The sequence below is a fragment of the Oryx dammah genome, unplaced genomic scaffold (assembly GCF_014754425.2).
Source record: "Oryx dammah isolate SB20612 unplaced genomic scaffold, SCBI_Odam_1.1 HiC_scaffold_3, whole genome shotgun sequence".
Classification (NCBI taxonomy): domain Eukaryota; kingdom Metazoa; phylum Chordata; class Mammalia; order Artiodactyla; family Bovidae; genus Oryx; species Oryx dammah.
The window spans coordinates 30157551-30229639 of NW_024070187.1; the positions used below are offsets into that span (position 1 = coordinate 30157551).

The 72089-nt window shown below is 38.5% G+C and overlaps 1 pseudogene; it reads right to left on the bottom strand.

The window, feature by feature from the left end:
- Positions 1–11624: 11624 nt before the first annotated feature.
- LOC120861929 lies at positions 11625–12637 on the bottom strand (annotated as a pseudogene).
- Positions 12638–72089: the final 59452 nt, after the last annotated feature.

Genomic DNA, 72089 nt, shown 5'->3' on the forward strand with positions numbered 1-72089 from the left:
TGCAAGATTCTCAGATGGTTTTTTACAAGAGAACTTTTTTCCCCCAAAGAATTTTATGTGAAAATTCTTATTTTCATTTTAGTTTTTAAGATTTTTATGAGATCTACAGTCACAAAACAGTTACAACATTAAATTTTCTCCATAAAATATGCACATGAGTCTCAGTGAAATACATCTAGCTGCTGGATGGTCTGCTGGAGTGAAGTGAAGTGAGTTGCTCAATTGTGTCCACCTGTTTTCAACCCCATGGACTATGCAGTCCTGGAATTCTCCAGACCAGAATACTGGAGTAGGTAGCCTTTCTCTTCTCCAGGGGATCTTCCTTACCCAGGGATCGAAACCAGGTCTCCTGCACTGCAAGTGTACTCTTTACCAACTGAGCTATTAGGGAAGCCCCTTAAGTGTACTCAAAATCTAAGTGACTCATTTCTACTCACTGGTCCTGTAATAGGTACAAAGTCAAATGCCATAGAAAAAGTTCAAACTACTTCATGTAACAAACATTTAATCTACTATTAGTAAGTTCAAACAAATCAGAAAAAGCCAAAAAATCTATTCTACTAAAACTTTATAGGAAGATCATATAGACAACACTGCTGATAGAAAATTCTTATTTTTAAATGTTAGTAACTAATTTGCCTGTGAGTTTCTCTTGAAACTCCCTCAACTCTTGAATTTTCTAAGAACTCCAAGGCCTTTCTCAGTCAATCAGAGTCACTTTTCATCCAAACACTGTGAAAAGAAAAAAAAAACAGGACTAATCAGTCTTCTTTTGCTTTTACAAGCATGCTGTGGGAAAAACTATAGGCAAGTCCAGCAAACAAAGGAAAGTAGCTGTTACTTTATAGAGAAGAGGGAAAGGCTGGGAGGAAGTGTTTTGAATGAAAGTCCGTTGGAGGAAAGTGAGAATTTAGGTTAGTGGTGGCTTCCCATTGGCTGAATTGCAATGTTTTCATTGGTGGCACTTGTCACTGGGCAAGCACAAAATCTTCCTCCTGCTGGGGCAGTAAAGTAGTACCTTCCTCCTGTTAGAGACATAAGGTGTGTCTCTTCCTTTTGGGGGTCTGCAGATGGCAATGAGTGGTAGTGTGTGAGAGCTTCCCCTTCTGGATTCCCAACTTCAATTTAAATGAGCTTTCCTGTATTCAGTGTTACGCTCCCAATCGAAGAAATTCCGTATGAAAGAACTTTTGAAACAGACTCTCACAAACCCAGCTAATATGTACCCTTGCCATAAACAGCACCCAGGCTCAGTTCAGTTCAGTTCAGTCGCTCAGTTGTGTCTGACTCTTTGTGACCCCATGAATTGGGAATTTTCAAATGATTTTTTAAAAATCTCTTTTATTTCTCTGGACAGAGGAGCATGGTGGGCTACAATTCATGGGGTCACTACCTGCTCTCATACAATGAAAGACCTTTATAATGAAAATTCTTTGTTCTTACTACTTACTCTAGCCTTTCAGTCTCTTTCTAGCCTCTTATCCATCACTGCATAGTTGGAAACTTCTGTTTGATTGTGAAAAATACTGTTCCACTACCAAAAGTGATGTCTGGGGAATTTTTAAGAAGATAGAGTGTCAACCAGAATGTTAATCTTATTTTATTTTCATGTATCTATTTTGTCCCAAACTTGTACTTAATGTAAACTTAAGTGTGTGTGTGTTAGTCACTAGTCATGTCTGACTCTTTGTGACCCCATGAATTGTAGCCCACCATGCTCCTCTGTCCAGAAAAATAAATGAGATTTAAAAAAAAAATCATTTGAAAATTCCCAAAGCACAAATGTAAAATACTAGTCTAGAGTAGAAAACTGTATAAGTTTCAATGTGAAAAAGTTAGTGCTAATGTAATTGAAAAGTCAATATGTGATAACCTTTATTACTATGCTTATACTTTATCAATAAAAGGAAAAAAATTGTGTGTGATATGGTTAAATTGTTCATACTGATCACCTAGCAATTTTATACAGGCTCTAAGAAAACCATAGAATACTACTCTTTAAAAAAATTTATTTATTTTAATTGGAGGATAATTACTTTACAATATTGTAGTGGGTTTTGCCATATATTGAGATGACACCACCCTTATGGCAGAAAGTGAAGAGCTAAAAAGCCTCTTGAAAGTGAAAGAGGAGAGCGAAAAAGTTGGCTTAAAGCTCAACATTCAGAAAACGGAGATCATGGCATCCGGTCCCATCACTTCATGGGAAATAGATGGGGAAACAGTGGAAACAGTGTCAGACTTTATTTTTTGGGGCTCCAAAATCACGGCAGATGGTGATTGCAGCCATGAAATTAAAAGACGCTTACTCCTTGGAAGAAAAGTTATGACCAACCTAGATAGTATATTCAAAAGCAGAGACATTACTTTGCCGGCTATGGTCCGTCTAGTCAAGGCTATGGTTTTCCCTGTGGTCATGTATGGATGTGAGAGCTGGACTGTGAAGAAGGCTGAGCGCGGAAGAATTGATGCTTTTGAATTGTGGTGCTGGAGAAGACTCCTGAGAGTCCCTTGGACTGCAAGGAGATCCAATCAGTCCATTCTGAAGGAGATCAACCCTGGGATTTCTTTGGAAGGAATGCTAAACCTGAAGCTCCAGTACTTTGGCCACCTGATGCGAAGAGTTGACTCATTAGAAAAGACTCTGATGCTGGGAGGGATTGAGGGCAGGAGGAGAAGGGGATAACAGAGGATGAGATGGCTGGATGGCATCACTGACTCGATGGACGTGAGTCTGAGTGAACTCCGGGAGTTGGTGATGGACAGGGAGGCCTGGCGTGCTGTGATTCATGGGGTCGCAAAGAGTCGGACACGACTGAGCGACTGAACTGAACTGACATGAATCAGCCATGGTTGTACATGTGTTCCCCATCCTGAATGCCCCCTCCTACCTCCCCTACTCTTTAACACAGTAAACATGGGTCAAAATGTTAATACTAAACAACTTAATTATTTATTTCCTCAGAATAAGAGCTTCCTAGCAAAATGATTGGAGCATCAAGGAATGCTCTGGATTAATTAGTGTCCTGGACACTAATTCCAACTTGCTGCCTACATTCCCTCAGTCTTGGGCCTCATTTTGGGCATGAAATTCTGTAGTAGTTGTGTTTTTCCTTTGAGAGTCCACATTTGCATGTGGATGTGGATGTGGATGTTTTGAGAACCTGTTTTTGAAAAGTTAATTGGTGGATTGGATTTGAAAAGACCATGAAGGATCAGTGATCCATTAAGCAAAAACAGATTTAACCACCTATGTGGTGTTGTCCCAATCTTGTTCATGAAAAAGAAATAAATGTTGGAGGCAAATTAATTCAGAACCTCTCTAGGATTTCTTAATGGATCTAAACTCCCTTAAGAAATGCTTGGAGTTTTTGTTTTACAATTAAAACAAGAAATTCTTTATTTCACATTAAGAAGCTGACATCCTTTAACACCTGAAATCAGAGCCATTTAACTAAGCTCAGTCACCCATGAGAATTAATCTTCAATATTTAAATAAAGGATATTATGAAGGATGGGCCAAGATGATTCCCATGATGAAAACCAGTGTAATGATACTAAGAGCAAATTGTGCAAGGCCAACGTGGGTTCAAGTACTTCAGGGGGTTTCCCAATCAATGTTACAACTTCCTAAAAGGGATTATTGCCAAAGTTTTACTGATGATGAATAATTGATTCAACTGGCTTCTCGAATACATAGTTTACTGATTGAAATAATTGGATAAAAATGTAGAGTACACAAAATGGATCATTTTAAAATGGATTCAGGCATTTTATAGGTCAAACCAGTTAAGTCTCTCCTTCAAACATAAATATGTACATATCTCTGAAGTGAGATTTAATTGTGTCCCCCCAAACAATATTATAAAAAAGGGTCATATCACACACATAGCATGGCTTTATGTATCCACAGAAAGACACACAAAGACAAGCACTTTCACTTGCCATGTGATGTCATTCCTAGAACGGTGTGTTCATACTGCCTTTCAAGACTTTTGAAAAGACATAATTGACAAATCATCCAAAGTGAAATATATTTGAAAGTATTTTTCTTATTTTATACTAGATTAGGTTAGACATTTGTTGATATAGCAAGTACTTTTGGGTTATACTTTTATAATACTATGTTATGTTTTAGAATATTTTTGTGGGTTTAAAGTGTTTTGCTTTATTTTTACTATTTTAATTGTATGTTTTGAAGGTTTTTTTCATGTTCTATTTATTACATTGATAATTGTTACTTTACATAATAATACTATTAATCCTCTATTATTTTAAATAGTTATCTGTTAATTTCCTTCTGTGGATAATAAGCAAAATTAGGTATTTCTTTTTCCTTCCAATTCTTTAAGTCATTTTTCTTTTGCATTCATTTTGCTTAATTATATTTCTTAGTGTTTAGCTTTTACTATATAAATCCAGAGGCAAATATACTTGAAAGTATTTTTTTAATATATACTATTTTCTGTGTTTAAGTGATATATCTTAAAACCTAGTTGCATATCAGTGTACTCTATAATTTTTATGACAGATCTTCATTTCTATATTGTCAAAGTTTATACCATTCTCACTTGACAATATAACCATAATCCAACATTTGTGTTACTCTTGGTCCTATGGTTATATAGAATTAATATTCACTGTCAGTTTTCCTTCATCTCTTGTGTGTGTGTTAGTCATTCAGTCATGTCCGACTCTCTGTGACCCCATTGGACTGCAGCCCACCAGACTCTTCTGTCCATGGAATTCTCCAGGCAAGAACACTGGAGTGGGTTGCCATTTCCTTCTCCAATGTGAGTTTTAGTAGTAGTAGTTTAGTCACTAAGTTGTGTCCAACTCTTGCGACCCCACAGACTGCCATGTTCCTCTGTCCATGGGATTCTCCAGGCAAGAACACTGGAGTGGGTTGCCATTTCCTTCTCCCCCTTCATCTTGTACTTGAATGAAATTCTTAAATCTATTCTTTTCCTTTTCAAAATGGTTTTACTTTTATACTTGGGTGATATAAAGGTCAGGTATAATTTTTTATTAAGTGTCATTGTCTTTTTTTCAGTGATCTGTAGGCAGTGCTCAATGACGCTTTCATGGAGAGTGTTGACTTGGAGACCTGTCTGATTTGTTCTCCTTTACTGACTTTTGTGGGTTAGTCCCAATTCATGCCTATTGTCCATGCATTCGTTTAAACAATATTGTATAAGTTGATGTTATAGCTAGGATGTTAAAATAAGTATTTCATTAAATTCCAAGTCTAATAATTGCTTATTTAACTTATACACAGAGTACATCATGAGAAATGCTGGGCTGGAAGAAGCACAAGCTGGAATCAAGATTGCCAGGAGAAATATCAATAACCTCAGATATGCAGATGACACCACCCTTATGGCAGAAAGTGAAGAGGAACTAAAAAGCCTCTTGATGAAAGTGAAAGAGGAGAATGAAAAGGTTGGCTTAAAGCTCAACATTCAAAAAACTAAGATCATGGCATCTGGTCCCATCACTTCATGGGAAATAGATGGGGAAACAGTGGAAACAATGTCAGACTTTATTTTTGGGGCTCCAAAATCAGTGCAGATGGTGATTACAGCCATGAAATTAAAAGACGCTTACTCCTTGGAAGGAAAGTTATGAACAAGCTAGATAGCATGTTAAAAAGCGGAGACATTACTTTGCCAACAAAGGTCCATCTAGTCAAGGCTATGGTTTTTCCAGTGGTCATGTATGGATGTGAGAGTTGGACTGTGAAGAAGGCTGAGTGCAAAAGAATTGATGCTTTTGAATTGTGGAGTTGGAGAAGACTCTTGAGAGTCCCTTGGACTGCAAGGAGATCCAACCAGTCCATCCTAAAGGAGATAGTCTTGGGTGTTCATTGGAAGGACTGATGCTAAAGCTGAAACTCCAATACTTTGGCCACCTCATGCGAAGAGTTGACTCATTGGAAAAGACCCTGATGCTGGGAGGGATTGGGGGCAGGAGAAGAAGGGGACAACAGAGGATGAGATGGCTGGATGGCATCACTGACTCAATGGACGAGTTTGAGTGAACTCCGGGAGTTGGTGATGGACAGGGAGGCCTGGCATGCTGCGATTCATGGGGTCGCAAAGAGTCGGACACGACTGAGTGACTGAACTGAACTGAACTGAACTGAACTGAATTATACTATAACTCAGTTTGACTGGTTTATATACTTTTCCTCCTCAGGTGTGATAGGCTTTTTCAATCAGTAGATAAAGTCCTATTCTCCTCCCTCTTATTGTCTCTCTCTCCCTTTCTCTCTTCCTCCTTCTCCTCATACCCCTGTCCCTTCTCTACCCCACTTCTTCCCCTCTCCTCTCTCCCCTCCTTGTTCTTCCTCTCCTCCTCTGCTCCTTCTCCTTCCCCTTCTTCTTCTCCTTTTTTTCTTCTCTGCTTCTTCCTCTTCCTCCTACCCTTCTCTCTCTTCTTTCTTCTCCTTTTTCTTCTTTGTAATCCTTTTTACTTTTTACATATTTAATTTTCTCACTTAGGTCCACTATATCCCTTACTGACATTTTAGCAGTACTTATTCTCTTTCGTGATGCTTCCAGTTTTTACTTTATTTCTGTGGCATTCTTCCATATTATTCCTGGACTCAGTCAACTTTTCTCGTTCCTAAGCTCTTGTACCTATGCTCTCTGCTTTGTTTTATAAAGATACTTTATTATTATTACTATTATAATTCATGGCAAAATGATGGGTTACACTAATATTTGATCTGTGACTTAAATTTTTTTGGGGTTGGCTTCATAAGCCTTTTTTTTTAATTTATTTTTTTATTGAAGGATAGTTGCTTTACAGAATTTTGTTTTTTGTCAAACCTCAACATGAATCAGCCATAGGTATACATATAGCCCTCCCTTTTTGAACTTCCCACTCATCTCCCACCCCATCCCACCCCTCTAGATTGATACAGAGCCCCTGTTTGAGCTGCCTGAGCTGTACAACAAATTCCAGTTGGCTATCTGTTTTAAATATGTTAATGTAAGTGTCCATGTTACTCTTTCCATACATCTCACCTGCTCCTCCCCTCTCCCCATGTCCATAAGTCTATTCTATATGTTTGTTTCTCCATTGCTGCCCTGTAAATACCACTTTATAGATTCTGTAAATAAATGTTAGAATACAATGTTTGTCTTTCTCTTTCTGACTCACTTCACTCTGTATAATAAGTTCTAGGGTCATCCACTTCATCAGAACTGACTCAAATGTGCTCCTTTTTCTGGCTGAGTAATATTCCACTGTATATATGTACCACAACTTCTTTATCCATTCATCTCTCAATGGACATCTAGGTTGCTTTCATGTTCTAGCTATTGTAAATAGTGCTGCAATGAACAAGGGATACATGTGTCATTTTCAGTTTTGGTTTCCTCAAGGTATATGCCTAGGCGTGGGATTGCTGGGTCACATGGTGGTTTTATTCCTAGTTTTTAAAGGAATCTCCATACCGTCTACCACAGTGGCTGTATCAGTTTACATTCCCACCAACAGTGTAAGAGCATTCCCTTTTCTCCACACTCTCTCCAGCATTTATTGTTTGTAGACTTTTTCATGATGGCCATTCTGACCAGTGTGAGGTCAATCTCATTGTAGTTTTGATTTGCATTTCTCCAATAATGAGTGATGTTGAGCATCTTTTCATGTATTTGTTAACCATCTGTATGTCTTCTTTGGAGAAATGTCTGTTTAGGTCTTTCTCCCACTTTTTGATTCATTTTTTTTTTTTTTTTTCCTGGTATTGAGTTGTATGAGCTGCTTGTATATTTTGGAAATTAATCCTTTGTCAGTTGTTTCATTTGCTGTTATTTTCTCTCATTCTGAGGGTTGTCTTTTCAACTTGCTTATAGTTTCCTTTGCTGTGCAAAAGCTTTTAAGTTTAATCAGGTCCCACTTGTTTATTTTGTTTTTATTTCCGTTACTCTAGGAGGTGGGTCATAGAGGATCTTGCTTTGATTTATGTTGAGTGTTCTGCCTATGTTTTCCTCTAAGAGTTTTATAGTTTCTGGTCTTACATTTAGGTCTTTAATCCAATTTGAGTTTATCTTTGTGTTGGTGTTAGGAAGTGTTCTAATTTCATTCTTTTACATGTAGCTGTCCAGTTTTCTCAGCATGATTTATTGAAGAGGCTATCTTTGCCCCATTGTATATTCTTGCCTCCTTTGTCAAAAATAAGGTGCCCATAGGTGCATGGGTTTATTTCTGGGCTTTCTTTCTTGTTCCATTGTTCTATATTTCTGATTTTGTGCCAGTACCATACTGTCTTGATGCCTGTAGCTTTGTGGTATAATCTGAAGTTAGGAAAGTTGATTCCTCCAGCCACATTCTTCTTTCTTAAGACTGCTTTGGCTATTTGGGGTCTTTTGTGTTTCCATATGAATTGTGAAATATTTTGTTCTAGTTCTGTGAAAAATGACATTGGTAATTTGATAGGGATCACATTGAATCTGTAAATTGCATTTGATAGTATAGTCATTTTCACAATATTGATTCTTCCTACCTATCTCTCCATTTGTTTATGTAGTCTTTGATTTCTTTCATTATTGTCTTATAATTTTCTGGGTACAGTTCTTTTGTCTCCTTGAGGTGAAGTGAAGTGAAGTGAAGTCGCTCAGTCGTGTCCGACCCTTTGCGACCCTGTGGACTGTAGCCCACCAGGCTTCTCCATCCATGGGATTATCCAGGCAAGAATACTGGGGTGGGTTGCCATTTCCTTCTCCAGGGGATCTTCCTGACCCAGGGATCGAACCCAGGTCTCTCGCATTGCAGGCAGATGCTGTAACTTGTCTCCTTAGGTAAGTTTATTCCTAAATATTTAATTCTTTGTGTTGCAATTGTGAATGGGATTGAATCTTTAATTTCTCTTTTGGATTTTTCATTGTTAGAATATTAAAATGAAAGTGATTTCTGTGTATTGATTTTGAATCCTGCAACTTTGCTAAATTCCCTGATTAGCTCTAGTGATTTTCTGATACTATCTTTAGGGTTTTCTATGTACAGTATCATGTCACCTGAAAACAGGAAGAGCATTACTTCTTCTTTTCTAATGTGGATTCCTTTTATTTCTTTTGCTTCTTTGATTGTTGTAGCTAGGACTTCCAGAACTATGTTGAATTATAGTGTGGAAAGTGGACACCCTTGTCTTGCTTCTGATCTTAGGGGGAATGCTTTCAGTCTTTCACCATTGAGAATAATGTTTGCTGTAGGCTTATCATAAATAGCCTTTATTATGTTTAGGTGGGTTCCTTCTGTGCCCATTTTTTGAAGAGTTTTCATCCTAAATGGGGGTTGAACTTTGTCAAAGGCTTTTTCTGCATCTATTGAGATGATCATATGATTTTTATCTTTCAGTTTGTTAATATGGTGTATCACATTGATTGATTTGTGTATATTGAAGAATCCTTGCATTTCTGGAATAAACCCAACTTGTTCATGGTGTATGAGCTTTTTGATGTGTTGCTGAATTCTGTTTGCTAAACTTTTGTTGAGGATTTTTGCACCTATGTTCATCAGTGATATTGGCCTGTAGTTTTCTTTTTTGTGATGTCTTTCTCTGGTTTTGGTATCAGGGTGATGGTGGCCTTGTAGAATGAGTTTGGAAGTGTTCCTTCCTCTGCAATTTTATGAAAGAGCTTTAGAAGGATAGGCATTAGCTCTTCTCTAAATGTTTGATAGAATTCTTCTGTGAAGCCATCTTGTCCTGGGCTTTTGTTTTTGGGGAGATTTTTGATCACAGATTCAATTTCAGTGCTTGTAATTGAGTTATTCATAATTTCTATTTCTTCCTGGTTCAGTCTTGGAAGACTGAATTTTTCTAAGAATCTGTCTATTTCTTCCAGGTTATCCATTTTATTGCCATATAGTTGTTCATAATACTCTCTTATAATTCTTTGTATTTCTGCATTGTCTGTTGTAACTTCTCCTTTTTCATTTCTAATTTTGTTGATTTGATCCTTCTCTCTATTTTGCTTGATGAATCTAGCTAAAGGTTTGTAAATTTTGTTTATCTTCTCAAAGAACCAACTTTTAGTTTCACTAATCTTTACTATTGTTTCTTTCTTTTTCATTTATTTCTGCTTGGATCTTTATGATTTCTTTCCTTCTATTAATTTTGTTTGTTTGTCTTTTTCCAGTTGCTTTAGGTGTAAAGTTAAGTTGTCTATTCGATGTTTTTCTTATTTTTTGAGGTAGGATTGTATTGCTATAAACCTCTCTCTTAGAACTGCTTTTGCTGCATCCATAGGTTTTGAGTTGTCATGCTTTCATTGTTATTTGTTTCTAGAAATTTTTCTATTTCCCTTTTGATTTCTTCAGTAACCTGTTGGTTATTTTTTTTTTTCAGCAGCAACAATGTTTTCCACATACTTTATTTATCCATGTGGGAATTCTTCCTTTGGTCTCATATTCCACAGAAGTTTACTTTTCCAAGCCATTGCATATAACAGCTGTGTGTCCATGTATACATAATTTATGAATCATTGTCTCAAAATCTTCAATTTAAAGTTATAGGCAGCATGAAAAGAAATTAACATCCTAAAAATATTGAGGGATACTATATTCATCTTGGCTTTTTAACCTCAAGCAGTTTTCAAGCCCTAGATCTAATCTGCTTCATGCTGGCTGGTAGAAAGCTGCTGCTTCGTGAGCTAGTAGGACATTTCCAGTTCCCAGCATTACACCAGTTCCATGAACTGCCCTAGTGTCATCAGTTCTTTCCTTCTTTGAGTCTGATACCAAGAAAGAACCACCAAGGTGAAGTAACAATAAAAAAAAAGCCTGTTTGGTTTCACGTTTCAGGGTCTCCTGGCTAAAATCCCCCACAGCTGTGAAGACAGTCAGGTGGGGAACTGCATCCGAAGAGGGCAACAGCTTTCTGAAAGTGCTCCCTGCGACACAGCTTAAGACTTGTATTATTTTCATGAAGAGGAAAGGATTGTCTTTCTCTTCCAGTTGTTTTCAATGGAATTATTTCAGGCAAAATGTATATTTATACTAAACATTATAACTTAGACCTTCTCTTTCCTTCTTTTTAACTCCCACAGAAGTAGGGAAAGGAGAATATGAACAAATGGAATCTGGACATTTCTAAATAAAGGGGTGGGGGAGGCATGCAAGGGGGAGGATGCCAAGGAAACAGGGGTGAGTGGGTAACACTTAAATTTAGAACTATTTATACCCACAGACTCACCCCTTATGCTTTTTGGGCTTAAGCTGTTACTTCAGCACGTGTCATGTAACAATGCTATAAAAATATTCACAATTTAGGCTTTTCTCCACTCCTTCCTAGAGAAGGCAATGGCACCCCACTCCAGTGTTCTTGCCTGGAAAATCCCATGGATGGCCTGGACACGACTAAGCGACTTCACTTTCACTTTTCACTTTCATGCATTGGAGAAGGAAATGGCAACCCACTCCAGTGTTCTTGCCTGGAGAATCCCTGGGACGGGGGAGCCTAGTGGGCTGCCGTCTATGGGGTCACACAGAGTCGGACACGACTGAAGTGACTTAGTAGCAGCAGCAGCAGCCACTCCTTCCTTGCCCCACAGAACTAGCATAAATATTAAAAACACAAATATTGTGTTAAAAAACAAGAAGAAGAGCAAAACCCAGAAGTGTTATGTGTTTAAGATGTAAAAAAGGAAGATGTTCAGTCCTATTTACAAATGTCTGAAGGGAAGTCACGTGGTTCTGGCCTTGGCCACAGGCTCTGTCTCTTGCTGGTACTCTATCCCTATGTAGGCTCTTTTCCTCCTCAAAGGCCCTTTCAGAGGCGTTTTGCCTTTGTGTTTGGCATAAAGGGCTTTTTCTTCTTATTCACTGGAGGATTTATCATCCTGATCTTCATCACTGCTGGCATCCAGTTTATCCATATCCTCAAAATCACTTATGTCACTCTCATCCACTTCATCATCTTCCACAAACTCTCTTTTGCCCACTTCTTCTTCATCGTCTTTTTCCTCAGCATCTGAAGAGTCACTCTCTGCCTCCTGCTCTTCCAGGGCCTTGTCGAAGGCATGGATGGGGAAGTTGTAGATGTCACCATACCTATCCTGTTTCAGTCTCTCCAGCAACTCTTTTTCGATGGCCTTGTCCAGCTGAGCAACTATTAATGCTTTTTCCTCTCTTCGTTTTTCCCTCCCTCCACCTTCTTACTCAAAGGAACAAGTTTCCTCTGTCATTTAAGTGTTCTAAGTTTTCGAATTCGAATCAGGTACTGGGTGATCTTGGTGAATCTCCGCTTACATTTGTGTCGAATGAAACGGGGCCAGTAAATTAGGTTTTCATCTATTTGCTCTAGTGCTTTCTCATAGTTTTTATGAAGCCGGACCCGTTCCCAGAGACGCCTGGGGAAAGCTGCTCATTCTATAACCTTCATATACAAGTAGCACTGTCCTTTCTCTTCTTTGATAGTGGCATACTGACTGTTTGCCAGGGGACAGGATGACCAGTTACACAGTCCAGTCAGGCTATATTCATTTCTGCAGAAACTCTGAGTCTTGGTTCTTATTTTGAAGGAACAAAATTGCTCGTTTCCTAGTGTATCCCAGATAACATCGTCCGACTGCATCTCGTCAGCAGTTCACCAGGTAGAGCCGGGTCAATTGAGGGGAGCAGCCATGCTGCTTCTGGAGAATCCCCTGTTGGTTATTTAGAAATGTGTTGTTTAATCTCCATGTGTTTGTATTTCTTACAGTTTTTTTCTTGTAATTGATATCTTGTCTCATAGCATTGTGGTAGGAGAAGATGCTTGATATGATTTCAATTTTCTTAAATTTACTGAGGTTTGATTTATGACCCAGGATATGGTCTATCCTGGAGAATGTTCCATGTGCACTTGAGAAGAAGGTGTATTCTTCTGCATTTGGATGGAATGTCCTAAAGATATCAATGAGATCTCATCTAATGTATCATTTAAGACTTGTGTTTCCTTATTAATTTTCTGTTTTGATGATCTGTCCATTGGTGTGAGTGGGGTGTTAAAGTCTCTTACTATTACTCTGTTACTGTCAACTTCTCCTTTTATGTCTGTTAGTGTTTGTCTTATGTATTGAAGTGCTCTTATGTTGGGTACCTAGATATTTACAATTGTTATATCTTCCTCTTGGGTTGATCTCTTGATCATTATGTAGTGTCCTTATCTCTCATAATATTCTTTATTTTCAGGTCTATTTTGTCTGATGTGAGGATTGCTACTCCAGCTTTCTTTTGCTTCCAATTTGCATGAAATATATTTTTCCATCCTCTCACTTTCAATCTATACGTGTCTTTAGGTCTGCAGTGAGTTTCTTGTGGACAGCATATATATAGGCCTTGTTTTTGTATCCATTCAGTCAGTCTGTGTCTTTTGGTTGGAGCATTTACTCCACTTACATTTAAAATAATTATTGATATATATGTTCCTATTGCCATTTTCTTAATTGTTTGGGGTTGACTTTGTAGATCCTTTTTCTTCTCTTGTATTTCTTAACTATATAAGTCCTTTTAACATTTATTGTAAAGCTGGTTTGGTGGTACTGAATTCTCTTAACTTTTGCTTGTCTGAAAAGCTTTTTATTTATCCATCAATTTTGAATGACATCCTTGCTGGGTACAGTAATCTTGTAGGGTTTTCCCTTTCAGTACTTTAAATATATCCTGCCATTCCCTTCTGGCTTGCAGAGTTCTGCTAAAAGATCAGCTGTTAAGCATATGGTGTTTCCCTTGTATATTACTTGGTGCTTCTCCCTTGCTGCTTTTAATATTCTTTCTCTGTGTTTTGTCTTTGTTAGTTTGATTCGTATGTGTCTTGGCATGTTTCTCCTTGGGTTCATCCTGTATGGGACTCTTTGTGCCTCTTGGACTTGATTGATTATTTCCTTTTCCGTGTTGGGGAAATTTTTAACTATAATCTCTTCAAAAATTTTCTCACACACTTTCTTTCTCCCTTCTTCTTCTGGGACCCCTGTAATTTGAATGTTGGTGTGTTTGATATTGTCCCAGAGGTCTCTGAGAGTGTCCTTGGTTCTTTTCATTCTTTTTACTTTATTTTGCTCTTCAGAAGTTATTTCCACCATTTTATCCTCCAGCTCACTGATGTGTTCTTCTGCTTCAGATATTCTGCTATTGATTCCTTCTAGAGTATTTTTAATTTCAGTAATTGTGTTGTTTGTCTCTGTATGTTTGTTATTTAATTCTTCTAGGTCTTTGTTACTTAATTCTTACATTTTCTCCATTTTGTTTTCAAGGTTTTTGATCATCTTTACTGTCATTATTCTGAATTCTTTTTCAGGTAGTTTGCCTATTTCCTCTTCACTTATTTGGACTTCTGTGTTTCTAACTTGCTCCTTCATTTGTGTAGTATTTCTCTGCCTTTTCATTATTTTTTTTTAACATGCTGTGTTTGACGTCGCCTTTTCCCAGGCTTCAAGGCTGAATTGTTTCTTCCTTTTCATTTCTTCCCTCCTAAGTCTACAATGTGGGAGACCTGGGTTCAATCCCTGGGTCGGGAAGATCCGCTGGAGCAGGAAATGGCAATCCACTCCACTAATATTGCCTGGAAAATTCCATGGACAGAGAACCTTGGTAGGCTACAGTCCATGGGGTTGCAAAGAGTCAGACACAACCGAGTAACTTCACTTCACTTCAAGCTTGGTCCAGCGGTTTGTGTAATGTTCATATAGAGTGAGATTTGTGCTGAGGTTTTGTTTGTTTATTTGCTTACTTCCCTGGTGGCTCAGACAGTAAAGTGTCTGTCTACAATGCGGGAGACCTGGGTTCAGTCCCTGGGTTGGGAAGATCTGCTGGAGCAGGAAATGGCAATCCACTCCAGTAACATTGCCTGGAAAATTCCATGGACAGAGGAGCTTGGTAGGCTATAGTCCATGGGGTCGCAAAGAGTCAGACAAGACTGAGCAACTTCACTTTCTGATGGGCAAGGCTGAGTGAGGTGGTAATCCTTTCATCAGGCATTTTATCTCCCTTATTTTTTTTTTTTTGTTTCCATCCTCACACTTTATTATCTTAACAAATACAGTGGTTATTATTATAGGAAATTTGTGTATGGAGAATATAGGGTTGTGTTTACAGAATAGAAGAAATTTTCATTATTAACAAAGTTTGTGAATTTGCATTCTGACAGCCATTTCCTTTCTAGCCAGCCTATAAGAAGACAGGGAATGTAAGTTTATGAACACTTCATTCTGTAAAGGTGCCCTATCTAGTTGATCCCTCATTCATTCATATATCTCTGCTTCTGGGACTTATCAGGCTCAGGGAAGCTCTTTGTCACCAGCCTATACTTTTCTCCCTTTTGTTACTAAAAAGGGATCTGATTTTGGATCTTGGAGTAAGCATTCCAGCTTGGAAAATGTTCTTTGGGATCAGCCCTGCGTGGGGCACAGCACAGGCTCCCCTCATCCAATGCTCTTGCCTGCCTTGATTGTCACTGCTTTTGGAAGCCTGTCTATCAGTTTTATGATTTGCAGATTCATATAAGGCTTTCTCTTCCACATCCCCTTTGTTATTTTTAAATGATATATAGGAAAGAAGAAAGTGACAAAATTATGCTACTCTCTTCAACTAGGAAGTTTCTACCAATAGATTTGATGTGAAGTACCATGAGACTAGGGGCTTCCCTGGTAGTTCAGCTGGTAAACAATTGCCTGCAATGCATAATACCCCAGTTTGTTTCCTGGGGCAGGAAAATCCCCTGGCGAAGGGATAGGCTACCCACTCCACTATTTTCAGGTTTCCGTGGTGACTCAGATGGTAAAGAATCCACCTGTAATGTGGGAGACCTGGATTCAGTCCCTGGGTTAGGAAGATCCCCTGGAGGAGGGCATGGCAACCCACTCCAGTGTTCTGGCCTGGAGAATCCCCATGGACAGAGAAGCCTGGTGGGCTACAGTCCATGGGGTCACAAAAAGTTGGACATAATTGAGCAACTAAGCACAGCAGAGCAGCACCATAATACTAATTTGGCTGTAACTATATTATAAATTTCATTTTGATTTAATTCATCGACTCACTGGACATGAATTTGAGCAAACTCTGGGAGATAGAGAAGGACAGGAAGCCTGGTGTGTTGCAGTCCATGGGATCACAAAGAATTGGACATGACTTAGCGACTGTTGGCTTAAAGCTCAACATTCAGAAAACGAAGATCATGGCATCCAGTCCCATCACTTTATGGGAAATAGATGGGGAAACAGTGGAAACAGTGTCAGACTTTATTTTGGGGGGCTCTAAAATCACTGCAGATGGTGACTGCAGCCATGAAATTAAAAGACGCTTACTCCTTGGTAGAAAAGTTATGACCAACCTAGATAGCATATTCAAAAGGAGAGACATTACTTTGCCGACTAAGGTCCATCTAGTCAAGGCTATGGTTTTTCCTGTGGTCACGTATGGATGCGAGAGTTGGACTGTGAAGAAGGCTGAGCGCTGAAGAATTGATGCTTTTGAACTGTGGTGTTGGAGAAGACTCTTGAGAGTCCCTTGGACTGCAAGGAGATCCAAGCAGTCCATTCTGAAGGAGATCAGCCCTGGGATTTCTTTGGAAGGAATGATGCTAAAGCTGAAGCTCCAGTACTTTGGCCACCTGATGCGAAGAGTTGACTCATTGGAAAAGACTCTGATGCTGGGAGGGATTGGGGGCAGGAGGAGAAGGGGACGACCAAGGATGAGATGGCTGGATGTGAGTCTGAGTGAACTCCGGGAGATGGTGATGGACAGGGAGGCCTGGTGTGCTGTGACTCATGGGGTCGCAGAGTCGGACACGACTGAGCGACTGAACTGAACTGAACTGAACTAGAGAATGAACAACAAATGAACTTTTAGAAGTGAGTTTTTAAATTTCCAGATATAAACGGTTCTTTATTGGCTAGTGGAAGACAGGGGATTATCTTTTGTTTTTATTTCTAATTGTACTGGATTTGGCTTTGCCAAGGCTTCCTCTCTTTCTTTTGATTATGTTTGTTTATTTATAAACTACAGCAATTAGAAATATTTTAATGTCTTCAAAAAAGAATGATTAATATATGCTATTATGTATACAACTATATAATGGACTATTATGCCAACATATTTATTAAAAAATCACAATTTCAAAGAATATTTAATGACAGGAAATATGTTGTTACTTAAAGAACTGTCAACTTACACTAGTTTTTTAATTTAGAGAAGTGAATTCATTAATATGGATGTGTACATTTTAGAAAGTTGGAATGATTTGCAATTCATCTTCTTTGTATTTTATTTGTATTTTCCAAATTATCAACATTGAGTGTAGTATAATTACTTAATCAAAAGTAAATAAGTATTAAGCTCAATTTTTTTAAGGTTTTTAAAATAACATTTATTTCTTAAAAGTTAACACATACATAATAAGAAACCAAAAAGCACAAGAAGCAAAAAACTAAGTCATTCATAATCACAAGCAGTTTACTGTTTGACATGTCCTTCTAGGTCTCATTTGTGTATTTTCACAACTAAGCATTCATTTTTATGTAATTAAGACTGTACAGTTATGTATCATGCTGTTTCACACATCATGAATATTTACCATTTCAAAGTCCCAAAGCTATGAGTATTTTGATAACCAAGAATACATTACACCAACTCAATCTGGAAGGAAAAAAATGTAATCTTGCCTTTCTTGGCAACAAAAATTTCAAAGACAAAAATGGCAACAGGCCTCTAGATAAACATATTGGCAGAGCTATGATTAAAATACTATATTCCCTTAATGTTCAATTAAAATGGGACATAAAGCAACAGAGTACACAAAGTATAATAGTTCTAAGAGGATTCATCATCTGATCTAAACTATTAAGGTATTAGCAAGGAGGTATGTTTCTGCTGAATTATTAAACAATGCATTCCTATAGTACAGCCAAGAGATGCACACACATCAATGGTTATCATCAAAATATAAACGTGAATGCATCCACATACAGCCCTCCCTCTATACTTCCTTCCTCTAAGCTCAATTTTTTAAGAGTAATGAAGCATGATGTTAGTTGCTTTAAATTTTCTAGTCTAGCATATGGAAAATCTTGGCAGATGTTCCATAAAGTATTTGAAAAAATATTTTATGTATGTTAGATTAAGCTTAATAATTATCTTATTAAAATCATCAATTTTTTAAGCTAGGTTGATATCTGAAGGAGAGTCATTTAAATTTCCTACCATAATTTTGGACTCAGCAATTTCTCCTTGAAGTTCTATGCTTTTTTGTTTTATCTACTTTGAAATTATATTATTAAGTAAATAAATCTCAATTATTGACATTTAGATTTGAATTTACACTGGAAGTTTTCTTCAAAGTGGAAGGGTAGTTGTGTTAACAGGTAGAAGTCATAAAGCATCTGCTCTAGTATGACCAGAAATATTTATATGATGAAGCATAAGTTAGTGACCTTAGATGAAGGTAACTAGTAAAATTCTTCATACTTTCCCAGCTTTTTCACTGTTATAAACAATTCTTAAATATGCTTAACATAAGAATATTTGAGGCTTTTTGTGATTTTTTTCCCATTGCTCTAAATTCCTGGAATTAGTATTAGTGGTTCAAATGGTATAATTATTTCAAGGTTTTTGATAAGCATCACCAAGTTGCTTTTCAAGAAGATTATACCAGATAATCTTCCATCGTGAACATATGAATGTGCTCATTTCAGCTATTTGCTAACACTGTATGCTATCATTTTGAGATATTTGTTTATTGGAACCATGGAAGGTAGTATCTCCTTGTGCAGAGGCAGCCATTTGCCACCAAAATCCTTTCTTCCATTCTTCTGCAGCATGAGGCCATAGATTTCCTATTTTCCTTATGTCTGCTCTGTTACAGGCCTCATTCCCCAGCCCTCTTTGCAGCTAGATTTCACTTTGTGGCCAGATTATGGTAATATAAGCATGTATAAGCATGTGCCACTTGTGGAACTTGGCCTTAAAACACTGAATGCCTATTTCCCCATGTTTCATTTTCCCCTGGCTTTCCCCTGAAACATGGGTGAGCTTATGACCATGTGTTTGGGAACTGCAGAACTACAAGATGGGAGAAAATGGTATTTCTGAACAATAGTGTGAAACAAAACCACTAGCTGACTTGGACTTTCTCACCCATGACTGTTATAAGAGAGAGAAATAAACTTCTATGTTCCTTAAGCTACTTTATTTTGGGCCTGTTTATTATATCAGCCTAGTGTTTACCCTGATTTATATACTCATTTTATTTTATTTTGAATTATTTGCTGGATTTATATTATAAATTTCTTTAATGGGTTTGAATTAACTCTTTGTACATTAACATAAATAGTTCTTTGTTGTATATAATTTCATTTGAATTCAGATTCTTCTTAGGCAATTAAATTTCTCAATTATATTGGTATCATGACCAACACATTTCTTCATTTTACTTAGTGAAATAGTCTTTGCTAATATACATAATGATATTAATGACAGCCCTAAAACTAATATTTACTTTCTGCTTCTGCCATTAATTCATCTGTAATATTAATTTCCAAGACTTTTTAGAGTCATATATTTCCATGATTTAAAATAGCTTTCATACTCGGGGACTAATAAGGACTAAGAGCTACAACTTTAAACCACAAGAAGAATGAGAAAAGTATTATAGATTATCTAGCTGTTTTTGCCATTTCCTTCTTTTTGCTGTATTGCTAAAAGAGTTGGAGATGGAACAGTAACATAAGCAAGATTCCAATAAATTTTTGGAAGCTGGAAATTAAAGGAATGAAAACTGAATTAGTTGGGTTATCATCTAAGTCAGTGGTCCCCAGCCTTTTTGACTCCAGGGACCAGTTTTGTGGAAGACAATTTTTCCACAGACCAAAGGGGAGGAGAGAAAGATGGTTTCACATTGATTCAAGTGTAGTAGAGTTCACACTCCTTTGAGAATCTAATGTTGCCGCTGATCTAAAGTGGAGCTCAGGTGGTAATGCGACCAACGGGGAGTGGTTATAAATACAGACGAAGCTTTGCTTGTTTTCCTCCACTTATGTCCTGCTGTGCAGCTCACTTCCCAACAGGCCATGGAACAGTACTGGCCTAGCATTTGTGCAGCTCAGTTCCTAACAGGCCATGGACCAGCACTGGCCTAGCTTTTGGAGTTGTTGTTCAGTTGCCAATTCGTGTCGGACTTCTTGCAACCCCATGCCAAGGACTGCAGCATGCCAAGCTTCCCTGTCCTTTATTATCTCCTGGAGTTTGCTCAAATTCCTGTCCATTGAGTTGGTGGTGCCATCCAACCATTTCATCCTCTTTCATGCCGCTTCTCCAGGAGACTAGGGCCCCATGATCTAAGTGATTATAGTGGGGGCCTACTGACGTAAGTTAATCACCATGCAGAACCTGTAAGAGATACATCAATTGACAGTATCAAGTATTATGAAAGATGAACATAGATCCTTTCTCATGTCTCAGGAGAGGAGAGTTTTAATCAGAACCGTGGGGTACTTGGCATTTAAGAGTACAAGGGTGAGACGGGCTGAAAACATGGTATTTAGTGAAAATAGGAACTGTGGGATCCTCAGTCCCTTCCTTTATTCCTAGCATTTCTGAAGCAATGTGTATAAAAAACTGAATGACCTTAGAGAAAATATCTTAAAATACTGAAAATTGAATTTCTTGCCATGAAAAGTGCCTAATGTAATGAAAGCCCATGTAATGGGATATCATCATAAACTTTCAGAATAGGAATAAAGAAAAAAAAATCCTAAAGTCTTCCTTAAGGTAAAACAGGTCATGAATAAAAGATCAGAAATAAGAATGACATTAGACACCTGAAGAATGAAACTGAAGTGTAAAGAAAATAGAGCCATGCCCTTACAATTGAAAGAAAAATTTCTCACTCAGGTAATGAGGATAAAGATATTTTCAAACTCTCCGGGTCTCAAAAATTGACCTCTCATTCGCCCTTTTCCCCTGTAGGAATTGATAGGCGGATATGTTCAGCTAAAATGAAGGAGTAGATCAAGAAAAAGGAACATGTGGTATCCTGAAAAGAGGGGAAGACATTGTGAAGGGAATTATTAGGATGATGACTGTGTACCAGATGGAAAGAGAAGACAGTCTGCAATGAAGCAGGAGGAGCTGAACTGACATCTCCAGCACAGATGATCTGAAGTAGTTGAAAATTTGGAAAACAATTTGCTAGGTCTGTTTGAATCTTTGAGGAAAATTAGAGATAAGCACATTACAGACCAATTTTTAAAAAAGTAATGTATTAACTAGGGAAAATAATCTTATGAAACAAAAACATAATTATAAGATACTTGGCAGCATACAATATTTACAGTCACAATGCTATAAACTCTGATGACTGATTTCACCTAACAGTTACAAATAGATTAGAAAGAAGGGTGGAGGTGAGGTATGTGTCTATGAGATTACAAAATCTTCACTGACCTTCAATGCTAATTTTATTCTTAAACTATGAATGAATTTGTATAATAAAATAAAAATTTATTATGGACATGAATATATCCATATTTTGCATTGTTGTTCAGTCAATCAGTCGTGTTTGACTCTTTGTGACCCTGTAGACTACAGCACTCCAGGCTTCCCTGCCCTTCACTATTTTCCGAAGATTGCTCAAGCTCATGTCCCTTGAGTCAGTGATGCCATCCAATCATCTCGTCCTCTGTCATCCCTTCTCCTCCTGCCTTCAGTCTTTCCCAGTATCAGGTTCTTTTCCATTGAGTTGGCTCTTTGCATCAGGTGGCCAAAGTGTTGGAGCTTGAGCTTCCCATCAGTCCTTCTAATGAATATTCAGGGTTGATATCCTTTAGGATTGACTGGTTTGATCTCCTGACAGTCCAAGGAACTCTCAAGAGTCTTCTCCATCACCACAGTTCAGAAGCATCAATTCTTTGGAGCTCAGCCTTTCTTATTGTCCAGCTCTCACATCCGAACATGACTACTGCAAAAACCATAGCTTTGACTATATAGACCTTTGTAGGCAAAGTAATGTCTCTGCTTTTTAATACTCTGTCTAGGTTTGTCACTGCTTTTCTTCCAAGGAGCAAGTGTCTTTTAATTTCATGGCTGTAGTCACTGTCCACAGTGATTTTGGAACCCAAGAAAATAGTCTGTCACTGCTTCCATTGTTTCCCCATCTATTTGTCATGAAGTGATGGGTCTGCATGCCATGATCCTTGTTTTCTGAATGTTGAGTTTTAAGCCAGCTTTTTCACTCTCCTCTTTCACTTTCATCAAGAGGCTCTTTAATTCCTCTTCACTTTCTGCCATTAGGATGGTATCATCTGCATATCTGAGATTATTGATATTTCTCCCGGCCATCTTGATTCCAGTTTGTACTTCATCCAGCCTGGTATTTCACATGATGTACTCTGCACATAAGTTAAATAAGCATGGTGACAATATACAGCCTTGATATACTTCTTTCCCAATTTTGAAATAGTCCATTTTTCCATGTCCAGTTCTAACTGTTACTTCTTGACCTGCATACAGATTTCTCAGGAGGCAGGTAAGCTGGTCTGGTATTCCTATCTCTTTCAGAATTTTCCATAGTTTGTTATGATCTACACAGTCAAAGGCTTCAACATAGTCAATGAAACAAAGGTGGATGTTTTTTGGAATTCTCTAACTTTTTCTATGATCCAACAAATGTTGAATATTTGATCTCTGTTTCCTCTGCCTTTTCTCAATCCAGCTTGTCCATCTGGAAATTCTTGGTTCACATATTGTTGAAGTCTGACTTGAAGGATTTTAAACATTAATTTGCTAGTATGTGAGATGAGGGCAATTTTGTGCTGGTTTGAACATTCCTTGGCATTGCCCTTCTTTGGGATTGGATTGAAAACTGACCTTTTTCAGTCATCCTGTGGCCACTGGTGAGTTTTCCAAATTTCCTGGTATATTGAGTGCAGCACTTTCACAGCATCATCTTTTTGGATTTGAAATAGCTCAGCTGGAATTCCATCACCTCCACTAGCTGTGTTCATAGTAAGACTTCCTAAGGCCCACTTGACTTCACACTCCAGGATGCCTGGCTTTAGGTGAGTGAACACACAATCGTGGCTATCAGGATCATTAAGATCTTATTTTGTACAGTTCTTCTGTGTATTCTTGCCACCTCTTCTTAACATCTTCTGCTTCGATTAGGTCCATACCATTTCCATCCATTATTGTGCTCATCTTAGCATGAAATGTTCCCTTGGTATCTCTAATTTTCTTGAAGAGATCTCTAGTCTATCCCATTCAATTGTTTTCCTCTATTTCTTTGCATTTTTCACTTTATTTTATTTATTTATTTATTTTCATTTTTCGCTTTAAAAAGCTTTCTTATCTCTCGTTGCTATTCTTTGAAACTCTGCATTCAGATGAGCATATCTTTTTCTCCTTTGCCTTGTGCTTCTCTTCTTTTCTCAGGTATTTGTACAGCCTCCTCAGACGACCATTTTGCCTTTTTACATTTCTTTTTCTTGGGGGTAGTTTTGATTACCCCTTCCTGTACAATGTTACGAACCTCCATCCATAGTTCTTCAGACATTCTGTCGGTTCTAATCCCTTGAATCTATTTGTCACTTCCACTGTATAATCATAAGGGATTTGATTTAGGTCATACCTGAATGGCTTAGTGGTTTTCCCTATGTTCTTCAACTTAAGTCTGAATTTGCAATAAGGAGTTCATGGTCTAAACCACAGTCAACTCCCAGTCTTGTTTTTGCTGACTGTACAGAGCTTTTCCATCTTCGGCTACAAAGAATATAATCAGTCTGATTTCAGTATTGGCCATCTGGTGATGTCCATGTGTAGAGTCGTCTCTTGTATTGGAAGAGGGTGTTTGTTATGACCAGTGCATTCTCTTGGCAAAACTCTGTTAGCCTTTGTCCTGGTTCATTTTTAACTCAAGGCCAAACTTGCCTGTTACTCCAGGTATCTCTGACTTCCTACTTTTGCATTCCAGTCCCCTATGATGAAAAGGACATTTTTTTTTTTTGGTGTTAGTTCTAGAAGGTCTTATAGGTCTTCACAGAACTGTTCAACTTCATCTTCTTCAGTTATTAGTGGTTAGGCCATAGACTTGGATTACTGTAATGTTGAATAGTTTGCCTTGGAAATGAACCGAGATAATCTTGTCGTTTTTGAGACTACACTCAAGTACTGCATTTTGGACTCTCTTGTTGACTATGATGGCTACTCCATTTCTTGTAAGTGATTCTTGACCACAGTAGTAGATATAATGGTCATCTGAATTAAATTCACCCATTCCTGTCCATTTTACTTGGAAGGTTATGTCCATGAGTCAAGGCAAATTGGAAGTGGTCAACCAGGAGATACTTTGCATTAGATTTCCAGAAATTGTCTTAGGATAATCTTTTAAACTTAAAACTTCTGTCTGTGCTTTTAGAACTGATCATTGCAATGTTGATCCAACTGTAAGACTCTTGCATAAGAGCAGGAGTGGTACAATTGTATTTTTAAAGCATAGGTAAACTTTTTAAAATGTTCACCTTAGGTCAAACCCCATCACTTGTTTTTTAAAATAACTTTACCAATATTTCAGTATTCTTTAGCCACTGGTTTTCAGTGAATGTTGAAACCCTTAAGTTCCACAGAATCCTTGATAATAGGTCTCCCTATCCCCCATGAAATGGAAAATACATGATTTGATCAAGAAGGTTTCACTCTAAACAGAATCAACGGAGAATATTTATATTTGGGCACAAGTTTTTATATCTTTTAGCAACTGTATCTTTCTTCTAACCCTTTCTTCCCCAGAGGTCTTGCCATGCTTTCTGAATGAATATCCTTTCCATTATTTGTCTCTTGATCCATAATCGTGCCTCTATCAAATATCCATTTAAAATAGGTTTTCTTCATCAAGGCCACTTGAATAGTTCTGCTCCACACTGATCATTTCATTATTCCATTTCTCTTAGTGCTTGTGTTTTGTGTTACATTAATTTGTACCTGTTTTCATGTCATCTTTGCCTGTGTTGTTATATCTTTTCATCTGCATTTTGTTCCCCTATTATATTGTAAATTCTCTGAGAATGAGGACAATGTCTTTCACTTCATTTGCATATCTCCATGACATCCAGTAGAGAATTCCATTTGAAGGCGGCACTCAATTAAATGATATTTTCACTGACAGAATCATGTCTAGCTTTGGAAAATATGGTTTATGATGCACTCAATATCATTGTTATGTATATTTTTTTTCTTAAAAATTCTTTAGGAAGCACACATACAGCATTATGTAGAAGATACATGTGGAGTGGTTTCAACAAGACATACCACCCAATGTATTGACATATAATTTAAAAAATTCAGATGGCAGATAACAAAACATCATTGGTACATATATATATACACATATATATGTGTATATATATATATATAATTAATTAATTAATATTATTTGTCCAACCTGCATTTTTATAGATGTTTGTGGATATAAATATATATATATATATATATATACACACACACATCTATATATGTATATATACATCTATATATATATAAATGCAGGTTGGACAAATAATATTAATTAATTAATTTCAGTAATATCCAAAATAAACAAAAACATACCTTTAGAGTACATTCTGCCTCTCCATATCTTAAAAAGTAGTTCACTTGGATTTATATATTTATATTAAAAAATGTATGTTAAGAACAATAAAATTTCTAAGAGACTTTGGCTTTCTGTAGTACCCAGAATATATATAACCTCTTTAGCTTGTTTTTTTATAAACTTGCCTCAACGTTCTTTTTTAATCTCATCAAAATTATATCAAATGCTCAGTTCCAGAATTCTTTTAGCTCCTATTTTAAGATTTAACACAGAATCTTAAAATATTAAAGTTGGAAGAGTTCATTAAGTTCCAACAGTTTCCAAATATGCTAGAACTACAGAATCAGGAAATTTATAAAATTGAAGATCCCAAGCCCTATTCCCTGCAGTTATCACTTACAAGTTAGGGTCTAGAAATCCATCATTTTAACAGGCACCCTACTTACTCCTAATATATTGGCAAATCAATAGTTTACTCTGGTTTCTTCATCATAGATATAAATAAATGAAGACATTGTACACACATAAATGTGTGTGTGTGTGTGTGTGTGTGTATGCATGTGTATAGATGTATTGTAAGTGACATGCTGCTCCTCAGATGTGAATTCTAATTAATCCTTCCCTGCCCCCATCCTCATCCAGTGGCAAACTTCTGCTTATATCCCCTGGGCAGTTTCAACTTTAAGTCTTTGCCCACACTCTTTTGCCGTGGCCTCTCTTTTCCTTTGGACCAAATCAAACTATATGGTACATATTAGTCATGATGTCTTCCGCATCTCAGAATCATACAGTTATCTTTCTTCACTGAATTCTTGTGGAACCATTTATCTGACACTGAATCATGATACTGCCAGCATGAAGATTATCTATGGATAATACTGAGTTCTACTCTGACTTGTTTTCCCATCAAACCCATTAGAAATTCTACCTTGGGAAAATTTTTACCAAGGTAGAGGGGGAACCTTTTTAATGGCAATAAATCCTTACTCATTTTGAGAAAGTGTTTTAACTATCAGCAAACTACATCAATGATCTGCTAGAGTCGAAAAGTATCATGCATGATATCTTGGTTTCTCAGAGATTCTCAAACTTTAATACACAGAAGAACCACCTGCCATTGTATCTCTTAGTCTGGTCCAGGGGTATTTTAATCTATATATACTATACTATTATTTAGCTTTTGATTAGATTTTATCTCTCATTAAATTTGAAATCTCACAAAGTATTCTATCTTCTCCATATCCCCTGCCATAGCACCTGTCCTTCATTAATTATATTATTAGTAAATGCTTAAATTGAATAATTAAATCTGTCAAGACTGTTACTAAACTTTCTGATTTTTAAAATCTCTTGTTAAGAATACTTAAAGCAGGAGTCTCATTGGAAGAAGTCTGAAAGGCACGATACAAAATCTTTTCTCCTTTATGTAAGCCAAGAATAAAAGTTAAGAAAAAGGTGGAAGATGTCATTCTCAAAAAAGAAACCCTAGGGACTTCCCCAGTGGTCCAGTGGTTAAGATTCTGCCCTCTAATGCAGGGGGCATGAGTTCCATCCCTGATTGAGGAATTAAGATCCAACATGCCTTGCAGTGTGGCCAAAATAAATAAATAAAGAGAACTCTGTAAATTAAAAAAATAATAAAGTATATATTAAAAATGGGTTTTCTTTTGCTACCATCAAATTCAGTTCACACAACTATTTGTAGGAAACTTGCAAATTAAAAGGCTAACAGAGTTTTGCCAAGAGAACACACTGGTCATAGAAAACACCCTCTTCCAACAACACAAGAGAAGACTCTACACGTGGACATCACCAGAAGGTCAACACTGAAATCAGATTGATTATATTCTTTGCAGCCAAAGAAGGACAAGCTGTCTACAGTCAGCAAAAACAAGACCGGGAGCTGACTGTCCACTCAGATTATGAACTCTTTATTGCCAAATTCAGGCTTAAATTGAAGAAAGTGGGGAAAACCACTAGATCTGATTTAGGTATGACCTATATCAAATCCCTTATGATTTATACAGTGGAAGTGAGAAATAGATTTAAGGGACCAGATCTGGTAGACACAGTGCCTGATGAACTATGGACTGAGGTTTGTGACATTGTACAGGAGACAGGGATCAAGACCATCCCCATGGAAAAGAAATGCAAAAAGGCAAAATGGCTGTCTGAGGAGGCCTTACAAATAGCTGTGAAAAGAAGAGAAGTGAAAAGCAAAGGAGAAAAGGAAATACACACCCATTTGAATGTAGAGTTCCAAAGAATAGCAAGGAGAGATAAGAAAGCCTTCCTTAGCAATCAATGCAAAGAAATAGAGGAAAACAATAGAATGGGAGAGACTAGAGTTCTCTTCAAGAAAATTAGAGATACCAAGGGAACATTTCATGCAAAGATGGGCTCAATAAAGGACAGAAATGGTATGGACTTAACAGAAGCAGAAGATATTAAGAAGAGGTGGCAAGAATACACAGAAGAACTGTACAAAAAAGATCTTCATGACCCAAATAATCACCACAGTGTGATCACTCACCTTGAGCCAGACATCCTGGAATGTGAAGTCAAGTGGGCCTTTGGAAACATCACTACAAACAAAGCTAGTGGAGGTGATGGAATTCCAGTTCAGCTGTTTCAAATCCTAAAAGATGATGCTGTGAAAGTGCTGCACTCAATATGTCAGCAAATTTGGAAAGTGCAGCAGTGGCCACAGGACTGGAAAATGTCAGTTTTCATTCTAATCCCAAAGAAAGGCAATGCCAAAGAATGCTCAAACTACTGCACCATTGCTCAAAATTCTCCAAGTGAGGCTTCAGCAATACATGAATCGTGAACTTCCAGATGTTCAAGCTGGTTTTAGAAAAGGCAGAGGAACCAGAGATCAAATTGCCAACATCTGCTGGATCATCAAAAATAGGAGAGTTCCAGAAAAATATCTACTCTGCTTTATTGACTATGCCAAAGCCTTTGATTATGTGGATCATAGTGAACTGTGGAAAATTCTGGAAGAGATGGGAATACCAGACTACCTGACCTGCTTCTTGAGAAATTTGTATATAAGTCAGGAAGCAACAGTTAGAACTGGACATGGAACAACAGACTGGTTCCAAATCGGAAAAAGAGTACGTCAAGGCTGTATATTGTCACCCTGCTTATTTAACTTATATGCAGAATACATCATGAGAAACTCTGGGCTGGAAGAAGCACAAACTGAAATAAAGATTGCTGGGAGACATATCAATAACCTCAGATATGCAGATAACACTACCCTTATAGCAGAAAGCGAAGAACTAAAGAGCCTCTTGATGAAAGTGAAAGAGGAGAGTGAAAAAGTTGGCTTAAAGTTCAACATTCAGAAAACTAAGATTATGGCATCCGGTCCCATCACTTCCTGGCAAATGGATAGGAAAACAGTGGAAACAGTGACACACTTTATTTTGGGGGGCTCCAAAATCATTGCAGATTTTGACTGCAGCCATGAAATTAAAAGACACTTGCTCCTTGGAAGGAAAGTTATGACCAACCTAGACAGCATATTAAAAAGCAGAGTCATTACTTTGCCAACAAAGGTCCACCTAGTCAAGGCTATGGTTTTTCCAGTAGTCATGTATGGATTTGTGTGTTAGACTGTAAAGAAAGCGGAGGGCCGAAGAATTGATGCTTTTGAACTGTGGCATTGGAGAAGACTCTTGAGAATCCCTTGGACTGCAAGGAGATCCAACCAGTCCATTCTAAAGGAAATGAGTCCTGAATATTCATTGGAAGGACTGATGTTCAAGCTGAAACTCTAATACTTTGGCCACCTGATGCAAAGAGCTGACTCATTTGAAAAGACCCTGATGCTGGGAAAGATTGAAGGTGGGAGGAGAAGGGGACAACAGAGGATGAGATAGTTGGATGGCATCAGTGACTCAATGGATAAGAGTTTGAGTAAACTCTGGGAGTTGGTGATGGACAGGGAGGCCTGGTGTGCTGCAGTCCACAGGGTTGCAAAGAGTTGAACACAACTGAGTGACTGAACTGAGCTGAAAATTAAATTATTTATTTACAAAATCAGCTGTACTAGATTTGGAATTTAGAAATAATTCTGACCCATGAAGGAGTAATAACTGTTAGAATAAATGCTCAGGACCTAGTTGGCTTTAGAATTTAAGTAAAAATTTAGAGAGGCCTCTCTCTCAAGGAAGAGCTTCCATGGGGTCACTTGCAAAGCACACTTTCCCTATTGTATTGTTGCTTATCAATTGGAATGTTTTATACAAGCACCCGAATGCCATGTGTGGCTCTCTAAGGTTTAATGGATCTCCATAGTAGTAAATTGTGGGTTCTCTCTGACAAGGAGGAAGGGTTTTAAATGTATTGTAGTAGGTAGTAGAAGACACTCGGTGGACTTCAGACCATCATTCACACCTCTTTTTTCAGTAAATATTTCTGGAGATGCACAGACTTTTTCAGGTCTCTAGGACCCACTTAGACCAGTAACTATCATAAGTTTTACCAAGAATTCCTTGTTTTGGACTAAGGCTCAAAGATTAATTTGCTTTAATCACAAACTTTATTCCTCCCAGTTCATGAATAGATGGCTGTATTAGCATAACTTTAGTCCATTTATAAATATTCTTCATATCATTTGAAATGCATATAGAGAAAAAGCCAATAAATTGACAGCTGTATGTAAAAAATTCTTTTGTTTTGGCTCCTTCTTAAATGGGAAAGCATTAATTTTGTTTTTTATTATTATCAGGAGACATCTATTTTTCAATTTAATAGAATGTTTTTCCCTTGGATATAGTCATTTTATTGGTTACTATGACACTATCTTTCAGATATAGGTTGGTATTGTTATCTTAATTTTATGGTTACTACATTTAATCTATTTTATGCTTATCTCTGGTCTCCAGTTTATGGCAATGTGTGTCCTGGTAAAAGAGTCTGCAACTTTCCCGCATTCCTATGATATAACACAAGCATTTTGTCTGATATTTGACAATAGTACCATCCCATGAACCACACTTATCTTTGTAGGTATGCTGATTTTCTCACTTCTTCTATGTGTAAAGTTATAACACATATTTATTACCCCCAGTAAACATTAGCATTAGGCTGTGATTGAAAGTGTCCCAAGTGAGATTTCATTTTTAGCATTCAATGATAAAGAAAATCCTTGCATGAGTGCTTCATTCTATCATACTTTCACTCTTGTGCCCTACCCTTCCCCATTTTCTTTCATTGTCTGTCAAAGAAATTCTCACTTGTTCATAAATGAACTTGGTGTTCTCAAGTGCAGGGAGGAGCAGAAGAGGGAAGGAAGAGAACCTGAGCAGTCACATGGAAGGTTCAGAGCAGAATCTGAAGCCAGATGACCTGAGTAGCATCAGGGTCTGCCATTAATCTAGACATCTTGAGAAAGTTACTTTACCTTGTTGTGCCTCAGTTTCTCCATCTATAATATTAGTTGGTCAGTTGTGTCCTACTCTTTGCAACCCATGGACTTTAGCCTGCCAAGGCTCCTCTGTCCCTGGGATTCTCTAGGCAAGAATACTAGAGTGGGTTGCCATGCTCTCTTCCATCTCCATCTGTAAAATTGGGATAAAAGCAGAGTTTTTCTAAGGATTGATTGGATTAGTATTTGTAAAACATTTATAAGGATACCTAGAGTGGAGGGTAATACATAAATAGATAAATAACAGATGTTCTGACCCCAATAAAAGATTTTTAAAATTAAAAAATAAATAAAAGCCTTCAGAGTGATGGAAATTGGCAATGGAGAAGTAACTGATTGCAGTTTAGGACTTTGCAATAACATAAGAATATGAATCATTTTAATATAACCTTCTTAAGTGAACAATGCAAAGAAATAGAGAAAAACAATATAATGAGGAAAAAACTAAAGATCTAGTATGTGAACCAAGAACTTCCAGATATACATGCTGGATTTAGAAAAGGCAGAGGAACAAATGATCAAATTGCCAACATATATTGGATCATAGGAAAAAAGCAAGGGAATTCCAGAAAAACATCTGCTTCATTGACTATGCTAAAGTGTTTGACTGTGTAGATCACAACAAACTGTGGAAAGTTCTTCAAGAGATGAGAATACCAGACTACCTTACCCGTCTCCTGATAAACCTGTATGTAGGTCAAGAGGCAACAGTTAAATCTGGACATGGAACAGCGGATTGGTTCAAAATTGAGAAATGAATATAACAAGGCAGTATATTGTCACCCTGCTTATTTAATTTCTGTGCATCATGGGAAATGCTGGACTGAATGAAGCACAATTTAGAGGAGAAATATCAATAACCTCAGTTATGCTGATGATACCACCCTAATGGCAGAAAGCAAAGAGAAACTAAAGAGCCTCTTGATGAAGGTGAAAAAGGATAGAGAATAAGTAAGCTTAAAACTCAACATTCAAAAAGCTAAGATCATGGCATCTGGTCCCATCACTTCATGGCAAATAGGTGGGGAGAAAATGAAACAGTGACAGATTTTATTTTCTTGGGCTCCAAAATCACTGTGGACAGTGACTGCAGCCATTAAATTAAAAGATGCTTGTTCCTTGGGAGAAAAGCAATGACAAACCTGGACAGCATATTAAAAAACAGAGACATCACTTTGCTGACAAAGCTCCATCGAGTCTGTGGTTTTTCCATTAGTCAGGTATGGATGCGAGAGTTGGACCATAAAGAAGGCTGAGTGCCGAAGAATTGATGCTTTCCAACTGTGGTGCTGGAGATGACTTGAGAGTTCCTTGGACTGCAAGGAGATCAAATCAGTCACTCTTAAAGCAAATCAACCCTGAATATCCATTGGAAGGACTGATGCTGAAGCTGAAGCTACAATATTTGGCCACTTGATGTGAAGAGCCAACTCATTGTAAAAGACCCTGATGCTGGGGAAGATTAAGGGCAGGAGGAGAAGGGAGCAACAGAGGATGGGATGGTTGGATGGCATCATCGACTCAATGGACATGAGTTTAAGCAAACTCTGGGAGATAGTGAAGGACAGGAAAGCCTGGCATGCTGCAGTCCATGGGGTTGCAAAGAGTCAGACATGACTGAGTGACTGAACAACAATATACAAACTTGCATAGAAAAATCAGTCTCTATATGTTATATACTTCTTTTCTTTGTTGCTTTAGGCCATTAAATTACACAGTGGAAAAGAGGTCAGAACAGTAAATTTTTATATTGGAATGGTTACTACAAAAGACAAATACTCTTCTTAACTGGAGTTCACTAAGTCCATCATTTTTTTTTTTTTTTACTTTATTTTGCTTTACAATACTGTATTGGTTTTGCCATACATTGACATGAATCCACCACGGGTATACATGAGTTCCCAATCCTGAACCCCCCTCCCACCTCCCATCCCATATCATCTCTCTGGATCATCCCCGTGCCAGCCCCAAGCATCCTGTATCCTGTATTGAACATAGATTGGCAATTCGTTTCTTACATGATAGTAAGTCCATCTTTTAAATAAATGTGGAAATAATGCTTATTACTTCCTCTAGAAATCTCCTGGGCAATTCTACATGATTCTTTGCCTGGAAATTCCTGTGAATAAATTGCTAACCGTTTCCTAATGAGTGAGTCATAATGTATATTAGTGGTTTTTTCCTACACAAGGCAAACACCCTTTCCCAAAAACTCTCCTTATTCCTTAAGATGTGACAGGGCTTGAAACATCCACACAAACATTGGTATAGCACTCTTTGTCTTCCAGACATTTTGCAACTATTTGAAATAAGTTTCCAAACCAGTAAATTTCTAGAAATTTATTTTATGAATATAAATACTATGTCCAATATTGTATCACAGAGCATATACTACTTATTTCATCTTCTGATTATAAATAATCCTGCATATTCTTTGCCCTAAAATGTGTGTTTGTGTGGGGAAAAAAACTATGGTTAAATTTAAATCTCCAATAATAAAAGCAAGTTAGTGAAGCAAAGGTAGGAAAAGAAATTTTTAGTAGTCAAAAACTAAAATATTGTATCCTGATTCATGAAAAAAATGTATATTGGAAATGTAGATTTCAATTCCTCTGTTGGCAAAGTCTATTTTATGGCTACTACTTCATTTTCCATATGCATAGTCCTTAAATAACTAGAAATGGTAAGGACATCTGACTAGGTGCTATTTTTACACTTTTAAAACAGGCATTTAAATATTTTTCTTTTTTAAAAAGCATTTTTTGCTGTGGACCTTTTTTACTCTTTATTGAATTTCTTACAGTATTGCTTCTGTTTTATGTTTAAGTTTTGGGGCCTGAGGTATGTGGGATCTTACTCCCCTACCAGGGATGGAACCCACACCCACTGCATGGCATTGGATGGCAAAATCTTAACCACTGGATCACCAGGGGAGTCCCTAAATATTTTTCTGTATTGTGAATTTGTGGAGCTATTGTAATAAAATCCTTTTCAATTATAGGTTTGCAAACATGCTCAATGAAGAGAAAGACAAATAATGTTATCGAATTTTTGTTTTAATTTGTGTGTGCTTTGAAAGACAGAATATATGTCTACTATGAATGTATAATATATGAATATCCTCACTAATTTAGTATAGATTTTGTGAGCTGTGGCATAGTATCACTCAGCCAGTCCACTAAAGATATCAGTGCACTATAACAGTGAACAGTCTTGAGTCTCTATGCCTCAGTTTCAGTTCAGTTCAGTCGCTCAGTCGTGTCTGACTCTTTGCGACCCCATAAATTGCAGCACGCCAGGCCTCCCTGTCCATCACCATCTCCCAGAGTTCACTCAGACTCACGTCCATCGAGTCCGTGATGCCATCCAGCCATCTCATCCTCTGTTGTCCCCTTCTCCTCCTGCCCCCAATCCCTCCCAGCATCAGAGTCTTTTCCAATGAGTCAACTCTTCGCATCAGGTGGCCAAAGTACTGGAGCTTCAGCTTCAGCATCTTTCCTTCCAAAGAAATCCCAGGGTTGATCTCCTTCAGAATGGACTGGTTGGATCTCTTTGCAGTCCAAGGGACTCTCAAGAGTCTTCTCCAACACCACAGTTCAAAAGCATCAATTCTTTGGCGCTCAGCCTTCTTCACAGTCCAACTCTCACATCCATACATGACCACAGGAAAAACCATAGCCTTGACTAGATGGACCTTAGTCAGCAAAGTAATGTCTCTGCTTTTGAATAAACTATCTAGGTTGGTCAACATACACAGTAAGGAAAACTACATGAAGGACTGGACTATTGTCATGAAGGAGGTCAGAGTGATTCCATAATGGCAGATCGTTACACTGAACTCCCAAGGTTATAACCCCCTAAGGTTTTTGACAGTCATTCATGAGCAACTAAACCAATATTAGGTATCCCAAGACTATCAGGTAAAGACCTAGAAACTTATTGGGAACAAGTCCAATTTTAGATAGCTGGAAAATCAACATACTCTCAGAGGAGCCCAACAAGACCTATTTTTGTGAAAGAATATAGAAGCCTAATTTCCTAGTGGCTTAAAAAAAAAAATGCCTACATATACTCCAAGTTTGTATTTAAGAGGCTCTAACCTGCATTAAAGTAGCTTATGTAGAGAACCTGCAGTAAAAACTCATAAATTATAAGCAACTCATATTTCATGAAAACATAACTTTTTATTTGGGTGATAGAAAATATAGGTAATGCAAAATGTAAATAAAGATCTTCATAAACCTCAGTGATTAGTTGCCTGCCAGAATATACTATGCAAAGGTAATTTATACACAACAGTAAGAGTGTTCATTGTAAACCTTTGTCAAATTTTATGACATATGGGACAATTTTGACAATTTTTCTATGATGACCACAAAATTTACTGGAAAAAAAGATGGCCTATGGAAGTCTGAAGTGCTCATTTTTTCATCCAAATAAGCAATTTAAATCCATTAAAATGTGAGCTTATATTTTAAGAAATATTTTGTGAGCTATCAGTATATTTCTTTAATCAAAATGGTATAATCTTACCCTATTGAGAGTGGTTTTCCCCAAATTGAAGATACATTAATTACAACTGTGAAGTTAACTTGCTGTTCTATTTAACTATCTATGTCACAAAGCTAAATATTAGAGTATGGAACTTTTTTCAGAAGAAAATTGTTTTTGTTGTGAGATTTAATTGCTGAAATTTAAGGACTCAAATCACTAGGTATGTCTCATTCCACCAAACTACAGATGTTCTCCGTGTTGTCCCCTGCAGCAATGTTCTAGGCATTCCATATGGCTAATTCAACTACTAACAAGTACATGCAAAAAACTGTGAGACGAATTAAAACTGAATAATTGGGACAATCGATTTAAGTATGATAACTCACCAAAGAATTTTATTATATTATTTCAGTTAAATAATTATATCATAGGTTTTAGTTCCAGCTGTATAAATTATTGAACAGTTGTAATTTTGAAATTAGATCAAGAAACATGAAAATTCAGTCTTATAGAGTTTTTTTTTTCTTTTTTTAGATCTTAGGCTAGTAAATAAGCTCTAATTTTCAGAGTTATATAGGTGCGTGGATACTCTTGCAGCTCAGTCAGTTGTGTCCAACCTTTTGTGACCCCATGGACTAGCTTGTGAGGCTCCTCTATCCATTGAATTTCCCAGGCAAGACCACTGGAGTGAGATGCCATTTCTTCCTCCAGGGAATCTTCCCAACTCAGAGATGGAACCTGCATCTCCTGTGTTTCCTGCCTTGGCAGGCAGATTCTTTACCACTGAGCCATCTGGGAAGCTCCTAGCTATACAGGTATATATTGGTTAATATAAATAGTAAGTGAGATTAAGCATACAACTCTATGTAATGAGGAATTATATATGTTCAAATACTTTGTGCCAGTTTTACAGACTACAAACTTTAAGAAATCAAAATAAATTGATATACATATAATCAGAAATCCTTGGAATTTGGAGAAGAGCACAGGACTTAGAGGGCTTCCTTAGTGGTTCAGTGGTAAAGAATCTACCTGCCAAGCAGGAGATGTGGGTCCAATCCCTTGGTCAGGAAGATCCCCTGGAGAAGGAAATGGCAACCCACTACAGTACTCTTGCCTGGGAAATACCATGGACAGAGGAACTTGGTGGGCTAGAGTCCATGAGGTCACAAAGAGCTGGACACAACTAAGCCAGAAAGAAAAACACCAATACAGTATACTAACGCATATATATGGAATTTAGAAAGATGGTAACGATAACCCTGTATGCGAGACAGAAAAAGAGACACAGATGTATAGAACAGTCTTTTGGACTCTGTGGGAGAGGGCGAGGGTGGGATGATATGGGGGAATGGCATTGAAACCTGTATAATATCATATGTGAAACGAATCACCAGTCCAGTTTCAATGCATGGTGCAGGGTGCTAGGGGCTGTTGCACTGGGATGACCCAGAGGGATGGGATGGGGAAGGAGGTGGGAGGGGGTTTCAGGATGGGGAACACATGTACACCCATGGTGGATTCATGTCAATGTATGGCAAAACAAATACAATATTGTAAAGTAAAATAAATAAACAGAAGGAAGAAAAACACAACTTTGCGACTAAGCATGAATGCATGTACAGGACTTAGCAGAGGAATTGAGGGCTCAGATATGCTCATTTGCTGCTGCTGCTGCTAAGTCGCGTCAGTCGTGTCCAACTCTGTGTGACCCCATAGACAGCAGCCCACCAGGCTCCCCCATCCCTGGGATTCTCCAGGCAAGAACACTGGAATGGGTTGCCATTTTGAAATGAAAACTTGAGTCAGTTATTTGCCCTCTTTAAGCCTAACTTTATCATGAAAATATGATCTTTAAATTCCATCCAGCTCTACAATTTTGTAATTCTATTTACCTATTTTATATTTGTATCTGCCTACATGATCTTTAAAACTCCCTCCAGCTTTTATAATTCTCTTTACTTTCTATTTTGCATTTGTATCTCATTAAGAGAGGGGGTGGGGATAGGAGAAATAAAGCTGTGTAAGATGAAGAGTCTGCCATAAAGAAACATTATAATCTAAATACACCTAATTATGCTGGCCTCAGCAGGTATCTTCCCAGATTGCAGGACTACTTTTATAATAGTTCAGTATTTGACCATCCTTACTCAATGATCTTTGAGTGAGAGAAGAAAATATACATGATACCAGGCAATTAGTATTACTTTTTTTTTTCCCCCAGGTGAAAGAAGGTGGGTATCAAATACAGATGGAGATACTTGTTCAAGATCCAGGAGACCAGAATGCCTTTCCTGCCTTCAGGGCCCGTGAGTCCTTTCTATAAACTCTCCCATACTTAATCTGGGGCTCAGGAGGATTTTTGTTCCTTGTAGCTAAAAATATTTGGACAAAGAATTCTAACAGCAAAGTGGATGAACAACATGAATAGCTCTTCTACAACTAAGAAAATAGGCACAAGGAAATATATACTACCTCACTAAAGAGTAAAAACATGCAGTGGAAACAATATGAATTCTGTCTCTGCCCTTTGTCCACCAGGCTGGCAAAAATTTAAAGATTATATCTAGATTTTGCAAGAGAGACGGAAATAGGAGGGTGGTTGGGTATGTAAATTACCAGGACATAATGTGAAGGGAAACTAGGTAACATTTATCAAAACATAAATTGTTCAGTCATATCTAAGAATTCTTTGCCAAATTCCAGGTCATGAAGTTTTAGCCCTGTGCTTTCTTCTAAGAGTTTTGGTTCCTACATTTGGGTCTTTGACTCATTTTAGTTAATTTCTGAATATGAGGTAAAGCTACAATTTTGGGTGTTTTTTGGCATGTAGCTACTGAGTTGTTTCAACAACACATGTCAAAATGACCTTGCTGAACTCATCTAATGATTCAAAGAGTTTTGTTGGTTTATTTTTAATGGCCTTTTTAGAATTTTCTATATACAGAATGATGTCATTTGCAAGCAGATGTAGTTTTACTTCTTCCTTTTCAATTTTTGTTGTTGTTCAGTCACTCAGTCATGTCCAACTCTGCAATCGCATGGATTGCAGCATGCCAGACTTCCCTGTCCTTCACTAACTCCATGAGTCTGCTCAAACTCATGTCCATTGAGTCGATGATGCCATCCAACCATTACCTCCACTGTTGCCCCTACTCCTCCTGCCCTCAATCTTTCCCAGCATCAAGGTCTTTTCCAATGAGTAGCCTCTTTGCATCAGGTGGCCAAATATTGGCGCTTCAGCTTTAGCAACAGTCCTTCCAATGAATATTCAGGGTTGATTTGCTCTAAGAGTGACTGGTTTGATCTCCTTGCAGTCCAAGGGACTCTCAAGAGTTTTCTCTAGCACCACAGTTTGAAAGCACCAATTCTTCAGCACTCAGCCTTCTTTATGGTCCATCTCTCATAATCTGTACATGACTACTTGAAAACTATAGCTTTTACTATATGGAACCTTGTCAGCAAAGTGATGTCTCTGTTTTTTAATATGCTGTCTAGGTTTGTTACAGCTTTTCTTTCAAGGAGCAAATGTATTTTAATTTCATGGCTGAAGTCACCATCCACAGTGATTTTGCAGCCTAAGAAAATAGTCTGTCACTGTTTCCATTTCCACCCCCTTTCTTTGCCATGAAGCGATGGAACTGGATACCATGATCTTAGTTTTTTGAATGTTGAGTTTTAAGCCAGAATTTCACTCCCTTTTTCAATCTGGATGACTTGTATTTGTTTTTTCTTGCCTAATTGCTTTGTATAGAACCTCCAGTAAAAAGTTGAATGGAAGTGATGAGAGCAAACATCCTTATCATTCCCTGATCTTAGAGGAAAGTATTCTAGTCTTTCACCGATAAGTGTGATGTTAGTTCTGGGTTTTCCATAGATGCCCTTTATTAGGTTGAGAAGTTTGCTTTCTGTTCTTAGTTTTCTGAGAGTTTTTATCATGAATGGGTCTTGCATTTTGTCAAGCATATTGCTCCACCTACGAAGGTGATCATGTAATTATTGTTCTTTATTCTAGTATTGCAGGATACTACCTTGACTGAGTTTTGTAAGTTAAGCAAACTTTGAGTTACTAAAGTAATCCACTTGGTCAAGGTGTGTAATACTTATATATTGCTGGATTCAGTTTTTTAGTTTTTTTATTAAGGATTTTTACAGCTGTATTCATAACAGATATTGGTCTGTAGTTTTTCTTTTCTTGTGATATCTTGGTCTGGTTTGGTATAGTGTAATACTAATATCATAGAATGAGTTAGGAAGTATTCACTCCTCTTCTGTATTTTGTAATATTTATGAAGGATTGATATTAGTTCTTCTTTAACTGTTGGTAGAATTCACTAGTAAAGCTGTCTGATTCCAGCCTTGACCTTATAGCAAGTTTTAAAATTATTTATTCAATCTCTGAATATAGGTTTATTCAGATTTCATACTTCTTTTTGAGCCAATTTTGATAGTTTTTGTCTTTCTAAGAATTTTTCTTAGGAGAGGTAAGAATTTGTCTTAGGAGAAATAAGAAGGCCTTCTTAAATGAACAATACAAAGAAATAGAGGAAAAAAATAGAATGGGAGAAAACTAGAGATCTCCCCAAGAAAACTGGAAATATAAAGGGAACATTTCATGCAAGGATGGGCATAATAAAGGTCAGAAACAGTAAGGACCTAAGAGAAGCAGAAGAAATTAAGAATAGGTGGCAAGAATACAAAGAAGAACTATACAAAAAAGGTCTTAATGTCCCAGATAATCACTCACCTAGAGCCAGACATCCTGGAGTGTAAAGTCAAGTGGGCCTTAGAAAAATTACTACAAACAAAGCTAATGCAGGTGACAGAATTCCAGTTGAGCTGTTTCAAATCCTAAAAGATGATGCTGTTGAAGTGCTGCACTCAATATGCCAGCAAATTTGGAAAACTAAGCAGTAGCCATAGGACTGGAAAAGCTCAGTTTTCATTCCAACCCCAAAGAAAAGCAACACCAAAGAATGTTCAATCTATCGTACAGTTGTGGTCATTTCACATACTAGCAAGGTTATGCTCAGAATCCTTCAAGGACTTCCAGATGTACACACTGGGTTTAGAAGAGGTAGAGGAAGCAGAGACCAAATTGCCAACATTTATTGGATCATGGAGAAAGCAAGAGAGTTCCAGAAAACACCTACTTCTGCTTCATTGACTACGCTGAAGGCTTTGACTGTGTGGATCACAGCAAACTGTAGAAAATTCCTAAAGAGATGGGAATACCAAACCACCTTATCCGTTTCCTGAGAAACCAGTATGCTGGTCAAGAAGCAGCAAGAACTGGACATGGAACAATGGACTGGTTCAAGACTGGGAAAGAAGTATGACCAAGGCTGTATATTGTCACCCTGCTTATTTAACTTATATGCAGAGTACATCATGGGAAATGCTGGGCTGGATGAAGCACAAGCTGAAATCAAGATTGCTGGGAAAATATCAATAACCTCAGATATGCAGATGATACCATGCTAATGGCAGAAAGTGAAGAGAAACTAAAAAGTCTCTTGATGAGGGTGAAAGATGAGAGTGAAAAAGATGGCTTGAAACTCAACATGAAAAAGCTAAGATTATAGCATCCAGTTCCACCACTTCGTGGCAAATAGATGGGGAAAAAGTAGAAACAGTGACAGAGTTTATTTTCTTGGGCTCCAAAATCACTGCAGATGGTGACTGCAGCCATGAAATTAAAAGATGCTTACTCCTTGGAAGGGAGCAATGACAAACCTAGACAGCATATTAAAAAGCAGAGACATCATTTTGCTGACAAATGTCCGTCTAGTCAAGGCTATGGTTTTTTCCATTAGTCATGTATGGAAGTGAGAGTTGGACCATAAAGAAGACTGCGCACCAAAGAATTGATTCTTTCAAATTTTGGTGTTGGAGAAGACTCTTGAGAGTCCCTTGGACTGCAAGGAGATCAAACCAGTCAATCTGAAAGCAAATCAACCTTGAATATTCATTGGAAGGACTGATGCTGAACCTGAAGCTGAAGCTCCAGTCAGGCCACCTAATGTGAAGAGCCAGCTCATTGGAAAACACCCTGATTCTGGGAAAGATTGGGGGCAGGAGGAGAAAACGGGTGGCAGAGGATGAGATGGTTAGATAGCATCACCAACCTGATGGACATGAATTTGAGCAAATTCCAGAAGAGAGTGGAGGACAGGGGAGTCTGTTGTGCTACAGGCCATGGGGTTGCAAAGAGTCTGACACAACTTAGCAACTGAACAACAACAACGGCAAGAATTTTTCTACTTTATCTAAGTTAATTCATAGCACTCCCTTATCATCTTTTTTATTTCTATAAGATTGAGAGGTATGTTCCTTCTTTCATTCCTGATTTTAGTAATTTGCATCTTCTCTCAGGAGATTCCCTGAGGTGGTTTTCCACAGATTTTCAGGGATTTGTCTCCTGCCCTCTGGGGTGCATGTGTGTTACTAAGTGTTCCAGCTCTGTGTTATAGCTCCCAGAGCCCTAAATGTCATGGCTTTGAGTCCTCAACAAGCCATTTCAGTGGGAGAGAGCAGGAGTGGTTAGTGAGAATTCTGATGGGAAGCCATACTCTCAAGTTTTGAGAAGTCCCTTGGACCTCCCTCTCCTCAGCCCCTGAATGTCATCCTTTCCAAATCCCTTCTCATCTGATGAAACCATCTGCCACTGTCTATGAACTAATGTGGGTAACCCTAGCCAACTCTCCTCGGTAGAGCGATAGCCAAATGTAACCCTGAAAATTTCTTCTCACCAGAAATGTTTCTTTCCCTATGTACTTTAGGGTCTCCCTGCTTCTACTATGCATCTTCAAATCATATAAAACTATTCACAACCCATATTTAGCTCATTTCTTCCTAATCAGCTGGTCATGATGAAATCATCATATGACCATACTAAGTTGTTTCAGTTGTGTCCAGCTCTTCTCACCCGCATGGACTGTAGCCCGCCAGGCTCCTCAGTCAATGGGATTCTCCAGGCAAGAGTACTGGAGTAGGTTGCCATTTCCTCCTCCAGGGACCATTGGTGTGGATTAAAAGGGAAATAAGAGTGTACCTGGAATGGAAGCTCTGGTAAGTGGGAACCATCTGCTTATGAAGCCTCCAGGGTCTGTGTAAGTGCTTTCTTTCATGTATCACTACCACCCAAAAGGAAATATCGCCGTGTGTGCCTACCTTTATGGCTTTGTGGATTAGATATCCCCACATTTATGATGGATATATTTGATTGCAAGGTGATTTTGTTGCCTCATGGGCAGTTCACCAGATATAAGATATTTCTGTGACTTTCTATTTAGCACTAGTGGTGAAGAACCCACCTGCTTAGTGCAGGAGATATAAGAGATGCGAGTTTCAGTCCCTAGGCTGGGAAGATCCCCTGGAGAAGTGAATGGCTGGCTACTTACTCCAGCATCCTTGCCTGGAGAATCGCATGGACAGAGGAGCCTGGCAGCTGACAGACAGCCCATGGGCTCGCAAAGAGTCAGACATGACAGAAGCAATTTAGCATGCGCTCACACATTCTTTTGGTACAAATAGGTAGATATAAAGGCTTTCCACTAATTACTTTCCACTAATATTGTATCACTTCATATTCCATAGGTCTGGGAATCAGTGTAGGCTCTGTGAATTGCCCACTAAGTTAGAAAGGGTTCTCTAGACTATGGAGCATGAAGAAGGCAGGAGGAAGGGGAAAGGGATGAGTCAGGGAGGAAGAGAGAAGAGCAAATGCAAAGGGAGTATTAGCCCAGCCACTGCTTCTGCTGTTGCTGCCATTCTGCCTCTTCTTAATTTGGAATCAATTCAAAGTAACAAAAATTGCAAGACTGGAATAAAGGATTTACTTCCCTCCCCAACCCCACCCCTGAATTGTTGTTGTTTAGTCACTAAGTCATGTCTGACTCTGTTCTCCACTATCTCCCAGAGTTTGCTTAAACTCACATCCGTTCAGTCAGTGATGCTATCTATCTCATCCTCTGTTATCCCCTTCTCCTCCTGGCCTCAGTCTTTCCCAACATCAGGGTCTTTTCCAGAGAGTCGTCTCTTCACATCAGGTGGTCAAAGTATTGCAGCTTCAGCTTTAGCATCAGTCTGTCCAATGAATACTTAGAGCTGATTTCCTTTAGGATTGACCCCTCATCCCCAAATTATTTGAGAGTAAATTGCCAACATAATGGTCACTACCCTTAGATGCTTTAGTGTATATTTCTGACAAAGACAGTCTCTTTCATAGCCATAACTTAAATGTCAAAACCAAGAAAACCCATCCAGATGCATGATAGTCATCTAATCCCAAGACTCTACTCAGTTGTACCAGTTGTGCCATTGGTATAACCTTTATAACAAAAGGATCCAGTCTAGCATCTCACTTTGCTGCTGTTAGTTACCATGTCTCTTTATTTTTTTTTCTGTTGGAGTCATTCCCCAGTCTTTCCTTGATTTTCATGACCATAACATTTTTGAAGATTACAAGTCAGTTATCTTGTAGAAGTTTCCTTAATCCACGTCTGATGTTTCCTCATGATTATATTCAGGTTCTAGCCTTCAGCAGGACTATTCAGTTCAGTTCATTTCAGATGCTAAGTCGTGTCTGACTGTTAGTGACCCCATGAACCGCAGCACACCAGGCCTCCCTGTCCATCACCAACTCCCAGAGTTCACTCAAACTCACATCCATCGAGTCGGTGATGTCATCCAGCCATCTCATCCTCTGTCATCCCCTTCTCCTCCTGCCCCCAGTCTTTCCCAGGATCAGGGTCTTTTCCAATGAGTCAACTCTTCGCATCAGGTGCCCAAAATATTGGAGTTTCAGCTTCAACATCAGTCCTTCCAATGAACACCCAGGACTGATCTCCTTTAGGATGGACTGGTTGGATCTCCTTGCAGTCCAAGGGACTCTCAAGAGTCTTCTCCAAGTTCAAAAGCATCAATTCTTTGACACTCAGATTTCCTTATAGTCCAATTCTCACATCCATACATGACTACTGGAAAAACCATAGCTTTGACTATATGGATCTTTGTGGGCAAAGTGATATATCTGCTTTTTAATATGCTGTCTAGGTTGGTCATGACTTTCCGTCCAAGGAGTAAGCGTCTTTTAATTTCATGGCTGCAATCACCATCTGCAGTGATTTTGAGCCCCCCAAAATAAAGTCTGACGCTGTTTCCACTGTTTCCCCATCTATTTCCCACGAAGTGATGGGACCGGATGCCATGATCTTCGTTTTCTGAATGTTGAGCTTTAAGCCTACTTTTTCACTCTCCTCTTTCAGTTCCATCAAGAGGCTTTTTAGTTCCTCTTCACTTTCTGCCATAAGGGTGGTGTCATCTACATATCTGAGATTATTGACATTTCTCCCAGCAATCTTGATTCCAGCTTGTGCTTCTTCCAGCCCAGCGTTTCTCATGATGTACTCTGCATATAAGTTAAATAAGCAGTGTGACAATATACAGCCTTGACGTACTCCTTTTCCTATTTGGAACCAGTCTGTTGTTCTATGTCCAGTTCTAACTGTTGCTTCTTGACCTGCATATAGATTTCTCAAGAGGCAGGTCAGGTGGTCTGGCATTCCCATTTCTTTCAGAGTTTTCCACAGTTTCCATTTCTTCTAAGGGATTCCCGCCCACAGTAGTAGATATATGGTCATCTGAATTAAATTCACCCATTCAAGTCCATTTTAGTTCACTGGTTTCTAGAATGTCAACGTTCACTCTTACCATCTCCTTTTTGACCACTTCCAATTTGCCTTGATTCATGGACTTAGCATTTCAAGTTCCTATGCAATATTGCTCTTTATAGCATCAGACCTTGCTTCTATCACCAGTCACATCCACAACTGGGTGTTGTTTTTGCTTTGGCTCCATCCCTTCATTCTTTCTGGAGTTATTTCTCCACTGATCTCCAGTAGCATATTGGGCACCTACCGACCTGAAGAGTTCCTCTTTCAGTATCCTATCTTTTCGCCTTTTCATACTGTTCATGGGGTTCTCAAGGCAAGAATACTGAAGTGGTTTGCCATTCCCTTTTCCAGTGGACCACATTCTCTACTTTTAACTCTGTAATTAATAAATATTTTCTTGTGAGTTATTTTAAGATAATGTTTCTCATCAAGTTGAAAATGTTTCATTGATGTATTATGTCATTATAGACTCATGAATGTGTTTTGTCCAGTGGGTTATAATTCATTACTGTTATTTATTTTATTGCTAAAATTGTGCCAGATTTGGCCTGTGCAGTGTGCCTTCACCCTGGCTCCTGTGACTTGGTGAAACATCACCACTTTTAAGAATTTTCTCACTTTTTGGCAGAATAGGATGTTCTAGGTTCATCTCACTTCTTTTCAGCCTCTGTCTTAAAATCAGGCATTCCTCTAAAGAAGGCTGCTCCCTTACAGTGAAGAATGATATTTAAAAAGCAGTGTTTTTTTTAATTTATTTAGTTTTAAGCAGAGGATAACTGCTTTACAATATTGCATTGATTTCACCATACATCAACATGAATCAGCCATAGGTATACATATGTCCCTCTGCCTTTAACCTCCCTCCCACCTACCCCATCCCACTCCTCTAGGTCACCACAGAGTCCTGGTTTGAGTTCTCTGAGTCATACAGCAAATTCCCACTGGCTATCTATTTTACATATGGTGATGTATATGTTTCCATGCTACTCTCTCAGTTCACCCCACCCTCTCCTTCCTGAACTGCGTCCACAAATCTGTTCTCTATGTTTATGTGTCCATTGCTTCCCTGAAAATAGGTTTGTCAGCACCATCTTTCTAGATTCCATATTTTGCATTAATATATGAGATTTGTTTTTTCTGATCTGTATAGTAGACTCTAGGTTCATCCACCTTATCAGAACTGACTTAAGTGGTTCCTTTTTATGGTTGAGTAATATTCCATTGTGTATATGTACCACAGCTTCTTTATCCATTCATCTGTCAGTGGACACCTGGGTTGCTTCCATGTCCTAGCTATTGTAAATAATGCTACAGTGGACATTGGGATACATGTGTCTTTTCCAATTATAGTTTTCTCAGGGTTTATGCCCAGTAGTGGGATTGTTGGGTCATATGGTAATTTTGTTCCTAGTTTTTTAAGAAATCTCCATACTGTTCTCCATAGTGGCTATATCAATTTACATTCCCACCAACAGTGCCAGAGGGTTCCCTTTCCTTCCTATCCTCTCTAGCATTTATTATTTATAGATTTTTTGATGATGGCCATTCTGACCAATGTGAGGTGATACCTCATTGTAGTTTTGATTTGCATTTCTCTAATAATGAGCAACGTTGAGCATCTTTTCCTGTATTTATTAGCTATCTATATGTCTTTGGAGAAATGTCTGTTTATGTCATCTGCCCATTTTTTAAATTTTTTTATTTTTATTGAGCTTTTTGATCTACTTGTATATTTTGGAGATTAATCCTTTGTCAGTTATTTCATTTGCTATTATTTTCTCCCATTCTGAGGATTGTCTTTTTACCTTGTTTATAGTTTCCTCCGCTGTGCAAAAGCTTTTAAGTTTAATTAGGTCCCATTTGTTTATTTTTATTTCCATTACTCTAGAAGGTGGGTTATAGAGGATCTTGCTGTGATTTATGTCAAAGAGTGACCTGCCTTTTCTCCTCTAAGAGTTTTACAGTTTCTGGCCTTACATTTAGGTCTTTAGTCTGCTAAATGTCTATATTTTTATTTGAGTGTTTCAACTCCTAGACACTCAATGGCCAGAGCTAGAGAATACACACACACACACACACACACATACTTGTTCACATCTATATTTCTATATCTATCTACCTATACAGCTTCAAAGCCATGATTTCATCCCTATATTTCCAATTTCAGTCCAACACCACAGGGTTTAATCTAGTCTTCTCCTTTCCTATATTTGTGACTCCCTTCTCTGACAGTGAGAAACCTGGACTCCACACTTTAATATAGTTAGGTGAGCAATTTCCCTGGGGGAGACAATCCTAACTTTGCTACTGCCTTCTGCTGCCTCCTCACTGGTGGTGTTTTCAGTTTCCTTGGTGCCAGGGCTCCAGTCCTGGGTACCACACTCCACTCTGGGCCATTGTGGATTTGCTTCCTTCTCCTTATTCTACTCCCCAACCACCCCCACCCTCTGCCCCGCCCGTCCACCATCTCGTAGTGTGGACACATATCTTGCTCAGCCCTAAATAGTGGATTTTGGATTGAATTGTTTAGGAAGGAAAAAAAAAGAGAGAGAGGAAAAGGGAGGGGATGGGAGAGGAAGAAATGAGAAAGAAGGTAGAAGACTGAGAGTTGGAAAAGGACAAGGAGAAACAGGAAGAGAATATAGACTAGGAAGCTGAATGTCACAACTTCTTTGTGTGCTAAGTCACCTCAGTCTCAGTCTCAGTCTCAATTCAGTCACTCAGTCGTGTCCAACTCTTCACGACCCCATGAATCACAGCACGCCAGGCCTCCCTGTCCATCACCAACTCCCGGAGTTCACTCAGATTCACGTCCATCGAGTCAGTGATGCCATCCGGCCATCTCATCCTCTGTCGTCCTCTTCTCCTCCTGCTCCCAGTTCCTCCCAGCATCAGAGTCTTTTCCAATGAGTCAACCAATTCTGTGTGACCCTATGGACTGTAGCCAACCAGGCTCCTCTATCCGTGTGATTCTCTAAGCAAGAACACTGGAGTGGGTCCCATTCTCTTCTCCAGGGCATCTTCCCTACCAAGAGGTCGAACCCACGTCTCTTACTTCTGCTGCATTGGCAGTGGGTTCTTTACCACTAGCACCGCCTGGGAAGCCCCAGTGATGGTCTGTCCCACTGCACAGTGTCAGAGCGGCCATGCACACTAAGGCTAGGCTGAGCACTGTCCTGGGAGAGGAAGAACGCCTTCCTGCCCACTGTCCCCCATGGGACAAAGCGTCCCCATGGGGCACTGACTACCATGTGCGTCTGGTTGCGTCACTGACTTTTACAGATGCCTCCCAGGGGAACCAGAGGCACAGCAGTCCAGGGGAGACCCGGTGCATGGCTATGGTGTTCTCTCTCCATGAGGTGGTCCTGCATCTCGGTGTGAAGTTGTGGAAAGAGCAGGAGCAGCAAATGGGCTCAATGACACCCAAGCTGCTTCTACAGCCATTCTGACAGGAAAACAACATGTATATATGAATCTAGAGTAGTCATTAAACAGAACTAGTTCAGTCCATCCCTTCCCTCGGAGGAATAACATGCAAGTCCAATTTTTTAAGCTAGTGGCCACATGCGGTTTCCCAGAATATTAACAAATGAAACTATGGTTCATCTCCTGTAGTTTGTCCCAGAGTTGTAACAATTACCCAATATCTTCTTCCTGCACCACCTATCTAGATTCTTCTCTTTTCAGATAACTTTTCAGCTGCCTGGATTGCTTGCCATGGAGTGACCTCCAGCTTCAAGTGGAGGCTTGAAGCTTATTTTTTCTTAAGGGCTGGGTTTCTGCTGCTGTCCACTCACAGCTATCTGGTCACAGAAGGATGAAGAGATCCCATGGTGCCTCCTCTGGGTTCCTCATCACAACTGAGTTTGGTTACTCCAGTGTCTGCTTGCTGGTCTTCTGGAATAAGGAATCTGCTGTTGCCCACTTGCAGCAGTCAATGGTTTTGGAAATGTCAAGAGAAACGCTGGAAAGTCTTAAATTCTACATCTTAGTTTTCCAGAATTGTATATTCCAGCTCCTGGGGACAAGCATCATTTATCCACCCTTGATTCAATGCATACATGCATCCTGGAGGGCAGAGTCCAAGTCCTACAACATATGTTCCTTAAGCTGCCACCTTATCTGAGTCTTCAACTGCCATTCCTTCATTTTATACAGCTGGCCCATATAAACTGACTTGTGTGACTTCCCATGTTCTTTCCTCTTCTGCTTGCTTCATTTAAAATGGCATAGTGACTTTAGAAGGTGTATATTAAATATCTCAAAGTCACATGATGTAAGGACTGGAAACATCACATGAGGGAGATCATTTACCGGTTAGTAATATCTGGTTTGGATTTTATATGAACAATAAACCAACTTTTATTGCATTTTAGTCCTTGAATATTTAGGGCATTATTTGTTAAATTAGCTAGTGTTACTAGTAACTCAGTGCTTCACCGAAACCAAAGCTCCGAGCTAAAGTCACCTTTGCAGAAGCTCAAAATAACAATTACATGAAAATTAAGCCACAGTGCAACTCAACTGATATTTGCCTAGTCTCAGTCTATGCACAACTGATTTTGAAGTTGTAATATCAAAATATAAAATGAAAGGCCCAGTAATGGGCATAGTAATACTTATAGCTATAATTATGTAGTCTGTTCTATCCTGAATTTGCTAAAATTATCATAACCATCATTATCAACAGTGGCCATCATCATCAGGTGAGCCATCTCAGACTGTTTTTCTGGGACCTGTGCAAAGTGAAATCCTAAGTGCTTCCTGTCTTTGAGGAGAGGAGGGGTGTTGTTCAAGCAGTCAATGCTGACATAGATAGAAAAGGTCAGTTTCATTCATAATGGTGATGTAATTCATGCAAAATAAAATAATCTAGATATTGTACATACTGAGTTACTTTCCTAAGTAGTTTTCGACAACAACTTTGATTTTGAAGGAATATGGAGGGAAGGTGATCATTGTCTTCTTTATGACTTAAATCAGTGGTTCTCAAAAGGTGCAGTTTTGCCCCTGGGGGACTTTTTGGCAATTCAGTCCAAAATGTCACTAGCATTGAGGAACTCTAATTTAGATTATGACATTTCAAATTTCCTTTTTTAATGTGACTTAAGTGAAGTCGCTCAGTTGTGTCCGACTCTTTGCGACCCCACGGACTGTAGCCTATCAGGCTCCTCTGTCCATGGGATTTTCCAGGCAAGAGTGCTGGAGTGGATTGCCATTTCCTTCTCCAGGGGATCTTCCCGACCCAGGAATCGAACCCGGGTCTCCCTCATTGCAGGCAGACGCTTTACCGTCTGAGCCACCAGGGAAGCCCAATGTGACTTAATTTGAGGTTAAAATCCAAATCAAAACAATGCCAAAGTAAAATAACTGAAACCACTACAAAGTAGGGGAAATAAAATAAACCTAATTGTCAATTTGCAGTTATACTGCTCCTACTGTCAGTGTGCCACTAAAGAAATGTATCACTGTTCTGTGTCTATTACATTATCTGTTAAAGCAGTAAAATCAACATCATTTTTACAGTTGTTCTGCCCTCCTAGTTTATTCCCAGTCTGGGTTTGCAGAATGGAGCATCACTGGCCAGATATTCTCTAAGGTCTTTACATCTTTATCAGCTATGTCATCAAAAGTGAGGTGAATGAAGAAGTCTGCTCCTAGCAAAGGAAAATCCCCAAACATGTGTGTGAATAGAGGCAGTGATCTAAAGGGTAGTGATCTGGGTGATCACAACCACACACAACCATATGGGCTGGTGGGAAGAAACTCGGAGTCTCTTAGTGTCCCACAGTCTTGCCAAGCGTTTCCAGATGTTTCAGAGGTGTTAGATAACACCTAGAGGTCCCACATGTCTACAGTTTTGCTTAGAGCTACTCTGGGATTAGAGAAGAGAATTGTGTGAGTGTAAACTCACAATAGAAGGAAGCACAACATGTACCTTCTTGCTGCCTTAATATAGACTTTATTGACTTTAGAGGACCTCACCCTATCCTCACAAACCTGGCAAACATAAAATAAAACAGAACAGCCTGGCTCACCTGGTGGTTTCTCCCCCCCTTTTTTTTCTCCCTCTCCAAGTATATTCAAGTTTGAGGAGGTGATTTAGACTTGTCAGTCAGGGAAAAAAATTAGCTGTAACCCTCCTCTTTAGGGCAGTAGTTGATACGAAATTTCACACATATTTGGAGATCGTCTGAAGGATGTCTCTACCTTTCACCATGTAGGTTAGAGAAGAAATATAAAATAAATGTATTCCTATTTGGAATAATTCTTTAAATACCAAGTGGTTCTGTTTAAAAGCTTGACATTTGTGAATGCAGGTAAACGCCATTGACATGGACTAGTTATCAGCAAGGCCAGTAATAAAGAAATACTTAGAAGAAAAGTAGTGCCCTGTCTTTCAAGGACTTACCACCACTTGTAATAATGCTAATGAAACCTTAAAGAAAGATCCTTCCAGAAAATTGTTTTGGTGTTCTGAGGCATTGTCAGCAGCCCTCATCTTAATACAGAAGTAGTGTGTTAAAGTTGTAAAAATAGTTGTGGTAATTGGTGGTGGCTTATTCACTAAGTTGTATCTGACTGTTGTGACCCCATAGACTGTAGCGACCCCATAGACTGTAGTCCTCTAGGCTCCTCTGTTCATAGGACTTTCCAGGCAAGAAAACTGGATTAGGTTGCCATTTCCTTCTCCAAGGTATCTTCCCAACCCAGGGATCAAACCTGGGGTCTCCTGCACAGCAGGCAGATTCTTTTACCTGCTGAGCTACCAAGAAAGCCCCTCTGTGCTAATTAAGTAGGTTTAAAATGTCCTTTCATGTGGTATTTTTACTGCTAATCAAACCCTTTCTTTGTAGGTTGGGGTGAAGGAAATTTTAGCTCAGATCAAGACAATTGATAAAATTAGAAGAGCTGATAATTAATAAGACATATTACACTATGCAAAAGAGAGGTACCACTGAAAATAGAATGTTGAACTTGGCAAGTCAGAAGTTATGGATGATTTTAAGAACAAGGAAAATGAGCCTTGCATGGACTGAATGGAATTTAAGGGGGAGGAGACCTGGGAAGTGAGTAAAAGTGAAATTTTGAGATGGAGGAGGCTGAAAATGGAGGCCAGTGATGGCCATTGTTTTATCTGGGGAGGTGAAGCTAATACAGTCAGTTTAAAGTTGATGAGAATTATAAATTTGGAATATTCACTGTTGGAGAACACAGAAGAATGCTGACTGGAGAAATTTAAGTACTGCCAGTTGAGGTTCAAAACCATAAAACCACAATAATAAAAAAGAACTGTTGACAGGACATCAAAAACAAAAAATGAAATCATGTTAACACATCTGGGACCTGTATCCATTGAGGCAAACAAAATCCTGTTCCGATCTGTGCCATTTTAGCCATCTTCCCCGTGTGTCTGTGGCTTCCTTCCACTTCAGCGCTAGGTGAGGTGACCTCTGTTCCCATCACACTGCAGCAGCACATCCTGGTCACGTCTTTTCAGAATTAGTTTGTTATATGCACATGAAACTCGGCAGCTGCAGCACTTTTTCAATAAGGCAGTTCATTGCTCAAACTCTAAACCTCAGTTTGTAATATTAATTTTTCACTTGTAGACAATCACAAGATTTAGGGGAGAAAGGATTGGAATACAAGGAGGGAAATATGGATATAGAATTTAACCAGGCAACATGTTTTGTGTCGAGCTAAAAATTATTTATCTTAATCTTGGTCAAAGGGCCACTGTTTTCTTTCTACAATTTAATTGCCCATTTTAAACAAGATCTTGTTGATTCAAAATCCACTAATTGGTAACATTCAGATGTGTCCTGGCTTTAAATATCTTTAAGGCTCTCAATGAAGAAAGGTTGTTAGGTGATAACAGTATAAATAACATCAAAGAAGGAATATTAAGCTACTTGTGAAAATATTTTCACACCTCTTCAAGAAGTTAATAGGTCTTTACAGACACAAAACTAATGCTAATGTAAAATAATCCAACAGTCCTGCCACACAAAAGATCTGTATTCAACTGGAGGTAATAACACTCTATCTTGTCAATTTCATCTACTCCAATGTGTTTCACATTAAATATATTTGATTCAATAGTGGAGAAATTCTGAACCATGGCAGCTTCTTGGTATCACCTGTATAGCTTTTAAGAAGCTTTCAGCAGAGATTCTAAATTAACTGATTGGAGTGGGCCTCACACATTCCTTAGTTTTAAAATCTCTGCAGACAATTTTAATGAATAACTTGGTATGAGAACCACTATGTTAGCACATTGTGAAAACAAATTACTTGGTCATAAGCAACATTTTAAAAATTAAATACAGTATGTATGTAGTAAGAGTAATCTTAACTGGTGAAACTTTTGCATTGGTTATGTTTGTGTTGGTATGTGGATATGAATATTTACTTGGTTGCTATGCAAAATATATTTTTGACTCTGGATTATGCTAATCCAAGTGTTAGAAATTATCTTCTTATGCACTGAATTAATGAGGTTTATATGAAGTTATTTTTCTATTCATGAGGACCTTCCTGGGAATTGAAATTGGCTTTTAGTGTGTAGATGTTGATTCTGGAGCTAAACTATCTGAGTTTGAATCCCTGTTCTGCCAGTAACTGGTGTTAGTGACTGTGGGCAAATCACTCCATATTTCTGTGTTTCAATTTTTTCAGTTGTAACATAAGGAAACTAATAGTTGCTATCTGATAGGACTGTTATTAAGATTAAATGAGTTAACATTCATATTAGCATTACAGCTATATACTATAGTAAGTAATATAAAAATATAAATACATTTTATTAAATAAATAAGATTAAAAAAACAACAAAACCTTATTCTAGATCACAGCATATTTCACAATCAAAAGAATATAGCCAAAGCATGGGATTTATAACCAATAATTCACTAGAGAAAGAGGTGCAAAAATCAAGCCTAATTTTATAGTAAACTGATTGGGAGAATAAATCCTAGAAATGTTGACTGAATATGTTTAGTCGATACCTATTTGCAGAAATCTTTAAATATGCTTTTTATTTTAGCACATTCAATGTTTTAATATTTAATAATGAAATGATTTCTGTCTTTATCTCAATCAAAATGTGATAAGATACACAGCCTTTTGAATGTTGTTTTGTAAACGTTTTGTAATCTTGCACTGCACGGGGTCTCCCTCGAAAATGTTTTGTTTAGCACTTTTGAGGTTGCAAGTTAAGCATAGAGGCAGGAGTGAGTAACATTTCAGTTCCTGTAGTTGCTTGAGTAGATGTCAGTTTTGGATTTGGGAAATTATAGGCTCCGTGATAAATATTTCAGGCTGCTGACTACAATGAAAAGTAATTAAAGCAGCTATGACAACAGGTGCTGGATGGGGGAAACAGGGCCTTTCATCATGAGGTTGTGGGTGCATGTGCTAACCGTGCTCAGCATTTTCTCTTCTCTATTATCCACCAAATACCCTGGGGAGATCATTCTATTGCCAGCATTTATAGGATATAATGAAACCACATTAAATATGTATCTGATTGCTACCAACTGTGTAGAAAGCGTATGTTAACTATGGTTATGTACGGCGAGTTAAACTCAGACCAGTGAAGTTCAACTTCACTGGGACTTCTTTGTGCTTGACCCACGGGCCTTCACTGTCTCATTGACCTTTAATTCAAGCATCAGATATCATTTTATGTGTTTGCTTGTTAAATGAAAACTTTAAGAGGGTTGTAATAAGATACAAACTTCTTTTAGACTGTGTGTTCCCCTATAGGCAACTCCTTAACATATGGCATATGAGCAACTACAATGGAAAATGATTTTAATCTTATCAGCTTTAATTATGTATTTCTTTGGAATATTGAGCACCATAGTTCACAACGTGTCTCATTTTAACTCCGTCCAACTCACAGACTTCTCCTTAAAAACAAAAAACAAATATGTTTTAAATAATACAGTGGTTCAGTTTTAGTTAATAAGGAATCATGTCCATATTAAATGTCTAAAATGATGTAATGAATGAGTGTTTGTAAAATAAAACATTCAACAAATGAGTTATGATAATGCTTTTAAAAAAACTTTCTTAAAACTTAACTAAAAGTTTCTAATCTTTTACTTTCTACTTGTATGGAAAGATGATTTAATGGTAATCAAATTGCTGCTTTAAATGTAGAAGTAACATATATCTGTTACTCCCTTTTTATTAAAACATTTCTTTATTCAAGGATACACATTTTTCCAAGGTAATATGGATTCAGGAGTCATTTCTATATAGAGAGAGATCAGTACTTATTCATTGATGACAACTTTATGGTTTAGATTTAGGTTTACTGACCTCACAAGGAAAAAAAAAACAATTAAATCTGATAATGCATAGTAATATTCAGTTACTTAACTACAAATTTAATGCAATAAAGATTAAGTGTCTTAAATTTGCATATACAGTTGACATCCTTGAAGTGAAATGAAGTGAAGTCGCTCAGTTGTGTCCTACTCTTTGCGACCCCATGGACTGTAGCCCACCAGGCTCCTCTGTCCATAGAATTCTTCAGGCAAGAGTACTGGAGTGGGTTGCCCTTTCTTCCTCCAGGGGATATTCCCGACCCAGGGATTGAACCCGGGTCTCCCGCATTGCAGTCAGAGACTTTACCATCTGAGCCACCAGGGAAGCCCATTGACATCCTTACAATAATTCCAATAAATTTGCTATCAAAGTACCTGGGAGCTTTGGAAATGTCATATTAAATTTGATAAGAAGCTATGTCTTCTGTGCACTTTAGCTTAAGAATATAGGAAAACAAGAAATATCTCTAAAACTCTATGAAAAAAGTGTTTGAGTATATTCTGACTTTTAAATAACAAATGTTACTAAATGTTATTAAAACAAATGTTTATAGTATCTACTACAAGTCTGGCATGGTGTCAAGCATTTAAGACAATCAGGCTGAATAAGGGCACTACTATAGATCCAAACATGTAGGACCATGTGCTTTTCTTTGAGAAGAGAATTGAGGCTCCATCTCCCCAACTCTCTCTAGCGTTTAGAATTATTGATCTGAAAAGCAGAGAGTCTCTATGGGTACAGCTATGTTTCCTAGAGAAATCCCTTGGCATATGCATTCAACTCAGCGGGCTCCACAATTAAGGTGGAATGGAGTCATTGATTAATTAATTGAGATCGACTTAGAACTTTCTGACGCTTGTAGGCATTATAAAAGAATTCTGCAATATATATAATCAATAGCACTCCTGACTTCTGGTTGCCAGAGGTTATTTAACTAGGTTTATTCATTTATTTATCAGAAACATTTTTGTTTATTTATGTGCTGGGCAGTGAGGTTGCAAGTAAATGAGAAAGTCACCATTCCCTCACCCATGGAGCTTATGCAAGTCTAGTTGGGAAATCAGATAAGGGAGCAGTAACTAGAGTACAGTTGCATGGCAACTGCAATAGTAAGTACTGCTGAGAGGCCAGATAAGATGAATGTGAATATTTATAAATGTTCAGTAGATTTAGACACAGGCTATTTGGTTGATTTGCCAAGGGAATATATAATTTCTGTATTACATGTTAGGTGCAGCAACTTTCTTGCCGTTCTAGCACCATGATGTTCTAAGTCCTGTGGAAGGCATTTTTGCTATATTACCTTACAGGATGTTCACAATATCCCTCAGATTTGAAACTGTTATGTTAATTTTACACAAAAGGACGTCAAGCTTACAAAACTTGTTTTGAACCATGGAGACTTATAGTTGGGTGTCGGTGTCCTTTTTCCCTCTATACTACACTGGCTCATAGAAGTTGTAGCCTAAAACCTGGGGGTGTTATATCAAGTCACAACTCTTTCAAGACTGGTGCTGACCTCCTTTTAGTCAAGTTCCCTGCAACACCTCGTTCCCAACTTATCACCCAGTTTGGACCTCAGTGTTATCATTCTCTGTCCAAGTTTTGTCTGGGAAGTCTGTCTAGGGTAGTAGACGGCACTCCTACTAGCTGACATTTTGGGCCAGATGGCCATTTGTGGTGGGGGCTGTCCAGTGCATTTAGGCCTCCACCCCCTAGATGCCAGTTTTACCCATCTCCCAACCCCAACTGTGACAATGAAAATGTCTCCACACATTGCCAAATGTCCCAGGGGGCAAGTCACTCCCAGTTGAGAACCTCTAGACTAGAGAAACAACCATTTAGGATTGATCCTCTTCCTTACTCCTACCAGCCTTACTCTCCTCCTCTTACACTCTGGAAGAACCTGGCATCAGTCCCTGACCACCGGGCACGTTGTCATGATGCTCCCATCTAACCACCACTGGCTCCTGACTTGGATCCTAGTAGCCTTCTCCTGGATATTCTGCCCCTGGACTCTACCTCCTGCAGGGAAGTGTGTTACACCACTTGAAACATCCCACCTGGTGCCTTTGCAGCGTCCATGCCAACCCTGACCTGTTGCTGAACTGCGTTTCTTCCTGCAGCCAAGTGGCTAACTCTCTAAAAAGTCCAAGTTCTGAATACTGCTTTCTGTCTCTTCTGTTCTGGTTAACTAGGAGGTTTCTATCCATACTCCAAGACAGGAACCTTTGTAACACTAATTATGACACAAAAGCATGTTTTAAGGAGGAGGGTGTAGCAGCCTTCGAGACATGGCTCAGATGGTAAAGAATCTGCCTGCAATGCAGGAGACCCAGGTTTGATCCCTCGGTCAGAAAGATCCCCTGGAGAAGCAAATAGCAACCTGCTCCAGTAGTCTTGCCTGGAAAATCTCATGGACAGAGGAGCCTGGCAGCCCATGGGGTCGCAGAGTCGGACACTACCAAGTGACAACACTTTTTTCACTTTCACAGCAACCTTCTAGACAATTTCCAAAGTATCTCTACTTTGCTTTTAAAAATCCTACTTAAGCATCCCATCAATTTGTTTAAACTCCTTTCCAAACTTTATTTTCTGTATGATATCCTTGGACCAATGTATCCAATAAAGTGAGTGAAAGTTGCTCAGTCGTGTCCAACTCTTTGCAACCCCATGGCCTATAGAGTCCATGGAATTCTCTGGGCCAGAATACTGGAGTGGGTAGCCTTTCCATTCTCCATGGGATCTTCCCAACCCAGGTTTGAACCCAGGTCTCCCACAGTGCAGGCAGATTCTTTACCAGCTGTATCACAAGGGAAGCCCAAGAATACTGGACTGGGTAACCTATCCCTTCTCCAGCAGATCTTCCCAACCCAGGAATCGAACCAGGGTCTCCTACACTGCAGGCGGATTCTTTACCCACTGAGCTATGAGGAAAGATTATCCAATAATGTAGTACCTCCCTTAATATTAATATTTAATATACAATAAAGCACCTTTTTCAAATTCTAGAGTTGTGTACTAGTTTTAGAATTTAGGATTTTAGTAAGCAAAGTGATGTTCTTAGGCATACTCAAGCCTGTATCTCCGATATTTAATTACCACCTTCACAGGTTTTCTGCTCCAATACTGGTTGGTTTTTCTGCTTCAATACTGGTTGGTTTTTCTACAGTTATTCAGAAGCACTTTTCTTTTCTTGATTATTTCAGTTGCTACGAGCTTAATACTCTCTTATGCTTGCTTTAGGCTTGGCAACCAACATTGCATGCACTGTTCCAAATGCAGATCTGCCATCATTTTGCTTTGTTTTGTTTCTATAAGGGTAAAATAATATTCCCTGTTATATGCATTGTTTCTGTTGATTCTGATTTTGAATACTGGTCTATTTCAGAAATTCCATTAAAAAACAAAAACAAGACCATTTTTTAATGAAATATTTAGTCTCTTTAGTTGATGTTTTGTCAAATTCCCTCTTCAATATAAGATGATTTTTATATGTATAACTGATTCTCTTTGCTATACACCTGAAACTAACACAACATTGTAAATCAACTATAATCCAATAAAAATGAATTTTTAAAAAGGGTATAAATAGTCATAACTAAGTGACTTTTTGTGTGAGGCAAATAAATTTAGTTTCATGTAATCTTCACAGTAACCATATAATGCAGGTGGATTCTATATTATTAACCTTATTTTGTAGCTGAGGCAATTGAGACAGAGGCTCTAAGTAATACGTCCAAAGTCATTCAGGTATTAAGTGGAGAGTGTGTGTGTATGCTCAGTTGTGCTGTAGCCTGCTAGGCTCCTGTGTCCATGGGATTCTCCAGGCAAGAATACTGGAGTAGGTAGCCCTTTTCTTCTCCAGGGAATCTTCCCGACCCAAGAATTGAACCTGCATTTCTTGCATCTCCTGAATTGGCAGGAGGATTCTTCACCATGAGTACCACCTGGGAAGCCCAGTAGCCCAGAACTGGGATATAAACTCAGGTCTGTGTACATTCAAAATTCCCAGCCTAAGCCAATATATTCCTAAAAGTTTCTGCAAATGTGGCAGGTTGGGAGAGAGACAAAAACATTGCTAGAACATTTCTTTAAAGCACTGTCCCAAAGAAATATACTATAAATCATATATGCAAAATTTTCTAGTAATCACTTTTTACAGTAAAAAACTGATATTTTTAGTGATTAAATGTTAGAAAAGTATTTATCTTCTTAAATAAACAAAACTGAGTACATTTTCTTTACAGTAAAAGTAACAGATGAAAATGATTTTAACAGTATATTTTATTTAACTTACTTAATGTGTCCAAAGTATTATTTTAACATGTAATCAATATAAAAATTATTTATTTTACTTTTTTTTGTATTAAGTCTTTGAAATCCAGTGTGCACATTTTATACTTTCAGCCATGTCAGTTAGGACTGCGTTTATTTCAAGTGCTTAATTGTAGGAGATCAGTCCTGGGTGTTCATTGGAAGGACTGATGTTGAAGCTGAAACTCCAATATTTTGGCCACCTGATGCAAACAGCTGACTCATTTGAAAAGACCCTGATGGTGGGAAAGATTGAAGGCAGGAGGAGAAGGGGATGACAGAGGATGAGATGGTTGGATGACATCACTGACTCAATGGACATGAGTTTGAGTAAACTCCGGGAGTTGGTGATGGACAGGGAGGCCTGGCGTGCTGCTGTCCATGGGGTCGCAAAGAGTCAGACATGACTGAGCAACTGAACTGAACTGAATTGTCACTTGTGGCTAACAGCTACTGTATTACACAGCACAACTGAATAAAAACCTCAAACCTACATTTAAGTAATACGTTTTAAAGACTACCTTGGATTGTGCCATTTTATCCCACTTTTAAGATTCTTCTAGCCTTGAATAATTATATACTAGAATGATCCATCTTGGCCTCAGATGTGTTGTGAGGAATTTAAAGGTTGGTGGGGATAGTACCCTTCCCCATCTCTACTAGTGGCCATCATAATGGCGGCAGATGAAATTAGTTAGGAATTCCCAACGGAAAGGTGAAAGCAAGGGACAAAAGTTGTGATTTTAGATCTAGCTGCTCCTGCTTCATCACAAATCCTAGAGTTTTCTCTTCTAAGGGGGTTAATGATTGCCTTAAATCTGTTAGAGCTGTTTGGAATTTGGGCACTAGTGATTTTCAGTGTTAGTTTCACCTTTCTTTTCTTACCTAACATCCTTTTATTTGGTGAACATACAAACAGGTTGCTTACTGGAAAGTGTAGACACAGCCTTTTTTTTTCTAAGATTAATCTAGTGAGTGATCTGGGAGGGGGCAATTAGTCTTTCCCCGCCAGTAATCTCCATCAGCTCCCCTCCACAAACTGATGCCAGAAATAAAACAGCATAGGTAGCAGGAGACTCCTAACCCCATTGCTGTGCAGTATCCATCTATTCAGAGTTTCTACCATCACTGTAGTTTAAATTAATCCTAGAAGCAAAATGAAGATGTTAGTAACCGACAACTGGGCAAAAAAACAAACAAAAAAAAAAAAAACAAACAAAAACAGCCTCCTATAGCAGCTAAAGAGATTTATGAACAAGAACTGGTTCACAAAGTGGGCAACAGACTGTGTTTCTAAAACATAAAAAACTAGATATTTACAATGAGTGTAGACGAGGAATGCTGCTGCTACTGCTGCTGCTAAGCCGCTTCAGTCATGTCCAACTCTGTGCAACCCCATAGACGGCCGTCCACCAGGCTCCCCCGTCCCTGGGATTCTCCAGGCAAGAACACTGGAGTGGGCTGCCATTTCCTTCTCCAATGCATGAAAGTGAAAAGTGAAAGTGAAGTTGCTCAGAAAGTGAAGTTGCTCAGTCGTGTCCAACTCCTTAGCGACCCCATGGACTGCAGCCTACCAGGCTCCTCTGTCCATGGGATTTTCCAAGCAAGAGTACTGGAGTGGATTGCCATTGCCTTCTCCAAATACTTTTACCAATAAGATATTTTGGGATAGTTTTGTTGTAATCAAGAGTTTTCAGAAAATAAACAAGAGGATGATAATTAATTATATATTTAATAAAATACTTTAATCTTGTACTTGCTGAAATTCCATTACAAATGGAATCATGTGGAAAATTTTAAATTTGAACTACTAATTTAACTGAGACAGTTTGCAGGAATCTAATATATGAAGATATGTGCACAGCAGAATATCCTCAGTGTCCATTCTCACCTGTGGATGAAATCTTTTAAAGGTTTTCCCTTTTCTTTATTCTGTCTTGTTAATCTGCATTTATAACTCAAAGGTAGATGTGAGTTTCAAGGAAATGAGCAGAGTGTGGAACTAGGTTTTCGGTTTAGTTGCTGAGTTGTGTCTGCCTCTTGAAACTCCGTGAACTATAGCCTGCCAAGATACTCTGCTTATGGGATTTTCCAGGCAAGAATTTCCTTCTTCAGGGGATCTTCCCAACCCAGGAGTTGAACCTGGGTCTCCTGTATGGCAGGCAGATTCTTTACCAACTGAACTACCAAAGAAGCCCTTATTATGATTTGGAGACCAATGGAAAAGCACAGCAAAGACAGCTGAGAGGACATAATTAGATAAAACAAGTACAATTTAATGACTAGGCACACATTTGATTTTGTGTTTTGTACCAAGCAAGATGGGGCTTCTTAGATAGTTCAGTGGTAATGAATCTGCCTGCCAATTCAGGAGACATGGGTTCGATACTGGGTTGGGAAGATCTGCTGGAGAAGGAAATGATAACCCACTCTAGTATTCTTGCCTGGACAGAGGAGCCTGATGGGCTATAGTCCATGGGGTTGCAAAGAGTCGGACATGACTGAGCATGCACCCACCAAGGAATAAATAGACGTAAAAATGGAAAGGAGTTGGCTATAAAGTGACTAATTTTCTTCAAGGAAATTTATCTCCTAAGAGCAAAGCAGATGTTAATCTGGGAACCATTTCAGCTTAATTTCCAGGCTTGTAAATTTTTCCTAATTTGTCACAGTTAGTATCATTGAGACTAGGTCTGAACAAAACAACAGCTATAACCAAAAAGACATTGGGAAATGCAAGTGAGATCAGAGACGTTTGTCCCTTTTTAGATTGAACAGTACTGCTCTCCTTGCTTCCTCTCTCCCCCAGTGAAAAGATGGAAACCCAAAGAAATAGAAGTAGGTCAGTAAGTTTATATCTAGCCCAGTTCCTGATTACTGAATTTTGAAAATAATTATTTGGGGAATTTAAGCATAGCTGGCTTAGAATTAGAAGACTTTAAAGAAAAGCAAAGGAAGGGGTAAACTCTGGTGGATACTTCCTTCTCTTTACTGCCTTTATTTCTTGAAATAAAGAAGACTAGAGTGGGAGATTTTTTACTAGCATTCCTCATGATAATGTTTCTAAGAAAAATCATAAGCCCACCTACCCTGTTTTCTTTTAAACTGCTATTAAAACTTATTTTAAAAATCATATATAACAACATCAGGCCAGTTTCTTTGCACAACAGCTTTTTGCCTGAACTACTAGACATCTCATGGGGAAAATATTTTGCTACTGAAGAAGGAACTTGATTTTACCTGGATAATTCATCCCTTGCCCTGGGCTGACAGCGAGAGGGCCAAGCTCTCCATATGTTGAACAACATTCCACAATGGCATAAGCACACAGACAGGCTTGTGGCTGTTGCTACTTGTTTCTATGTCAGAGAGGGGCATTTTCACTTCTCAGAACTTTCCTGGACTTTTTCTTTCTTGTCTATATAGATTTTGCTGATCTATGGCAGCATAGCAACATAAGTTTTGTGAGATTTAATGAGTACTTATAAAGACATGAAATCTTTTCCCATATATTGTGTATGATCCTTTTAAAAAAAAGCGGGGGAGGGAGTTCCTTAAAATGGTCCTACATCTGAGGTCCTGTGAGATCTTTAATCAGTCAACCTGGGTTTAGAACATATCACAATCATGTCATTAAATAAGCCTCTATTTATAAATAGTATAAATTCTCCTCTATAGGATGTGAATTGCCAGATGTCACAAACTCTAGTATACTCCAAAATCTCTCATTAATATTCTTCCTAGACTGAAGTTCTCATTATTAAATCCTTTATTTGACTCAGACTAAATAGGTAGGAATGTTGTCTACCTAGGGCTACTGTGTAAAGGGAAACATAGTCTATATATAAGATACATAGAATATGTAAAATTTTGTTCAAATCGTATCCATTTGTCTTTTATCCAGCCTGTGTAACCATGAGTGTTCTGGAGTGTGGAAACCTGTACCAAGTTATGTGGAAAACTAGTCATCTTCTTGACCACACACTGTAAGGAAAAGCTAGTTTACTAAATTGAGGCCAACAGCAGGAAGAGCTCCAAGCTCAGCTCTCTACTGAATATTTCATCTTACTGAAATCAAAGAATCAGAGAACTGTGAAATGATTGGTCCACCTTCAAACCAATCCATTTTCCAAGTTTGTTGAGGAGGTACGAAGTTGTCCTGTTTGAGTGTAAAGTCTTTCAAAAGAAAACCTCCAACAGCAGCTCATGTATAATAAATCTTCCTGGTGGGAGAATCTTTCCTATTCCCTAATGGAGTCTGGAGCCACTATAAACCTAACCAAAAAGAATTATCAAGAAGTTAAGACCCATGGGAAAAATTCCCTGCAAGAAAGCCCAAGTGCAATATTTCTTTGATGGCAAAATTATAACCCAGAATTTCTTCAAACTGAGTAATGAAAATTAACAAATTTTCTGATTAGCATGTGACTGAATATAATCTGTAATAGTGACATCTGGTGGCTTTTATTATAATGGTGTTGGCATCTTTTGTACAAAGCCATGCCATAATTAAATAGAATTATAACATGGCTTTGTGCATGACAAAATAAAAATACATATTTGCCTTTTACCATAGTATTCCTAACCTCAGATATGCAGATGACACCACCCTTATGGCAGAAAGTGAAGAGGAACTCAAAAGCCTCTTGATGAAAGTGAAAGTGGAGAGTGAAGAAGTTGGCTTAAAGCTCAACATTCAGAAAATGAAGATCATGGCATCTGGTCCCATCACTTCATGGGGAATAGATGGGGAAACAGTGGAAACGATGTCAGACTTTATTTTTTGGGGCTCCAAAATCACTGCAGATGGTGACTGCAGCCATGAAATTAAAAGACGCTTACTCCTTGGAAGAAAAGTTATGACCAACCTAGTTAGTATATTCAAAAGCAGAGACATTACTTTGCCGACTAAGGTCTGTCTAGTCGAAGCTATGCTTTTTCCTGTGGTCATGTATGGATGTGAGAGTTGGACTGTGAAGAAGGCTGAGCACCGAAGAATTGATGCTTTTGAACTGTGGTGTGGGAGAAGACTCTTGAGAGTCCCTTGGACTGCAAGGAGATCCAACCAGTCCATTCTGAAGGAGATCAGCCCTGGGATTTCTTTGGAAGGAATGATGCTAAAGCTGAAACTCCAGTACTTTGGCTACCTCATGCGAAGAGTTGACTCATTAGAAAAGACTCTGATGCTGGGAGGGATTGGGGGCAGGAGGAGAAGAGGATGACAGAGAATGAGATGGCTGGATGGCATCACTGACTCAATGGACGTAAGTCTGAGTGAACTCCGGGAGTCAGTGATGGACAGGGAGGCCTGGTGTGCTGTGATTCATGGGGTCACAAAGAGTCAGACACGACTGAGCGACTGAACTGAACTGAACTGATAGTATTCCTTCTAAACTGGGTACATATTTTTGCCTGTTCACAAGTTTGAAACTTTCAGATAAGAGTTTCCAGTTTTGTATTTTAAACCTAAGCTTTCTGTCCGTCTACCATGAACTTGCTGGCTTTAAATGTATGTGTATTTAGCTTTCACTCATTTTCCTCATGCTGATGAAGTATAGGCTCAGACTGGCACACTCTTTCAGAGCTGCTTCTGTCACTCACAGTAGCTGAAACCCCAGGCCGCCTGGAATAAATTTAATTCCTTGCCCTCTTGAGCTCCACCAGGGCTAAATGGAGAGAGAAAGGTGACGAGGTGAACCTCGGTCTTGCGCTCAGGGTGTTTAATAATGACCTTGATTTGTCCATGTGCACTTCACCCCCCACCCTCCCCATCATGAGGGCTAGCAACCCTAGCAACCCTGAAAAACTTTCCAAACACAAAGAGACAACTATGAGAACAGATGGATAAGCGACAAAGATTCTTTGAGAAATTATGTTCTAGGTCCATAGAGTTTTTAAATACTATCTTTCAACTTGCACTTTTTCCCACTGATTGGAAAGTAGTCAGGAGACTGATCTCTTTGGCAGTTCCCATTTCTTAAACTTCTCTGACAGTTGCTCTCTTTGTAAATGCTGGCTGATAGAGAACTCCTGTGATAACGGTCTATCATGCTGCTGCTGCTGCTAAGTCACTTCAGTCATGTCCGACTCTGTGCGATCCCATAGACGGCAGCCCACCAGGCTCCCCTGTCCCTGGGATTCTCCAGGCAAGACCACTGGAGTGGGTTGCCATTTCCTTCTCCAATGCATGAAAGTGAAAAGTGAAAGGGAAGTCGCTCAGCGACTCTTAGCAACCCCGTGGACCGCAGCCTACCAGGCTCCTCTGTCCAGGGGATTTTCCAGGCAAGAGTACTGGAGTGGGGTGCCATCGCCTTCTCCGAATGGTCTATCATAAAGGGACTTTTAACCTTGTGTTTTCTATCCTTTGGGCATTCAGATAGCTTATATTAGATCATCTAGTTTAATTTGCACTGTTGAGTCTAGAAAAGAAATGTGGTTCAAGTAGCAACAATTGCACTTGTGTGTGCAAGTTGAAGATGATCTAAGCATCAGGCCAAACTGGTGATGTTTCTGATTGTAATGTGTTATATTTAACTATATTCCAATAAGCACATTCACTGGCTTACTTCAGGAAGCTGCAATTTCTGCTTTCTTTCTTGCTGTCTGTCAGGGCATGTTACTTGTGGTAGATACACTTACTAAGAGAAACACTGTATTTGAGAGTTAGAGAAACAAACTGTATATTCCAGCAACTGAATTGCATGTTAACAGTGAGGTCCTGTTTCCACAGCACCACATTGTGACTATTTTCAGGCAAAGAGAATACTAGATACAGACACCATTTTGTAAATAGGCCATGCTGTGGAGTTCAAAGACTAAATCAATACTAATAAGTCATTTTATTATCTCTTAATCCTTCTTGAGGATAAGGAATTCTTTTTCCAGGTATATCTAATCTGTGAAATACTGGATCAGGATTAGTATCCATCGCCTGTTTACATCAGTTCATGACTGTTTACATCAGTTCCCATAAAAAGCAGAAGAATCCTTGATGGAATTTTCCAGCCTGATGAAACACCTAAACAGTGAAAATTCCCCAATTGACAATTTCATATTTCTACTAACCTCCAGACTGTAATTAACTATCCTTTGACTGGATGCCTGGTGGACATCTCAAACTTAACATGTCCAAAGAGTTTCTGATCTGCCCACCAAAGCATCTTCTCTCATAGAGCCCACTGTCAGAGTAAATGGCATCTTCATTCTTCTAGCTGCTCTCACTAAAGTGTTATCCCTGACTTCTTTTCTTCTCTCATATCCATATCCAATCCAGTCCATCAGTGAATCTGTTGGTCTTTCTCCATCAAAATAGACCCTGATTTAATCACCCTTTACCACTCCATCATTATTATCTCTGCCCAAGCCACTATTTTAATTTGTCTGATTATTCCTCTCATTGTATGTAGTCTCATATGTAATCTCATTTAAAAGGAGAAGACTCCTTTTAAGATTAATTTCTCATGCAGAGTCAGTTCTTACAATTTTCTAGGAGGCTCTAGATGGTCTGATTCCTTCTCTCCTTCCTTTATCTTCCACTATGGTCTTCTTTGGGCTTCCCAGTTGGCACTAGCAGTAAAGAACCTGCCCTTCAACGCAGGAGACATAAAAGGCGTGGGTTCAGTCCCTCAGTTGGGAAGATCCCCTGGAGGAGGGCATGGCAACCCACTCTAGTATCCTTGCCTGGAGAATCCCATGGACAGAGGAGCCTGGCCGACTATAGTCCATAGGGTCACAAAGAGTTGGACACAACTAAAGTGACTTAGCACACACACGTGTGATCTTCTTTGCTTAGGCTCTAGCAACCGGCCTTCTCGCTTCTCCCAGACTCCACCACCCTGCCATTGCTTTGGGGCCTCTGACCTTTCTCTTCCCTCTGCCTGGAACATCTTTTCCCCAGAAATCATTTTTGCTACCTCTCTCATTTCTTTCCGGTTTTTGTTGAAATCTCATCATGTCAGTGAGGCTCTCCCTATCCATTCCTACATATGATTCTTTCTCTATCCATCCTTGGGCTTGCAATCTTCTTGCTCTGAATTTTCCTCCATTTATCCCCAACTGACATATATATGTATGTATGTATGTATATATATATATATATATATACACATAAAGCTTATGTATTTGTTCATTATTTGTTTATTGCCACTCATTTCCTATAATATAAATCCCATAAGAGACTGACAACTGTTTTGTTTACTGCTGTATTCCCAGCACATAAAACAGTGCCTCAAGCATAGTAAAAACTCAATAAATGATTATCTGTAGCTGCATCACACAACACAATTCCTCAAAGGAAAGAACTTTTTCTCTGATTAGCTGGGTGTGTAGCATCATGTTTCTGATTAAAAACAAAACAAAACTATTGCTGGTGTCATAGAGCTTGAAAACTACTAAATTCACCTCTTGAGATTTTTTAATAACTGAGGACCAGCCTGTGGATCTATGAATTGATAACTATTCCATTCTGTCTTTATTTCTATTGACTTCAAGAAATACTTAATGAAATGAATTTTCTGCCTTATTGTTGAGAGCAAGCAAAGACTGATTTGCAAACTGGATATTACTTTTGTTGTTTCAATGCAGTACTGCCTCGCAAAGTAGAAGTCAATCATTCCAGTTATCTATCGCTGTATAACAAATCACTATAAAACATTAATTTGCTTGTAAATCTCAATTGGGGAAAGACTTGGCAGAAGTAGCTTATCTCTGTTACACTTAGCATCATCTAGACTGGCTGAAAGACTGGGGCTGGACTCATCTAAAGGCTCCTGGTTGACTTCAAGACCTCAGCTGAGGCTCTCATCTGGAACACGTTGACATGCCTCCACAGCTGGTTTGGGCTTCCTCACCACAGGGTGGCTGGGTTCCCAGGGTGAGCGTTCGCAAGAGGAAAACGCAGGCAGAAGTCGAATCGCCTTTTGTGAATCAGCCTTAGAATATCATGCAATGTCACTCTTGCTGCATCTCTGTCAAAGCTATCATGAAGCCCTGTCTGATTTCAAGGTAGAAAGAGATTCTCCTTCCTGATGGGGAGCTGGCAGGATTCTGAAAGAACAGCTGGGAGTAGGAATATAGTTATGGTCATTTTTGGAACATGCAAACTGGCACAGGTGTTGCAAGGTATTTGAGGTGATTTTGGCTCTTCATTGATTAAAATGAGATTCCTTTGACAGAGCTCATAGAGAACGTGTAGGATTTCCATGTTGTCTTTCAAATGATCTGTAGTATAAAGACGGTTTTATTTATTTATTTATTTATTTTGGAATAAGTTTTGCTTAATGAAACTTTTGTTTTAGTTAAACATGTGTAAGTATACAAACAGACAGGTGTACAATGTAAAAACATATTTCTTTTATTTTTTTAATTTTTAATTGTTTTATTTTTTAAAATATAAATTTATTTATTTTAACTGGAGGTTAATTTACAATATTGTATTGGTTTTGCCATATATCAACATGAATCCGCCACAGGTATACACATGTTCCCCATTCTGAACCCCACTTCCTCCTCCCTCCCTGTACCATTCCTCTGGGTCATCTCAGTGCACCAGCCCCAAGCATCCAGTATCATGCATCGAACCTGGACTGGCGATTAGTTTCGTATATGATATTATACATGTTTCAATGCCATTCTCCCAAATCATTCCACCCTCTCCCTCTCCCACAGAGTCCAAAAGACTGTTCTATACATCTGTGTCTCTTTTGCTGTCTCGCATATAAGGTTATCATTACCATCTTTCTAAATTCCATATATATGCGTTAGTATACTGTATTGGTGTTTTTCTTTCTGGCTTAGTTCACTCTGTATAATAAGCTCCAGTTTCATCCACCTCATCGGAACTGATTCAAATGTATTCTTTTTAATGGCTGAGTAATACCCCATTGTGTATATGTACTACAGCTTTCTTATCTATTCGTCTGCTGATAGACATCTAGGTTGCTTCCATGTCCTGGCTATTATAAACAGTGCTGCAATGAACATTGGGGTACACATGTCTCTTACAATTCTGGTTTCCTCGGTGTGTACGCCCAGCAGTGGGATTGCTGGGTCATAAGGCAGTTCTATTTCTAGTTTTTTAAGGAATCTCCACACTGTTCTCCATAGTGGCTGTACTAGTTTGCATTCCCACCAACAGTGTAAGAGGCTTCCCTTTTCTCCACACCCTCTCTAGCATTTATTGCTTGTAGACTTTTGGATCGCAGCCATTCTGACTGGCGTGAAATGGTACCTCATTGTGGTTTTGATTTGCATTTCTCTGAAAATGAGTGATGTTGAGCATCTTTTCATGTGTTTGTTAGCCATCTGTATGTCTTCTTTGAAGAAATGTCTGTTTAGTTCTTTGGCCCATTTTTTGATTGGGTCATTTATTTTTCTGCAATTGAGCTGCAGGAGTTGCTTGTATATTTTTGAGATTAGTTGTCAGTTGCTTCATTTGCTATTATTTTCTCTCATTCTGAAGCCTATCTTTTCACCTTGCTTATAGTTTCCTTTGTTGTGCAGAAGCTTTTAAGTTTAATTAGCTCCCATTTGTTTATTTTTGCTTTATTTCCAATATTCTGGGAGGTGGGTCATAGAGGATCTTGCTGTGATGTTATGTCGGAGGGTGGTAGTTTTAAAATATATCCACAAATCTTTTACAATCTTCCTACTCTGTTCCCTCCTCTTAAGGGGATAGTGTGGCTTTAGAGACTCACTCATAATCAGTACAATTCAGCAGAAGTGCTGTTTTGTGAATTCCAAGGCAGCTCTTCCCTTTGTCACTGGAACACTTGTGTTTGGAACTGTGAGCTGCCATATAAGAAACTCAACTATCCTTAGGCCTCTATGCTGTGCAGAAGCCAAGGCCATGCTCAGGAGACCTTGCGTTGGTGTTGCGTAGGTTGGCAGGGCAGCTGAGATCCCAGTTGACAGCCAGTATCAAATGCCAGTCCCAAGAGTGAGCCATCTTGGATGTCCAGCTCAGGGGGGCCTTGATAGCTTTGGCCCCACCTACCTCTGATCCAACCACATGGGAGACCCCAAATGAGAACTGACCAGCCAAACTCTTCCAAAATTTTTGATCCACAAAATCATGAGCAAAATAAAATGACTGTTTTATACCACCAAGTTTGGTGTAATTAGTTATTTAGCAAAAATAACCAAACAGGTAGGGATAATGGCCAAGAGAATCCAACTTTTATTTAAGAGCTAAAAGTGTATTCTTCAGTTCTCCATTTGCTATATAAAACATAGGTTGGTTTCAGTGGTTAAACTTTTTATTATTATTTTGTAGAAAAATAATTTTAAAAAGAGAGGGAAAAGCTCTTCAAATTATTGAATCATCAATCCTAATCCTTTACAAAATTGTGAACATGCTGGACTCTGCGCATAAACATAAGGACTCTTTTGCAAGAAAGTCACTCTATAGTTGGAGAACATCTTCAAAGTGTATTGAGTTCATAATTGAAATTAAAGTGAACTGCTTAATATTTTAAGGGCTTTGTTGTAATAAATCTGTACAACTTTTTTGATTATCAATACTTATCTATAAATGTATACCTTATTATACTCTCTTAATGTTAATATTGAAAGTCACCCTTCTGTTAGATCCTTGAAAAGGTTAGAACACTAGTAAATGTTAATAAACTTTTAAAAATGACACCCTTTCACATACAAAGAAGCAACAATGAAATGCATGTACAAGTTAGAGAAATATTGGAGTGGCAGACTGGAATAATGAAACATAATTTAAGAAGAAAATAAAAGTAAAAATTAGCTCAAAAAGTTGACCTGTTTCTGCTGATGAAAAATTACCAAAAATATCATGGTAGCAACATACATATTTTCTCTTCTTCATTGTTTCTCATTCAAGCCTGGAGTATTATTAGCTCTACAAAAAATTTTTTTCTGTGTAGAAACTTGGCATTTATTAACTTCTTTCTTGATAGAGCAGAGACAAGGGTGTCACCAGAAAATACTGCAATTAAGAGAACGCCTTCCTCCCGGTATGCTTGTAAATACTCCTGTCTTCTAAGAATTGTGGATTGGGTGTGTTCAGAGCAAATCTCAATTGTTATAGCTATTAAAAATAAAATCAAGTACATAGGGACCCAAGTTCTTAAAAACTAGAGGGCAACTATATATTTCAGTAAATACGATAGAAACACCACAAGACTCAAGAAAAATAAATGTTCAAATTTCATCTTTAAAAACTTTTTTTTACTATGATTAACTTTACACATATGACTCTATTTGAGCCTCCTGTCCCTTTAAAAACACTTTC